We start from the raw sequence: 60,948 nt of genomic DNA, 5'->3' as shown, positions 1-60,948 counted from the left end.
TAGTAAATTGGTAGGATAAATTAAAAGAATGCTTTAATAAACGTCTTATCATTTCTCTAATCTCTTGTTTTTGATCGGGAGGGTTGTCCTAAGTGGTTGGTTCCTATCTGTTACAGATGAACCTGAGGTCCGACCGCGGGAGCACTAGTGCCGGGGCGGGCCACGGTCTTGGCTAAGGCCAAGGTGAAAGTGGCCGAGGCAATGGAAACGGCAACGGGGAGAGCCATTTATATTAAACTATTGTCTACTATCAGTTTTAGAAAAATCAACTATCATCAGGAAACTACCAAACTCTATTTCCCTTGTTTATACTAAACTATTGTCTACTGTCATTTTAGAAGAATCAACTATCATTAGGAAATGAGAAGCAAAACGTGAGAAGCAACAATTTATAGTCTCAACCACTAGAATCAGATGTCTCAACCATTAGAACTAGATACAATACCACACTATTACACTTACACCTTTCGCAGCCACGTCGTAACCCCTATCGTAGTCCGATTTTAGCCTCGACAGTAAGTTGTTGGCAGTGATAGTCATAGCCATCGCCGTCACTATCTGAGATCGACTAGGATGTTCACTACACCGCCATTTTGGCTTATCATCCGTCCATGATAAGGTCCTTACTTCCATCGCATTAGACCATGGCTCGCCTATGTGGGTATGCACTAACACTGTCGCATGGCTTATGATCCGTCTGTGATCAGATCCTTATTCCATCGCATTGAGGACCGACCCGCCTGTGTAGGTGTACACTAACACCACCGTGTTGGCTTATGATCCATTCGTGATCAGGTCCTTATTTCCGTTGCCTTGGAGCATGACCCGTCTGTGTCGACGCGAACATCACCGTCACTTCAACGAATGAATCGCCTAGTCATAGGGCATCGTCACCATCGCGTTGTAGTATGATCCGCCCGTGATGATCCTTTAGTCGATGTTGGGTTACTAAATGATTCGGTGGTGATACACTATTGACCCCTGTCGCATCAAACTATAATACCTCTGGTGTTACGAGCTTGCTTAGCCCCTCGGTTATTGCCTAAGGGTTACTAAATTAGCAAAACAAGTTTTTGGGTTTTAAAATTTAAAGCACACATGAAATTATAAATGAATCTTGTGTGACTCGCTTTCGTGAATAAAACAAACAAATAAGTGTCGCTAGTCAACTTGCCTCGGTGCTTAACAAAATTTAAAGAATCTTGTGGACAAAAGTTGTTTAGGGCTTGTTTTAGAAAAGTATGAAGAAAGTGCTTAAAAATGCATGATAGCAAATAAATAACGAGTGGCTGGTTTATTTGATTAAGCATGAAAAACAATTTTTATAAACAAAAATAACATATAACTTGTAATTGGTACTTAGATAAAATTTGAAGTGCAAGTTTAGTAGATGAATATGCAACTCTTATTTTGGTGAATAAAAGTTGTTCAATAGTGTATCTGATAGTTCAAAAATTGAATCCGACATTTAAACTAGACCTTTCGTGAATCGGCAAGAAGTTAAAAGTATAGTTAGGATGCTATTTTTGACTATTTATATTGAGCAAAATAATTAAGAGGCGTTCGAATGTTTTGCTCCTATGGGTTAGTATGGAGTATGGGCTATGTCATGCTATGTTTGTTAGTCGAAATCGACAGGGTTTAGACCTTTTAGAAATTAAGGCAAAAAGCCCTAGTGGGTGTTAGTTCAAAACTAAAAGCTATAATTTTGTAAGTCATAAACGATAATAGACAGTGCCATGTTGGCATTTAAATTTTGACAAACATACCTCAACACTAATGTTATGCTTTTGCATAGTTGGTTGCATCGGAGTAAGTACTTGAGCATGGGACAAGTCGTAGTTGTGTTAGGGGTTACGACGATCACTCTAAACTTTCTTGAACTTCCCTAGAACGCATGGAGGACATGTCTTTGGCTCTCTGCGCGTGAACTGGCATTTTTGTGATGAGCTCACCTTGGCACTCGTTTATCTTTGTCTCTAGCTGCTCTTTGAGCATAACAATTTTCTTGTTAGGAACAGGGTAGTGTTGGCTTTGACTAGCATAAGTGGTTGAACCTTAGACGTAGACGATTACTATTTTTTGTTTAGCTTTAAAAAGCATGCACGCCATTATTTTCGGTTGTTCAGCTCTGTGGCCACGGTCGCCGCGTCCATGATGTTTTGCCATCGCGCTCAGGCATGCCGCACGCGTGTGCCACACGCACCTTTGCCTGTTGCCCTACAGTCGCCACACTGTCACCATGCACGTGGGCGCTACTAGCATCGAGAACGCCGTGGCTAGGCTATGACCATGGGTCAGCCCGCATGCTTGGCCGAGGGCGCTTAGCTTTGGTCTTACGATGGCCGACCCATCTGAGCACGACAACTGCTGTGGGGTGGGGTGCGCGCACTGTTGGGTAGGCTATGTGAAGCCAAGCTGATGCCGTGATAGAAGCCGTCGGGTCGACGTGGCTTCTGCCTCACCACCCAATCCAACTACCACCGAGCCGCGGTCGGACTCCGTGGTCCTGTTGCGTTAATGTCTTTGTTGCGGCGCCGTTGTCTGCCTCGCATCGTTTGCTGCCTCGGTCATGCGCAATAGTTTGATGCGCGAATGCTGTTCCACTGCTACGGCCGCTCCCGTCGCGATGCTGGCTCCATTCAGACTATATGCGATAAAACGTTGGATGCTTGGCACCGTGGGCACCCGCCGATGCCCTTCTTAGCCGCTGCTCAGCCTTTGCCGCGCTTAGACGCCCAGCTCAACCCAAGCACCCTTCGAGTTCAATAATAGGGCTACCTCTGTCTTCTAATTTCGCACAGCTCTAGCAATTACAATCCAATTCCTTGCACCTATGGCTTGCCAGGGAAGTTACCTAGCCGTACCACTAACATCGAGCAACAGGCATGCATCATAGAGGGTGAAGTTTGGAGTTTTCCCGTCGCCGGTCATTTTCTGGCTAGAGCTCTAGTCAGTTGAGGGGTGAGCTCCAATCCTTGGGTTTAGCTCAAATCCTTGCACCTATTGACTTCTCTAGATGTCCTAATGCTAATGCTTCCCTAGGTTTGGTCAGCGAGCTCTCCATCGATGACGTGACATGGTGGTGCCAAGCCAGAGCGCGTAGAGCCTATCGGCTAGCACATGGCTGGCTCTGCTCGGTCTTCCTCCGCCTCAACTAACACCCTGCATTTATCCGTGGTAACTCCCTGATGCTTCCCCACCTTTTGTTTGGTATATCTGTAGCCCTAGTTCACCGGAGCGTCCACGCTAGTACCTTGGACCAGACGACTAAAAGGACCTAGGATGCCGCCTAGAGGGGGGTGAATAGGCATTTCTAAAAATTAACACCTTTAAATGCGGAAACGATTAGTAAAGAGAGTTTCTAAAATGGAAACTCCAAATTAAGTATAGTACCACCCCTCACAAGTTTGCCATAGAGTAAACAAGGTATAAGGAATATATATAGAAGTTACAACCCTATAATACAAAGTTAGAATAGAGAATGAATATATTCAGCATAGGTAGAAAACACCGGACGTGTCCGGTATACATGTGTTCTGCAGAACAGCCTATCACAGTGATCAATACCGGACATGTCCGGTAGCTATACCAGACGTGTCCGGTATATACGGTTTTAGTGGAACAGCCCTAAACTTGCTTCTTTCGATTTCTAACTTCAAATCAAATTGTAGGTACCTACTAGATATGACAATATACACAGAGAGCCTGCACAAGAGCTGAAGCAACACAAATATCGAATGAAATACGAATTGAGACATGATATTTGTTTTACCGAAGTTTAGACTCGTTAGAGTCCAACTCTCCATTGAGGGGGCTGCAGGTGACCCAGCGAAGGTTAGCCCTAGAGGATACCACGAAGGTCACTCTAGCTGGAGTCTTTTCCAACTCCTTTTCCTCCTTCCACTAGTTGATTCTGAGGCGGCGGAATCGACCGTTACAAACTTTTTGTGGCACATCATAATCTCTTGGGTGCTCTCCGGTGACACCTAACCTTCTAGGGCCGAAGAGTCCAAGAGTAACAAATGCGAATCACGAGATTGACAATATGCACAAGTGCTCAAGTGGTTGGATTGCTCTCTTTTTGAATTTCACTCAACCCACAATTTGATTTGGCAAATTTGATCAATCACTCACTAAGAGAGGGTTGGGAGAGTTGGCAAGGCTCAAAAACATGTGTGTCTCTCAGCAAAATCAGCAGGCTCCAAAGGTGGAGTCTTGAAGGTATTTATAGCTCCCTTGGAAAAACTAGCCGTTGACATACCGTACCGGACACGTCCGGTATGCATACCGGACACGTCTGGTATGACTTACACTGCGCTAACGGTAACTAAGTTACAGTGATGTTATGAGACGTTGGAACTCTCGATGAATGCCGGAACTCTCGACCGTTGAAACTTCTGACTCACATTGGAACTCCTGACCCTTAGCATATTTGAAAACCATGTAACTGAGTTAAAGTATGTGAGGTGTCGGAACTCCTGACTTATGCCAGAACTTCTGACTGTCGGAACTCCCAACTCACATCGGAACTCCCAACCCTCAAGGCATGAGAAAACTAGCCGTTGGCCTCTGGTCATCCATACCGGACATGTCCGGTATGACCACCACAGTGAACTCTCCAAGTTAGTTAAAGCGCGAGATGTCGGAACTCTCGACTGTTATCGGAACTTTCGACCGTTGGAACTCTCGACTAACGTTGGAACTCCTGATGAACCAACCCGAGAACAACAATTTTATCATTGCTGGGCAAATACCGGACACGTCCGGTATTGCCAGACTCCGGTATTGCCAGACCAACAAGAAATCAGTTAGCTCTTTTGTCTCTCAAATACTCAAAACTCACGTGGGCTGGCTTGAGCACTTATGAAACATTATCTGTCAACATGATGCATCCCTCTTAATAGTACGACATACCTATTAAACTCAAGATTAAAGGAAAAATGAATTTATACCGCTTGAGTTGACCTCTTTTTAATTAATGCCGTCTCTTTCAATCTTCATCAAGTAGGGTGTCAACATGTTGATATTGATCTTGTCGCTTGAGCATAGCCATCTTGAGCACATGACTTGATTCCATTCATCAAATATGAATAACTCCAAATGCATCAAGTCATTTCAAACACTTTGTCCAATATAGATTTGATCCTCCACATCAATATGACCATCGTAGCTTAATTAGTACCTCAACTAAATGCAAGTACTTCCTTCTTCACCCTAGCTAGGTTCTTCGGCCATCAAGCCGTCGCTTGCCCTTCACCCTTACTTAGTACCTCAAAGCCTTTTCTTGCTATCTTCACCATCTCAAGCCATCAAGTCACATCTTGTGTTGAATCATCTATCCATTTGTATTGTTGTCTTTTTCATTTTAATTTAGCAAGCTTCAAATATGAGACCATTCCATATGCAATCCCTTATGTCTCATTAATTAATTCTTATGAGCTTAATTTCATATAGTACATGGAAATCCCACAATAAATAAGCATTTGCATGAATTCCATTTGCATTATTGTCTTATGCTTGAGCTAGATTGTTTATACAACAACACATCATTTTGGCTTTCATTAAGTACCTATGAGATAACCTATTACCTGTCCACACTTAGCAAACGGGTTAGACCTTTAATCATGTTGTCATTCAACCATCCAAAACCCAGTAAAGGGCTAGATGCACTTTCAACGACCATGGCCACCACCGTGGCTAACCGTGTCGTGGTGTGCCGCGCTCTGTGCCTCCGCCCCTTTGCATGCGCCCGTAGGTGGGATAGGCCGTCAGTTCTTGCACAGCCACTAATGAGCCTTCCCTGGCCGAGCTTGGTCACCGAGCAGCCGCCGCACGTCGGCGTGCTCTGCTCTGGTGCTTGCGAAGACTGGGGAATGGAGAAGCCAAATGTTTCTAGGGTGCTTGATACAAATTGGATGACTCATATAAATAGTGCTCTAGATCTTGGGATGGTTTTCACTTTACTATAGGGTCTCTTATGCAAAAAGTGCGTCCCCACCTGGGCTCTTTCGGGCTGGGCCAGCCTTGTGCCGCCCCTGGGCCTAGTGCCGCATGCCCCGCATGGGCCGGCCTACTTTGGCTGGGCCACGCCGGTTGGCCACGTGGGCTAGCCTCCCGTCGGCTTGGGCCGAATGGCTTGCGGAGCCTTTTCCTTTTTCTCATTCTTATTAATCCCTTTAAATCGGTTGTGATTTGTAAAATCCATAATAAATCAAATAAAAGTCATAAAATGACAAATCCAATTTTGTTGGACTCTACACAGATTGTACTACATAGTGAACACATAAAATCATATGCTTTAGTACAAGATAATTGTCTTAAAAATTAATCTAGTGTTTGTTGTAATTAATTAAATTAGCTCCTTTAGTCCAAATGCTATAAAATTTTTATGGTAGGTTCATCATATGGTTAGGTGTCCAATGTAAATTTTGCAGTTATAGAGAAATTAAATTGCTAAGATAGTAAATGAGACCTAGTTTGAATACATAGTAAATCAAATAAATGAAATAAAGAAACACCTTAAAATTGTATAACTAAAACACTTGTTGAGAAATAACACCTTTCTCGATGATGTTGATATGTAGATTAGTACGTTAGTCATTAGAGCTATCTTGTTAGTTCGTAGCATGTACTCTGTTTTAAAGAGTTATTGTTGCCTTGTTAATTATCTGTTGCATCATCTCTGTATCGCATTGCATACCATAATAGGGACGTCGATGGATCGTGGAGTCATCAGGAGTTGCTGGAGAAATGGTACTTTTGGAGATTGTGTCGATGTGATGGAATGCTAACTTTCGATTATATTTTACCTAGGCAAGCTCTGGTGCATAACCCCTATTTTTCTGCACTTTATATTATGTTGTGCAATAAGTTTTAAGGAGTTGAATGAAACCCACTTGCATATATATATATATATATATATACTATGAGTCTTACTAGTATGACAGGATCATGTAGATTGCTATGCTATAGGACTCCGGTAGAAGTCAAGTGATTGCCTGTCACTCGCGAGAGATAGGAAATATATTATTGTTGATATATTATTATCACTGGAATATATATATATATATAAATGATAATTGGAGACCGGGTGGAATGGTACTTTGGATCTAGATTTGGTTTGGCATTCGAGTGAGGCTCGGATTGCATTTGTTCCGCCTATGTCGGTTAAGGACCGGCCATTGCATTGAACTCTAGGCAAGTCATAGACTTATTATCCCGAGCATATACTTATGTATGGGCGCAGGGAAGGCTTGTTGCTCTCTTGTCGTGGGTTCTGGCTCTTTTCAGACTAACTGATTGGAGGCGGGGATGGTGGAGGTCTAAGCACCGCACTGAGTTTGGGACTCAGGAGCGGGGGCTTAGAGTCCAAGTTTGGATAGGGACCTAGACCCCATGATAGGAGAGTGATGAGTTGGTCCTGCTTGTGCCTAGGGTACAAGCGGGGTGTGTGTTTCGGGGTACCCAGCTGGGCATATTGATTCGTGAATCACGGCCGTATCGATACGACTTGTCTATAATCTAGCACTGTAGTAAGAACTAGAAGATGAAAGATGGTAAAATGATTCTGATTGCTTACCACCTGCTTGAAAGTAGCACAGGTGCTTACATAGAATGGTTAGTTAATGAACTAATGATGACTGCTAATCAAATTGAATATAAGGACGCACGCTTAGTAATGCTTCCTACAGATGCAATAAACCCATAAGCCAGATAGCCTTGCATATCCTTGGAGTCTTTTCTTTCCTCCTGTCGGGTAAGTCTTGCTGAGTATAATTGAGTACTCAAGGTTTTATTTCCCCCTGTTGTAGGTGACAGGCAGATGCTAGAGCTGACTCTTGGGTGTGGATTCCTCCTGGTGGGCTCAGAGAGGATTTCTTTATGCTGCGATCATAGTTTTATTTATAACTCTCACTAAATGTTTTATAAATAGAAGTTTTATAATCTGTTGTCATAGTTTATATATCAATGCTTCATCATGTCATGAATAGATATTTATTTCCGCTGTAACTCTGATCACATGTTTATATTTCGCTGTTAAATTAAAATTGTTCATAACTCTAATAACATGGGTATATTCTGCTGTTATAATCCATAAATATTATACTCTAATATTGTATTAAAAGTGATGTAAGAAATGGTGAATAATAATGTAAGCTTTATTCTCTCATTTGTGATCGTGATGAAAAATGTGGATTTTCGGGTTCTTTCTTGGGGTGTGCTCGATGAAACCGTGTAATTTGGTGTCCTCCCTTGAGTACTTAGTGTCTAATGGAAGACAAGTACTCCTGGGAGGCATTAGATTAGGCGGTTCTGCCACACAGATGAATAGCGATGGTGATGACAAAACAACCAACGGCCCATACATCCGACGATGGCAGATTTGCTTTCAGTTTTCACAATATATTTACTAATTTAGCTGGGCCTTAATAACTTACTGAACACACACCATACAGATATAATCATTACACATCATTCATCATGTCCACAATGAAGAGTACTTGTTATAATAATAATGCTCGACACTAACATAAAAACTGTGTCAACTGATGAATTAACACAAGCGGTACATAGATAGCATAATAAAGGTTCTACTCCCTATAGACTTATGTAAGGTAGATGTGTTCCGCTCCTTTAAATTGGCACTCCTTGATTAGCTTGGCAGCCAATGCACGTTGGAACCCCTCTTCCTCCTCCCATAGCCATTGCAAGAAAATCGTTCAAAAGCACCGAGACTCCAAAACATACACAATGCAAAGCAGTAGAATTAATAATTAATAATATTCAACATACCATTGGTTTAGTTACCAAGCCAAAATTGGACTATATATAGACTCAAAATAACTCCCTACCTGAACAAAGACATGTCCTACCAATAAAATACAACATATGTACCTTTACTGCTCTGCTAATGACTCCATGAACAAGGAAACATAAGAAAGATAGTGAGGTCTTTTGATACATAGACTCCAGGTAGGTCTAGGACAGCGGATGACCCATGTAGGGAGGACATGAACTTTTCTATGGTTCATGTCATATACAAGCAGTGTTTTATCCTCCCCAACAAGGAAAATAAAATTCCATTCAAGGTAAACTACAATCACTCTGTACTCCGCGTCACAAACCTCATAACCAAATTCAATATTGTTCTGTCTAAATATCTCTAGCGTGGTCACTATATGCTTCAATGTCCATCTATTACTACCATAGTCTTCAAGGATCTAGATTGAAAGCTGAGTCATGGTGTAAATATCAGCAGTACATAAACACAACTGACCCTAGGCTTCATGGATGGAGATTGCATCACCACATGGCTTCTATATTTTCGTCCATGTCTTTCCATCCATATCAATAGCAATGATCTGGGAGAACTCGAGCCAGTGCATAAAACCATTAAGAAACACACTTCTCACATATGTGGATACTATAATACCATCGCCCCATTCAGATTCTATAAAGATCCAAGCTGCACTCTTAGATGAGTAGATGCTCACACCTACGGACTCACCCTCCCTCATCTTCCCATATTCAAACACATGGAAGTGCAAGGAGACTGTCAGATCGAACCCTAAGCAAGCCTCGCCACAAGAACGGAGGTTATTCAGCAGTAGCAACCATTTGTTAGCCATCGGATTGCAGACAACATAGCGACACCCAAAACACCAGTAGAGGATGAGGCCGCGGCAACAATTTGAGACGACAACATCATGAATGGGGAAGGGTAAGAAGGACACGAAGGGGTGTTCACCGGTGACACTGGCGAAGTGGTGTTTGCCTTTCTAGATATGATAGAAGAATTCGACAACAATCTGGGGTAGCTCCTTTTGGTACTCGGTGTCCGAGATAAGGTAGTTCCAGGAGCGACAGACACACTTGTAGTTGTACAAGGAGTAGGCGGTGAGGCGGCGGAGGATGAGGACTGAGACATGGTCTGTTAGGCTACCCACTCCCTTCATCTTGTTGGGGACCTCCTCCATCTTAACAAGGATCTGTTGGAGCGATAGACATACACTAATCAGATAGAAGCTTGCTTCCTACTTACATGAGTGAAGAGGGGAATAAAAATCCAAGAAACATGGATAAGGGAAGTACGAAAGCATTACCCTTACATTTGGATCTTGCAGCAGTGAGCTCAAGTGGGCACAGTGGTGAGTACCACCTTGATCACTAGTGAATCTATGTGGGGTGGTGAGGCATACCGGCACCGCGACGCGGAGCACTAGATTATCAGTGGTGAGCAGCGGTGATGGGGAATAGTAACACTGAGGAGGAGGCAGACAGGGTGGGGAAGCGGCCTTTGTAAGCTAAAGTCAGGGCCGCAGCAATGCAAATTTGAGCAAAACTTCATAAATATGTGTGGGAGATTTGGATGGGTTTGGAAAATAACAATAGCAGTGCCATCTTGACCATCTAGAAGTGGCGGTGAAGTCTATCGGCAGTGATGGTTGCGTGTTACGAATATCACCTAACGACGAACGTGACATACGGTCGTGAAATCTAAGGTGCTCGGGGGCTACCATCACACTACCGGTCGTAGAAGGCTGCTTCCCCATCACAAAAAATAAAGATCGCCATAAAGATAAGGAAGATCCCAAAAAATACATAAGTTAAGTGTTGACGGTAGTTACCATCTATTATAAACCATCAATAAAACCTGAAATCATGCATGAAAATGATCACCAACATAGACTTAGGGGTTTAAACTGACAATTTCTATGAGTTTTGGTGAATTCATGTTTTCAGCAAGGTTTATCTAGGAAACCATCAAGGAGGATCAAAATGTCAAATAAAATCACGCTTATCCATAGTGAAATCAACTCTAGAAGGTTCCAGAGGACACTAGAAGCCATGCCACTGAAGAAGATTGTGAGGGGATGATAGGTGGGGCTGGCCAACCCCACCTGTAGGCTGGCTAGTCCCTTGGTCCCACATGTCAGCCCTAGCTTCTATGTTGGTTCCTCCACCGCCTCCTAGATTACATCTACGCTGTTTATGCAAGTCGATTTGATCTGAGGCTCAGAATTGACGCTCTAGCCTATATATACCAGCCCCAGCCCCCTCCCTAGGAGCACTGCCATAAGTCAAGATCAGACTAGAAATTAGGGTTTCCAGAGAGAAGAGAATAGAGCTCCAATTCTTCAAAGTTCTAGTATAGGCTAGCTAGCAAGGTTCAAGTATAGTTTGGGCTATTGCTCAGGATTCTGGATTCACCATCTGGAGGCCGGTATATCCATTGTATCCCTCTTATTTTATGACTTTGTGCTACTTCAATATTTTGTTGCTATTTATTATGTTCCTAGTTTGCTCTAGTTATATGCTTGATATAGTCATGATTGATTATGAATATATGCATATGTTTGCAAAGCGCTTTGCTCAATACTCGAGTGAGTTAAGTGGTTGACATTATGTAAGCGTGGTGCTTAAATATTGTTTACCTGTGGATGCATTCTACACTCTGTGTCATGTGGTAGATCGTAGATGTGATACTCCCATTGAGTCCTTTGTAGTCCACTCCCCGTTTGTAGAGCAAGTAGAACATGGTTGCGAAGGGAGTCAAGCTCTGTTCTTGGTCTTCCTTAGTAATGTTCCTTATGCATAGATCAGAGTTAATTATGCTATAGATGAGAGTGTATATACTTGGGTGTACAAAAGACTTAGTAAATAAGGAATAACCTAGGAATCTTTTGCTCTCAACTAATCTTCTGCCTAGCCATACTACATTTATGAGTATCTATTCCTATCTCTGGATTACTATTAATACCTTACACTTATCATTTATTTATCATTTGACTTACCCCTGCTATAGCATGAGAGTAAATGATCTTGTCATAAGTATGCATATTTGTCAATATCTCTTGCCACCCCATCGCTCCTCCTTATGGATAAAATATAAATAACAATACCTGGTATATTCCGGGTTGAAATGCTATAATGGTATATTATCTATGCACTTGTGGATACTAAACATATATATATACATATATATATATATTTACAAGTGTTCTTATAAAATGCCAACAAGCATTTTTGGCGCCGTTGATAGGGAGGGGCACAAGGCTAAGAGAATTGATCAAATAAATACTTATCGATGAGATCATAACTTTATACCTCTGCTTTAGCAGGCTTACCCTTGTTTGTCTTTGTTTATATCTTATACAGGGTATTACAGGATTGGTTGTGATTCACCTACAATCTCCATCAATCAGAATCAAACCAATCAAGAGGAAGCTCAACACTAGTTTTTGAAGTTATGGCTGAAAAGACTCTGCGTGAATTCTTTGCTCCAAGCACTGAGAACATTCACACTGGACCAACAATAAAAACCAATTACCTTGAGTTTGAGCTCAAGCCAAGCCTCATCAACATGGTACAAGCTACCCTGTTCAGTGGAAAGGCACATGAAGATGCTAGTGCTCATCTTCAGAATTTTTTTGGAGATTAGCAACACGATCTCCATCAAGGACGTTGCTCAAGACATCATACTACTCTGCCTCTTTCCATTCTCATTAGTGGGAAGGGCGAAGCAGTGGTTCTACACCAACAAAGAAGTTATGAACATGTGGGCAAGATGTTTGAAGGCCTTTCTAGCAAAGTTTTTCCATACAGGCAAGACCAATGCCTTAAGAGGAAAGATTTTTAACTTCCAACAGTAGAAAGGAGAAACCATTCTAGAAGCATGGGAATGTTTCCAAGAATACATTTTAGATTGTCCTCATTATGGGATGGAAGATTGGTTGCTCATGCAAAGCTTTTACCATGGATTAACTCAGAAAGCTCATGAATAACTTGATGCTACTGCTAGAGGATCATTTATGTCATTCACCCTTGGAAAAGCTGAAACTCTCATGGAGAAGATAGCCTCTAATCAAGGCTGGTCTCAATATAATATTCAAGCATGCAATAAGAGCGAAGAAGTACCAGAAGAGGTGTGTGCACTATCAACCGAGATGGACGTCTTGTTGAATTGGCTTGAACAGCGAGCCAATTACAAGAAAGATCGTCAGGCCATTCAAGATGCTTTTAATTCCTAGAATATATGTGGAGAATATTTAGGGGTTGATTTCCCTGAATATCAAGAAGACACAAATATTGTCATCAGCAATTCAACTCCACAATAATAGAGACAAGGATGGGGTCAACAACAACAGTGGTCAAATTACCAAGGTAAGTATCTAGGTAATTATTCTTCTAAACTTAAGCAACCATCTTTGAGAGACTTGATCTTAGAACAAGTTAGGATTAATGAGAATATTTCTAAGAAGCTTGCTTTTAATGATAAGGTCCTAGAAAACATAAACACTAAAATGGATAGTTTTTCTTCTGCTATAAAAGACCAACTTAGCTATAATAAGAAGATAGAATCATAATTAGCTCAGTTGGCCGCTGCTCTGCCTTTAGCCACTAACCTTGAGAAGGTCAACGCCATAACCACAAGAGGTGGCAAGTCTACTCGTGATCCGCCATATCCGACAAGGATAGGTAAGACACCGACAACAGTACAAGAGGAGAAGAAGGACGATGAAGTTGAAGAAGTCGAGTCACAAGCACAAGAAATGATGCAAGATTTTCATGACACTACCTTCCTACCGTTTCCACGCAGAAATCGAAAAGCCAAAATGAATGAGCAGTTTAGTAAGTTTGTAGAGGTAATTCAAAAGTTATATATCAATATTCCTCTGCTAGATGCCATACAAGTACCCACCTATGTGAAGTACCTTAGAGACATCCTGAACAACAAGAGACCACTGCCCACCACTGAGGTAATCAAGTTAACGGAGGAGTGTAGTGCGGCCATCCTGAATACATCACCTATCAAGAAGGACTCAGGATGTCCCACTATTGATTGTTCGATCGGAAACCGGAACTTTGAGAATGCTCTATGCGATCTTGGAGCAAGTGTCAGTGTCATGCCCAAAGGTTTTCAACAAGCTCAATGATTCAACGCTCATGCTAACATCGATGTGCCTACAACGAGCCGACCAATCGGTTCGCTATCCTGCAGGAATCACCGAGAATATTCTGGTAAAAATAAGAAACTTCTTTGTTCCAATGGATTTTGTAGCACTTGATATGCAGGAAGACATGAAGACACCCCTCATCCTTGGGAGACCCTTCCTAAGTACTACAAATGCACACATTGATGTTAGAGCTGGGGAAATCAAATTCTATATTAATGGGAAGGAAGAGCAATTCACTTTCAAGCCAAGACTAGAACAATGCTCTAATTTGGAGTGGCATGAGAAGCCAGTACAACCATCAGGGTCTCCATCCCCAAGACTAACTGATGCACCCAAGGAATAAATACTACTGGAGGAGTCTGGATCGACGGACTTAAAATCCCAAACCCTCGACGAGAGACATATGGGAGACCGCCTCACCAACATCCAGCAACACCAGCAGCAGGAGAACAAGAATTGGCACTACTTATTCTAGGGTCTCAACATTGACCCGCCATTCTGATCAACTATAGCAACACCCAACTTGGGGGAGGAGGATCCCCCATTATCTAAGGTAAGTTTTCTTTTCTAGTATTTTGTTTCCTTTTTCTTTTTATTTGTTTTTCAAGTTTGTCTTTATTATGTTAAAAAATGCATAACTAGGAAAAGAAAATAAAAATTTGTCTTTATCTTTTATATATTAGTAAGGTGTGATCTAAAACAAATGAAAATCAAATAAAAAGAGTGTGTATAAAGTTTGCTTTAAATTTATATTTTTAAGAGCTACTAAATAAAAAGAACTTGAAGATGATGATTCACAATGGAAATAATGAATAGTTGCTCTGTTATAATTCCTTTCAAGTACCTAGTTTTCAGCCTTGAATTCTTTTGAGTTTTGGATATGATTGTTTTGACATGAGAATTTGCTCTGAACTTAAAACTCATGGGTAGCAATGCTTGATATAAGTCTAGGTAATTGATAAATATGATATGAGAAGGTCTGAGCTGCTATTTATCTTGTTTCAAGTGATACTAAAATTCTAGAGATTTCCTTTAAAAAACATAAAAAGGCAACATGATGAGTTCCTGTATTACAAAGCTTGAATTCCTACCAGAGCCAAATATGATATTTAGGCTAGGAAAACTTCCACTCTTATATGCTACTTGTTTTGCATTGAGTTTGGTCAAGGTTTGTTGATCCTTATGAGAGGTTTGTCGCGCTCTTAAAATCAAGATCATGTACACACCATCCACATAAGCACTGCTCCTACATTGGGGGTAGGCGCAAAAACATGCATTCCATCTAGATCCACCAAAAATGTTTTACTCCTACACTGAGAGTAAACACCAAAAAAATTCTTGATAGGTTCCACCCACCAAATAAATGCTCCAAGTTCTTGTTGCTATCTTTCAAAAGTTTTGTTGCAGAAAAGAAGCATGGGCTATGCAAGAGTTATTCATAAAAAAAGAAAGAGAAGAAAAACAGAGTTGAAAAAAATGGACAAGTGTCCGAGATATTCAAAACAATGGGTACTTAGATGCCCGCCTAAAAAAGAGAAAGAGACGAATAAGATAGCCCATGTTCTCGCAAATATTTCCAAGTTTAAAAGAGAGATAAGTTTTCAAGGAGCATAGTAGAATTAGGTTATCCACAACTGTCGACGAAATCTAGTCGGCAGTCTACCGAGGGGTATGCCCATGATAATACATGAATCAGTGGAGGTACGCGAGACACAAACTAGATGGTGACACAGAACACAGAGACAACGATTTAGACAAGTTCAGGCCGTCAGCTTGACGTAATACCCTACGTCCTATGTCTTTGGTGGATTGTATATTGATATGAGGTGAAAACAAGGGGGTCCCTACCAGCCTTATATAGCTCGAAGCGTAGGGTTGTAGATCGATTGAATCTAGTCCTAATCGGTTACAAGATATCTATTTACAAGGAATACAACATCTTTAGCATATCCGATCAGATCATCCTTGATCGCCAAGGATCTTCATGTAGCCTTGCAAGGCACGTCGACCTGTGTCGTGCTCCTCATGGCATAATCTTATGGGCTGGGCCTCCCCTAGCGGCTCGGCCCATGTGCAGCCCTAGGGGTATCTAGGGTTATACCCCCACAACTAGTTCCCGAGCACCTTATATCCGCTAAGCAACACCATGTCGAGCTAGTCTGAGCTGTCCAATTTGTTGCTGAGCACTTGGAACAGGCTTCTGACCAATTTAACTAGGAGCCAAGCTATTGAAACAAGCGTCCGAGCTATTGAACACGTCATCCGAGCTGTTGAACACGTCGTCCGAGCTGTTGAAGTAGATGCCCGAACAGTTCAAATGGTTGTTGAAACCGGACTCACTCGAAGTTGACAGAAGGATGTGGGGAGCTCAAGTAAAATTTTTTGAAGTCTCCACCTTAGGTGAAGTGTGCCCACTTAGCTTTCGAGCAACGAAGTTGGACGTTTAGCATCCCTGACTTAGTCGGCACGGAGGAACTTAGTCCCTCAAGAGCGAAGAGAGATGCTTAGCATCCATGCCTTAGGCGTAAATGACTCTTAGAGCCAAACTAAGGGCTTGAACAATTGTAGATTATGACTTAGTCGTTTTTTAACAGAGCTGGGTCCTAGAAATAAGCACATTCATTGCAAGGTGAAGTGTGCCCAGTTAGTCCCCGAGTCTGATAGTAGGTGAAGTATTCACGTGGTGCTAGGGTCAAAATTTGTAGACTCCATATGTCAAACCAGTCCCCAGCTTAGATAGAAACTAGTCCCCAACTTAGCTGAGAAAAATTAGTACAGTCATCGATAGATGACGTGTACCCACATAGTCCCCGAGACTGCTGGAAGATTGTGAAGAAATCTTGTAGCATGATCTTAAAGATAAAATCACACTTTGAAATTCCCAAACAAATCAGTGAAATAGTGCTTAGTACTTAAATCTATTTTGGCGGCCCGTGTGCAACGCGGTTTTAGTTGTGAATACTCTAGGCCCATTTATCGGCCCAGCAAGGTGCGTGGAGATTTCGGAAGTGGGAATGGTGCTATGGGCACAGTTTCCCAAAAACCCTTGAAGGCGAAGAGTCAGGGGTCGAATTGTTATAAGGCGTCGCGGCCGCGGCACACACTCCCCATCATTTCTTAATCGCATCGTCTTCTTCCTCGCTCATCTTGCCTCCACATCGCGAAACTGCTCCACCATTAGGGCTATTCCAAACGCGGAAGCCACCCCTTTCTTCCCCAAATCTGCTTGATGGCGTCAAAGAGGAACCGTGGGAGCTCAAGGGTGGCAGCGCGCTGTTGGTATTTATTAACTCGCCACTTGTTTTAATAGCCACCTAATAATTACCTACATCTCCTAACATTACTTTACTAGGTTGTCATCCCTAGTGATGGTGCCAGAGACGCTTGTTGGTGCTGCCTAGCATCACTACTAGAATGATACTAAGTAGTTCTTTATCATCTTATGTGACTAGAAAGAATATATAGATATGAATGAAAAAGGATATGTAAGCGCACAGATAATATACCATTGTAGCACTTCACCCGAGAGTATTCTAGGTATCGTTATTTATATTTTTACCACAGGGAAGGTCTAGCATGGACAAGTATTAATAACTTATACTATTGATGGAGAAGTAAACCATAGCTAATATTCTACTCATAATAGGGGTAAGTCATAGGATAAGATATATATGATAAGTATTGATCAATGATAATGATAAATCACTCAGAGTACTCCTTTCTATGGTATTAGCATGGTCGGGTAGAATATTAGAGGAATAATTCCTAAGTCATCATTAATTATAAGTCAAAGCATACATTAATTAGTGCAACTACACCTAGTAATCATGGCTAAGATCATCTTCATATCTACACATAAGGGATATTACTAGGGAAGAGTAAGAACAGAGCTTATCTTCCTTCGTAATCAGATCCTACATGCTACCTACATCGGGGAGTGGACTACAAAGGACTCAACGGGAGTGTCACGTCCGCGATCTACCACATGACCCAGAATATAGGGTGTATTCATAGGTAAACAATGTATAAACACCACGCTTACACAATGTCGACCACCCACCCATGGTACCTTAGAGTGAGAGCTATACGAACTTATGCATGAACATGATGATAATCCAACTATACTAAGCATATAATCAAAGTAGACGATGAACATTATAACGAAGAACATGAATAAGATGAATACTAATGTTGTCATAACAATTGTAGTAAGCATATAAAAATAATAGAGACACAAAAGAGAGAGGAGTACAAAGATTATACCAAACCATGCTCTTGACACGGTCGAATAGTGATGCTAGTGTCCGTTTTGCGGCGGATAAGCGCGATTAAATCTGACATGTAGGTCCACCTTGACAGTTTTCTGGATAAACTCTACAGAAATCATAGATTCATCAAAACTCGTGGAATTTGTTAGTTTAAACCCCTAGACCTTTGTTGGTGATCTCAATTGTGCCCTTATACATGTTTTATTGACGGTTTATAATGGTTGTTAACTACCATCAACAAACTCCTCCAAGCTTAACCTTTGCTAGTCCCTTAGCAAAGCTAAACTCGATAAATGGATCAGGAGTTGCGTCAATGCTTTCACTCCTCAAAAGTACAAGAATTCTTCTCCGGATTAAAATAAACCGATCTGACTTTTAAACTTACCCATATTACCTTCAACTATGGGGCTCCTTAGCCTTCACTTGGGTCTTGAGTAATTGAAAGACAAAACAATCAAGTCAAGCACTATATCTCAAGTTCTTTGTTCAACCATTATTCTAGAGTTTTTATAGGTTTTCAAAATAAAACTCAGAGTTTCCATTGTATGACACTCTCAAGTCTCTCAATATATATGGTATTTATGGACCCTCACCAAGACAATAATGTGTTGACGCAGCAGCAGCAGCAGTAGCAGAAATTAGTGCTGACAGAGGGGATGCGCGATGAGTTCGGGGTCTAGCACGTCTGTTTGTCGACGCACTCATCCCAGGACGAGCTAGAGCAGGCGCTAGGGATCCTCAATCCTAAATCGGTAATCTCCACCATGTTGTCGTGCATGGCGGTGGATCTCAGCTATGTCAAGAAGAACTACTCCCTATCCCGGTTTGGCCCTGATGATCCCCTCTAGATGTTGCTTGGGATACTTGATGGAATGTCTACTGTCACCGGCTCATCGCAGGTAGTGTTGCTGACAACACAAGCTATCGAGAAGAGTGACCAATTGTTCAGTTCTTGCGTTCATGAGTGTGCCTCTGATGATGATAGCCAGGTAGTAGAGGAGGTTGCAGAAGCAGCAGTGGTTGATTTTGAGATCAGAGTTGAGCCACCTGTCACGCTTTTTGGAAGTGCAAGGTTTGGATTACCACAACATGAACCTAAACTATGGAACTACGAGTATGAGAGTGTTGAGATCATTTTGTGATGTTGAGCTTGAAGTCATGATTCTGCCACTGAACCTAGGTTTTGTAGCAATAACAAGCCTATTGAAGTAGTTGAGTTAACTGAAGCTACAACAAAGGAGCAGAATTTAGTTTCTGAATCTGGGTTTTGTAGCAATAGCAAGCCTATTGAAGTAGTTGGGTTAACTGAAACTGTAAAAAAGGAGCAGAGTTCAGTCTATGAATCTGAGTTGTTGAAGGACAGCAAATCTGATGATCGAGTAGAAGTAGTTGATTTAACTAAACATGGAAGGAAATATCTGAATTTGAGGGTAGAGAGTGAACAGAGTAAAGATGGCAAAGGGAATGGAGAGTCTGAATCGGGGGCTCAAGAACAGAATATGAATGTTCATGCTTGTTTGATGGAAGTTTGCAGGCATAAGGTGACTGGCAAAGGTAAAGACAGAATGGAAGTGACTAAATCAATCTCAGCTGTGCATGTTACAGTTCTAGCTACCGAGGAGGACACCATTATTACATCATCAGGAATTGAGAAGAACTCAGATCGGTACTCTGAACTCCGCCTATGGTGGGGCGCCTTTGGTGTCCCAGCATAGCAGGTCCCAAGCCCTAGTAAAGGAGGAGGGTTGTGTTAGGTGTGGCAAGCCAATGTAAAAACTTAGCCACTTTAATGGAGATGAAACCCAAAAGAATCCCGTTGGGGCGTAACCCTCTTAGCGACGCGTCATGTCGAAACCCGGGTATGGTGTTAAATGAGCAAGGGCCAGATCGTCACCCCTATGACGCACCATGTCGTGATATGGACACAGTGTCAAGTGAGCAAAGATCAGGTCGTCTTATCCTTAGTGGCATGCCACATCGGCGCCTGGGTGTGGTGTAAAATGAGCAAGAGTCTTCACACCTACCTCGATGGGTGAGAAGGGCAAGGAAGCTAGTCGAGCCAACTAGGATCTATTTAGGTAGCTGGAATGTAGGGTCCCTTATAGATAAGTTAAGAGAGTTCGTGGACACAACGGTTAAGATGCGTGTAAATATCTTATGCATCCAAGAGACTAAATAGAAGGGGTAGAAGGTGAAGGAGGTGGACAATACTAGCTTCAAGCTTTGGTACATAGGGACAACTTCAAATAAAAATAGAGTATGAGTTTTGATTGATAAGAGACTCAAGGATGGTGTGGTGAAGGTGAGAAGACAAGGGGATAGAATTATCTTAGTTAAACTTGTCATTAGTGATATGGTCTTAAACGTAATTAGTGCGCATGCCCCCAAGTAGGCCATGATGAGAGCGCTAAGCGGCTTTTCTAGGAAGACTTAGATCTATTGGTTTCTCTAGTAACGAGAAGCTCTTTATAGGAGGTGATCTTAATGGCCATGTAGGTACATCAAGTGCAGGTTTCGAGGAGGTTCATGGGGATTTCGGATATGATAGTAGAAACCAGGAGGGAGAGGAAGTCTTAGACTTCGCCATAGCTTTTTATCTGATGATAGCTAACGCTTTCTTATGTAAGAGACAGTTCCATTTAGTGACCTTTAGTAGCAGTCAGTACTCTAGTCAAATCGATTTTGTCCTTACAAGAAGGAGGGATAAACGAACATGCGTGGACTATAAGGTGATACCTAGAGAATGTGTGGTCGCTCAACACAAGCTGGTGGTGGCTGATTTTCGCTTTTTGGTGCAAGCTCATGGGAACAAACAAGTTAGGGTTGCTAGAATAAAGTGGTGGAAATTAGAAGGAGAGACATCAAAGGTCTTTAAGGAAAAGATCATTGAAGAGGGCCCTTGGAATGATGAAGACGACACAAACAACATGTGGGAGAAGATGGCAACATGCGTACAGAAGGTTGCTTAAGTGGTGCTTGGAGTGACCAAATGGAGCGGATGCGACTCAAAAGACACTTGGTGGTGGAATGAAGATGTGCAAAAGGCTATTAAGGAAAAAAAATGTTATAAGCGCTTGTATCATAACATGTGTGCAAACAACATAGAGAAGTATAAGGTGACAAAGAAGACTACAAAACGAGCGATGAGTGAGGCAAAGGGACGGGCCTATGAGGACCTTTACCGATGTTTGAGTACAAAGGAAGAAGAGAAGGACATTTATAGGATGGCTAGGGCTTGCGATAGGAAGACAAGGGACTTCAACCAAGTCAAGTACATAAAGGATAAGAGGGAGCAGCTCTTGGTGAAGGAGGATAAGATCAGACATAGATGGCAAGAGTATTTTGATAAAATTGTTCAATGGTGGAAACGAGAATACCACCGTTCAGCTGGACGACTTGTTTGATGATACTAACAGGCTTTTTATGCGGATGATTCAAGAATTAGAGGTCAGAGAAGCCTTAAAAAGGATGAAAGGGGGCAAAGCGATGGGCCCTGATGGTATTCCAATCAAGGTGTGGAGATGTCTCGGGGATAAAGCTATAGTATGACTAACCAAGATATTCAACAATATCTTTTGATCGAACAAGATGCCTGAGGAGTGGAGAAGAAGCATATTGGTACCAATCTACAAGAACAAGGGAAATATCCAAAGTTTTACTAATTATCATGGAATTAAGTTGATGAGCTACACTATGAAGTTATGGGAGAGAGTCATCGAGTAGCGCCTGCGAGGAACGACACAGATATCAATAAACCAATTTAGTTTCATGCCCGAAAGGTCAACCACAGAAGTAATCTTCTTAACAAGACATGTTATGGAGTGGTTTAGAGAGCAGAAGAAGGACCTCCACTTGGTTTTCATTGATTTAGAGAAGGCTTCTGACAAGATACCAAGAAATATTATGCGGTGGTCTTTGGACAAACAAAAAGTCCCATCAAAGCACGTGACCCTCATCAAGGACATGTACAATAATATTGTGACTAGTGTTCGAACAAATGATGGTAACATAGATTACTTTTCGATTAAAATTGGACTTCATCAAGGGTCAGCCTTAAGCCCGTATCTCTTTGCCTTGGTAATGGATGAGGTTATCAGGAACATACAAGGGGATATCCCTTGGTGTATGTTGTTCGCTGATGATGTAGTGTTAGTGGACGAAAGCCAAACGGGAGTAAATAGAAAACTAGAGTTACGGCGGCAGACCCTTGAGTCTAAAGATTTTAGATTGAGCAGAACTAAAACCGAATACATGAGATGCGACTTTGGCAGAGTTGTACAGGAGGAGGGAGATGTGAGTTTGGAAGGTCAAGTAGTGCCTAAGAAGAATACCTTTCGGTATCTGGGATCGATGCTACAGATGGATGTGGATATTGATACGGACGTTAGCCATAGAATCAAAGCAGGGTGGATCAAATGGCGACAAGCTTCTGGCATTCTCTGTGACAAGAGGGTACCACAAAAGCTAAAATGCAAGTTCTATAGAACGGCGATTAGATCGGCTATGTTGTGTGGAGCAGAATGTTGGTCTACAAAAATTCGACATGTTCAATAATTGAGTGTTATAGAAATGCGTATGTTGCGATGGATTTATGGTCACACAAGAATGGACCGAGTTCGGAACGATGATATACGTGATCGCCTAGAGGTAGCACCAATTGAAGAAAAACTTGTCCAACATCGGTTGAGATGGTTTGGTCATGTCCAAATGAAACCTCCAGAGGCACTAGTGCATTGTGGAGTCTAAGCCAAGCTAATAATACGAGGAGAGGTAGAGGAAGACCGAAATTGACATAGAGAAGGCAATAAAAAGAAATTTAAAAGCTTGAGATATACCTAAAAATCTATGTTTAAATAGAAGTATTTGAAAATCAGCTGAAGTATCTTAACCGTGACTTCTCTCGGTGGATTTCAATTCTAGCGTACCCAACTTATTTGGCGCTGAAAGGATGTGTTGTCGTCGTCGTGGTCGTCTGATCGGTACTCTGAAAGGGCGAGCGATTCTTCAACCGTTGTCGGATCATCAATGGCCTTAATGCGAACCTGAGGAGGCTGTACAGGTCAATGAACGTGCCGGTTCCGCGGCCCCTGCCATCTCTTGTTGCGCTCATAGCGGCTTCCAAGCGACCCAGAGTTTCTCAGACTGTGCAGCTGTAGGCTTCTAGCAGTTTTCAGTCTTCTGTTGCTGTAAAATGAAACCCAGTTCTCTGTTGCACCTGTATTGCTAGTTTGTGCATTGTGGCTCAAAAATGAATTCAGATTGATTTGTTCTGTGAAGAGTCAAATTGGGGATCTGAATCATTCTGAATGTGTTATTTTCCTTCAATTTTTCTCTGTTGTACCTGTGCTGCTGCTTGCCATTTCTCTGTTAACAAAAACCAAGGGAAAAACTTAACATTTTTTTTCAGGAATGAAAAACCTTTTTTTTATAAGAAACTGCTTCTATTAAATCAAGAACATCTTATATGCAGTAAGAGACCATTGTCCCAGTGCACACAGACTGCAGGGGTTGTATTACAGGGCATGATTGCCTATGATTGAGCAAGGTTTGAGCAAACAAAAAGAGGAAAAATTACTAGAATGGGTCCTAGCTTGAGTTGCTAGAGAATGGGAAGTGATATTTTGACTTCAGTGATTTTTGTAAACCTGATGTTCCACTTCTCTGTTGTTGCTCTTGAACTCTGTTAAGAGAGATTTCAGAGTCCAGTCTTGTAGTCCTGATGGAGAGTGACCTGACAGCATGTTAACGAGATAGCTGTTGTAGTGTTCAGCAGAGCCTTTAACAAGTCTAATTATGCAAGGCAAAGGTCATGTCCTTTTTTTAAAAAAGAGCAGTAGAGTAGGCTTATTTGAATGGATTTTGAATATCAACTTTGTGGCACCTAAAAAGAACTCAAGTCTGACAGAAACATTCAGAGATGAGAGCAGAGATGAGAGATTGCCTGGATGGATTCCTTCCAGTTCCAGGATGCAAATCAGGGGGCAATTTGCAAAATCTTGGACTGGGATATTTGCAAACTGTCTGCTCCGTTAGGTCAAGAAATGTGCGGCCCAGATTGATGGATATTTGCAGATTAGTCCACACGAGAGGAGGAAAGACTGGAAGAGAAGGCGTGCACGCTTGCGGCGGCCAAAACCCCAATCCAGTTCCATTCCAATCGCCGAGAAGGGTAGGAAAAAAAAAGGAAATCGATGGCGGCAGCCGGCGGCGAGAACAGCGGCGCGGGCGAGGGCGAGTTCTACCTGCGGTACTACGTGGGGCACAAGGGCAAGTTCGGGCACGAGTTCCTCGAGTTCGAGTTCCGCCCCGACGGCAAGCTCCGCTACGCCAACAACTCCAACTACAAGAACGACACCATGATCCGCAAGGAGGTCTTCGTCTCCCCCTCCGTCCTCCGCGAGGCCAGGAGGATCATCCAGGAGTCCGATGTATGTGGGCGCTCCCTTTTTTTCTTTCTTGTTCATTCATCAGCGATTGGATTCTCGGTCTCTCGCGAAGACCTATCTAGGGTTTGAGACTGAAGAGCGGATTTATTTTTTGATTGATTGGTTGGTTGTTCCCAACCCCCGCCGCAGATCATGAAGGAGGACGACAGCAACTGGCCGGAGCCTGACCGCATCGGCCGCCAGGAGCTCGAGATCGTTATGGGCAACGAGCACATTTCATTCACCACTTCCAAGATCGGCTCCCTCGTCGATGTCCAGTCCAGCAAGGACCCGGAGGGCCTCCGGATCTTCTACTACCTGGTCCAGGTTCGCCCTCAACCCCCGATTCCGCCCACAAATACCGACATTGTTTGTTCACTGTGGCCTTCCAGGATTTTATGGCTCTAACCTCTACCTGGCAATATATTGATAACAAGTACATGAGCCGTAAGGTAGATCATTTCTGTGGCTGATAACTCGACGCTACCACTAAATACCTTGCTTGTGTGCTTGTGACTTGTGAGGACACCTGAATTCTCAAATTCAGGACAACAAGCAACTAAGAATACGATTGTGACTTGTGTGCTTGTGACTTGTGATTTGTAAGGACACCTGAATTTTTACATTCAGGACAACAAGCAACTAAGAATATGCTTGTTTGTTCTGTGCAGTTTATACTACTGGTAACTTTCAGAAGTAGTATGACCTTGATGTTAGATTGTAGCTTAGCCAAACATTGGTTCGTATTCACCACAGACTTGGGATGAGCCATCTTTTTTTTTTATGCTGATCAGATCTTATGCTGAAATTATGTGCAGCAGAGAAATAATGGTTAAATTGAATTGATTAGCTGCTGAGGCTAGTTGCAGATAGTAGGCTGTAGGCATCATTTGTTCATGCTTTTTAAGCAATGGTGACCTGTGGACACCAGAGGAATATTTAAATCAAGTTTAAATTTTTAGATGAGCAAGTTTCTTAGGAGGAGAAAGATGTTACTTATCTGCCCTAGGATAATTGATTTATACTAAAACTGAAGAAAACTGCACAACGCAAATGCTCGACAAGAAAAGAGTCGCCCCTCTGAGGTGAACTGTTTCTTGGCAACATTTAGTTCCATACGGCCCATCGTTCTGTACTCATCGAATCTGATAAAAAGATTTTTGTTATGTGAAGACACATTAGCCTTTCCTTTTTAAGCCCCTTTGTTGGAGTTTTAGCAGAAAAATGTGTCATTTTTTCTTTTGGAAAGGATCTTTGGTTTTCTTTGTGTCTTTTTACATGTCATACTAAGTAGTTTGAAAACTGTTGTATCTATATTATCATGTGTTTTTTTCCCACAAAGAGGGTGGGGAGCATTTTGGGAACACTACTATACCTATCATATATATGCTCTTCATCAACAGAATCTGAATAATATCCCACAGTTTCACTTCCTGGGGTACTATAAAGTTCTTGGATGCAGGGGAAAAGTATGGAAACTGGTTTTATGTTTTTCTGGCACTACCTTTCTTCTAGAAACTTAGCCACTTGTGCACTTTACAGCCTAACAATCCACTTAGATGTCAAAGCGTGATTTCTTTTGTTGTAAATATCTAGAGTTGATGGATAATTGCTGTTTCTTTGAAGCTTAGTCAAATGCCATGGTTTTTTTTTACACAGTAGATCTGACTGGGCTCATAAGTGGTGGTGGTGGTGGTGTGTTGCATTTTGGGAACACTTTACTATACCTGACATATATATGCTCTTCATCATCAATCAACATAACCATATCCCACAGTTTGACTTCCCGGTGTCATGTAATGTTCAAACCGGATGCAGGGCAATGGTTTTACGTTTTTGTACTGCTACCTTTCTTCAACAAACTTATCACTTTAAAACCTACCAGTCCACTGAGATGCGAAAGCATGGTTTCTTTTGTTGTAAATATGTAGAGTTGATGGATGATTGCTGCTTGTTTGAAACATGGTCAGATGCCATGGTTTTTACACAGTAGATCTGATTGAGCTCTTGATAGGTCAAGCATAATACATGTGAATATTTGCCTGAGGAAATAATTTGAGGTTAGATAAACAGCTATTGGTTCAGTTGGTTGTTTCTGAAACTAGAAATGTTTTTTTTTTTGGGAGATCAGGAGGGTTTGCCCCTTACTGCTAATAAACATAGACAAAAAAAGATAGCAGAATACAAAGCAGAGTTTAAGAAATGTAAAAGAACAACAACAAAGCCTTTTAGTCCCAAGCATGTTGGGGTAGGCTAGAGTTGAAACCCAACATGAGCCCCTAGTCACGGTTCTAAGAAATGTAAAAGAAACAAAGAAAATAAGAAAATACCATGTTATAGAAAATAGCTAGTAGAGATAAAATGTATCTGTTGTTATGCCTCCGCTGATGATTGTTGTTATTTTCTATGGTTGTGTGCATTATTAATTTGGGTACTGTTTTCAAATTAATCAATTGCATCCCCCTAGTGTAGATGTGATTATGTCAATATGTCCTTAAACCTATGTTGGGCTAACTTAGTACCAATTGCATCCCCCTAGTGTAGATGTGATTATGTCAATATGTTCTTAAACCTATGTTGGGCTAACTTAGTGAATCATGTTGATTTATGGCTACATTATAAGCTGGGATTGGATCATTGTCTGGGGCTTGTATTTTGAACATGGTCCAAGGGCCTGCGATGAGCTGGATAGCTGCTGTTTGGTTCGAATTCTTCTGATTGAGTTTAGGTAGCGAAGATAAAAAGTATGTGTGCTCATTAAATCTGATTAAAAAATTTGTTATGTGAAGGCACATTACCCTTCCCTTTTCTTTAAGCCCCTTCAAGTTTTACCAGCAAAATGTGTCCCATTGGGAACACTTTACTATACCTGACATGTATATGCTCTTCATCATCAATCAACATAACAATGTCCCACAATTTCACTTCCTGGGGGCATGTAAAGTTCAAACCGGATGCAGGGAAAAAGGATGGTAATGGTTTTACGTTTTTTCTAGTACTACCTTTCTTCAAGAAACTTAGCACTATGAAACCTACCAATCCAATGCCAAAGCATGGTTTTTGTTGTAAATATGTAGAGTTGATGGATGATTGCTGTTTGTTTGAAACATTGTCAGATTTTTACACAGTAGATCTGATTGAGCTCATGATAGGTCAAGCATAATACATGTCAATACTTATCTAAGGAAATAATTTGAGGTTAGATAGACAGCTATTGGTTCAGTTGGTTGTTTCTGAAACAAGAAGTGTTTTTTTGAGGGATCAGGAGGGGTTGCCCCTACTGCTAATAACATAGATAAAGAAAAAATAGAGTTTAAGAAATGTAAAAAGAAACAAAGAAAATAAAAAAGATAATGCTATTAGAAAATAGCCAGTATAGATAAAAGGTATCTCCGGTTATGCTCCGTTGATTATCATTTTATTTTCTATGGTTGTGTGCAGTCTTGATTTCGGTACTGTTTTTAAATTGACCAATTGCATCCCTTTAGTGTAGATGTGATTATGTGAATGTCCTTAAACCAATGTTGGGCTAGCTTAGTGAATCATGTTGATACATTATAAGCTGGGATTTGATCATGATCTGGGGCTTGTAGTTTTAACGTGGTCCAAGTTCCTGCAATGAGCTGGATAGCCGCTCCTGACTGTTTGGTTCAAATTCTTCTGAAAACTTGTACTTTATTAAGGGCGTACCCAGTGCATAGAGCTCCCGCTCTGTGCGGGGTCTGGGGAAGCGTGTCAGTGGCAAGCCTAAGGAAAAAAAAAACTTGTACTTTTGTCATGCACAGGACATGGCGCCGTAAATGAGATGTATTCCTAACTTCCCCACTTAATGTTGTTCTCCTGCAGGATCTGAAGTGTTTCGTGTTTTCACTCATCAACCTCCACTTCAAGATCAAGCCAATTCAGTCTTGAGCTCCATCCCAAGCCTTCATGTAACTGTTTTATGAGACTGCGAGTGTTTTAAGAGAGAACCTTGTACCATGTAAGATGCTGTTGAGCTTGTGAGGATGCGCTCGGCTTTGTGTGGAGCACTGGGTGGAGGTGGAACCTTTTGCATTTGGATTGTGCAAACTGCTGAGTAGTAGTGAGTGTGATATTTATGCCTTATTCAGTTTTTTGTTGGGTGGAGTGTTGTTTGGCACATTTTTCTTCTCTGTTGTCAGTGCTCTGCTGAAGGAGGCACATCATTGTAATGGATGGATGCCCAGATTGTGTGGTGTGCCTCGGACAGTCGGACTTGTGCTGATCCAGATCCTGCCAATTGCCATCACAGGTTACTGCTGCTGTGAATTTCTCTAGTGGGGTTGGCTGCTAAAACTGATGGACTTGCCAAAGGTAGTGCAAGGAGCCTTTGGTCTTGTTTAAAGCCGTAGAACTGTAGAAGAATCTGTGTGTGTGTTTGTGATTAAAGTTGTCCTGGCTGCCAGTTGGTCTTTAATCTGATGCGCGCTGTCTGCTTAATGGAACAGCAGTGGTGACCGACCATCCATGGGCGTGGATGATACCATCCTCTCTTTGCAGGAGCTGAGCTGAGCTAGGTACTCAGCTTCCTTTGCTATGCTACTTTTGGCTTTGGTGATTCCTCGTCCTGTATGAGGTACTAGATGATTTATTAAGGTATGGAATACTTAAATAAAACGAGAACAACTGCAACACAAATGTCACATGGTAGAGCTTTTTGTTGCTGTGAGGCTCTGCCATGCTTGTTCAAAACGATAGGAACATTGAAATGGGAGCTGAGCGAGGGACCAGAGCAACACAAAGTAGGGATGAGGAACAAGATGTTGAAATCTCTCGGTTCCAGGTGCCCTAAGGCCGTATGCGCCCATGCCATGGCATGCCTCCTTTCTTTGTTGCTTGGCTCTCGTCCATTTGTTATGATTTTATCCCCACAATGTAATCCTCTTGAGGCTTGAGCTGCGTCGGCATGCTATCGGGACATGGCCATGTTACCTCACTGCACTGTTGCTATCGCATTGGGGCAGCTTAGCTGCTGCTTTCCTTCAGATCTCGGCTCTAAATACCAAATGGTCCATAGAGTAGCACCTGTTAGTGTTACATGCATTGGATGATAAGCCGAGATAAAGCCAATACGTAGCTTGCGTCCAGGAAAGATGATGCTGAGATACACCTTTTCTCTCCGTCAGTGCCGACCCTAGGGTAGGACACTAGGTGCGATGGCCGAGGGCCCAAGCGGAGGAGGGGTCCAAGTCCAGGTATACAAACCCCCAGGTCCTATAGTCCATTAGGCATTAGCAAACTAACGAACGAGAAGAGAGACATAGAACTGGCCAGGCGGCCAAAAAAGACAATATCGACATTTCTTTCTTAATTTCCTTTTCCCCACGACCCTTAGATAGAGAGGAGACGAGAAGACAACACACTCTGATCATGAGTTCGCGACGTGCCCCTTACACATGCGGAGCTGGCGAGCCGCGCCGCCGCGAACAGCTAGACTACCGGAGACACGGACACAGCGCACGAGGACGGCGACCAGGCAGGGCGCCACGACGACAACATCTTGATTCTTGGCTTCTTACGAATTGCGATCACCGATCAGTTGTTTAGGCCCAAGGTATTTTTTTCTTTTTATTTTTAATCCAAATTAATTATTTGTGTAGTATTCCAGACTTCTAGTACTTTGTACCTATATAGTTATATTTTTCTTCTAATTTAGGTGTTAGAATTTTAGAATGTTACCTAAGAAACATTTGTCATGGGTGAGAAAATAAAACGAATATATTGTTTTTTTAATCTACATTGTTTCTCGATAATTATCATACATCTACAAATATATTGCTTAATCTACATTGTTCCTCGATAATTATCAGACATGTTAAATTAAAATTATGTTATTGAATTTGCTTTCGTTTTGCAAGTAAAATTAGTGCATATATATTATAAGATTTTATACATGGTTAAGAGAGACCGCTGCGACAAGATCGTTAGAGGACCCTTAAAATCCTAGCACCGGCACTGCTCTCCGTTCCATCTCCATGTGAACTCTTCTTTTGCCTTTGTCTGTTTTTTTCTTCCTCGTATGAACCCTACCAGCCAGCCTTATCAATTTGGCACAGTATATATAATTTTTTGGACCACCAAATAAAGCCTCTCTTTTTTTCCTTTCTACTCCCTCCATCCCAAATTGTAAGTCATTCCAAGAATCTTGGAGAGTCAAAACTTCTTAAGTTTGACCAAAATTATACAAAAAATTACAAAGATTTATGACATCAAATAGGTATACTATAAAAATATAATTAACAAAGAATCTATTGGTACTTAGTTGGTATCATAAATGTTATTATCTTATTATATAAACTTGGTCAAACTTGAGATGCTTTGACTCTCCAAGATTCTTGGAATGACTTACAATTTGGGAAGGAGGGAGTATATTTCTTAGCTTCCAAGGCTACATCATCTCATTTGGTTTTACTGTTATACCGTACATCTTGACAGAGGTTTTGAAGGGAGCGTACATCTTTACAGCGGTTTACTGAGGTTTTCTTCGTCCACTGTTTTTCGTGTGTTTTGTTGTACGTTATTTATTCTCTATTGATACATGTCTAACAATTTCTTGTCGGACGCTTTTTCGAAAAAAGAAGAAGGGAGAGGTAAAATACACCCACCCATATACAGCCTGTTCGGCTGGGCTTATACGATCGTGGATTATAAGCTGAAATAGTATTTTTCTCTCACACCAAACCAGTTAAACCAGCCAGTAGTAAATAATCCACGATCGTTTACGACGAAATGAACAGACTGATAGAGTCGTATTCTCTTTTTTTTTACAAGGACCATTCTTTGCCCAACATAACAACAATATTGTCAAGTGCACGGTACTTGCCCGTACAAACAATTTCAAAGTCAACAGACAGGATTCAATACGCTGGTTCAAGGACGCTTGTCTGTATACAAATAAATCAACTTTGTTCTGAAAGTTAAATTATACATCTTGAAGTGGATTTCAAATCTCACAGTTAATTTATACATCTTGAAGCAGATTTCAAATCTCACCTTTTTCATGTGGTTTTCCGTTCAAAAAAACCTTTTTCATGTGGTTGAACATTACGTCCGAGATATGTACTTTCTTCATCCCAAAATATTTGGCAAAAGCTTCTACACGACCCATCGCGCTCTAGCAGACAGCGCGACTCCGCGTCTCCCTCTCCCTCTCCAATGCGCCCGACCACGCCCACGCATCCACGCCCGTGCCCGTGCCTATGCTAGAAAGGAAGAAGAAGACGGCGGTGGCTAGGGTTCCGGTGACGGCGAGGTTAGGGTTTCCATCTCTGGCGACCTTAGAAGGGGGTTCGAGGGGAGGTGGCTGCGACACGGCAGTGGTGGCGGGTTGAAGGGCAGTGGGGGACAACCGGTTGGGCGGGGCCGGCGGCCGGGGCGTCACGGATCGAGGAGCTCACCGGCTCCTTGCCCTGGGATGAGGGTGGTCGGGGTCGAGGGGTGGGGACGGGGGCGAGTTGAGGGTGGCACGACGAGGCGGCTTGCCGCCAACCGCCGGTGGTAGGGGCGGGGGCAGGGCGAGGACGAGGACGGCAGAGCTCGCTGGTGCCCTAGGGTTGGGAGAGGGCGGGGCGGAGCGGCGGGGCGTGAGGTGGGTGGCGCGTCCGGCTGCTGCTGGCCAGGGCGGTTGGGGCGGAGGCGGGGGTGGGGCAGGCAGGGCACGCGAACGGAGGAAGATGAAGCTCGCGCAAGGAAGAAGAGGGTCACAGTCGGTCGCGCCTTAACGGCGTACAAAGTATTTACACTTCTATAACTTAAATTTTGTTCCAAAATAAAAGCTCACTCAGGGACATGAGGGAGTTATTATATAGGAGTGAGAGATCCAACATGTAGCAATACAGCTCTTGCCAGCCACAAGTCCATCAACATGAGACAAATAAAATAAGGATAAAAATCAACTTCCCTTTCTCAAAAAAGAAAAGGCAACGGCCTTATCCCTCGTCCAGGGTAGGGGGAGTCCACAAGCTCCCGTCCCACTCGTTCAGTCGTTCATTCTACCCTGCTTGGCTTCAGTCCTTTTTAAGTCGTGCACTGTAACTTCAATTATTATCGCTGGGTAACTTGTGATGCACTGTAACTTCAATTATTTCACAGCTGCTCTGATATGCTCACCATCAATCTAGACGTGCAAATATTTTGTGACGGAGAAAGTTCATGAATAATCTACAGTGCAAAAGCCTTGTGTCTAGGAAAGAAGATGCTGAGAGTCCATGTGACATCTCTTTCAATTCCATCTCCACGTGACATCTTGTGTTTACCTGCTTGCTCGTGTTTCTTTCAACTCGGTCTTAGGGCACCTGTAGTGTGAAAATCGATTTTACTCTGCACACACAGTAATGCGTCAGAACGTTCGAGCTCTACTATGTGAGCATCGATTTACAGGGGCTATCTCTGTCACCACGTGTTAGCTCCTGATTCCTCTGTGAATCTGCCGCTGCGGCCTCGGGTTGAATCGTCTGCAAGATGCAACTTTACTATGTCGCTATCACCAACACCGTATACCCAAATCATAGACCCATTCTATAGTTTGGGTTACGCACAGTAAAAGAATCCCGCACCTAAAACTCGCATTCTCCAACAGCCTAGCCAAAAGCCCGTCCCTCTCTCCCCCGCGCCGCACAAAACCCCCGCCGGTCCTCGGCGCTGCCTCTCCGCTGGTCTTCGTCACCTTCGGCCCCCTCCGCCACGGCTCCCCGACGACGCTGGCAGAGGTCCCCACCGCGGCGGACCTCTCCAGCGAGCACGGCGTACCTCCCCGGCGAGCGCGATGTGCCTCCCCGGTCCCATATCTCGCCGCCCAGTCGTCCGCCCTAGCCCCAGATCCCAGCGGCGGCGTCATCCCCGAAGCCAGCGCCTCTGCGGCGGGCCTCGCACGGCTCCCGTGAGGACACGACGGCCTTCTCCGGTCAGGACGCGACAGCCTTCTCTGGCGAGGATGCGGTGGATCTCGCCGCCGCGACTCCCAGCGCGGGCTCCTCCGCCATGGCTCCTAGCGCGGGCGGATCTCGACCGGAGTCGGGCGCGTCTCCCAGCACGGGCGGATTCTCCTCCGTCGCGTCTTCCCAGCAGCAACAACGCTATTCCTGGCGGCGCTTCTCCCCAACGGCAGCGGCTCCTCCTTCCTGTCCCCGGGTGTCGACAGAATATCGTCGGCAGTCCTCCGAGGGGTATCCCACGAAGGTAGATTGATCGGCAGAGGAGCGTGTAATCAAGAACAAGAAGGCAACAGAGACACACGAGTTATACAGGTTCAGGCCGTCAGTATGACGTAATACCTTACTTCTGTGGTCTGTTGGTTTGTATTAGCTATCATATGATTTGCCGTGATTTTGTAGGGGGTCCCTGCCCGCCTTATATAGTCCGGGGGGCAGGGTTACAAGTCGGTTAGATCTGAGAGATAACCGGAAAGTAATAACATATTACAAGAATCATGGGATCGTACGTATCCTAACAGATCTCGTAACATCTTCAGGATATCCTCCCTATGTCTTGCGGGAGGCGCCGAGCAGAATCGTGCCCCGCAAGGCTTCTTCTCGTGGGCTGGGCCGCCCCTGGAGGCGTAGCCCATGTGGTCTGCCATGGGTATCCGGGGTCGTACCCCCCACAGCTAGTCCCTGAGCGCCTTGTACCCGTTGTGCAACACCGTCTTGAGCTTTTCCGAGCAGGTGCGAACCAAAACCGAGCTTTCCAGATCATGGTCCGACCACCATAATGAATCGCCGAGCAGTTGTGAGCAGCTGCCGAGCAGCATGCAACATCGCCGAGCAGTGTGTTCCGAGCAAGGCTTGACATAAGGGTGTAAGGAGCTCAAGTCCAGCATTGAAAATTTCTGCACAGTAAAACTAAGTGTGCCCACTTAGAGTCCGACCACGAGGGAAAAGATAACCTTCTTTAGCTTTTAGAGGCACGGAGCCTTTTAGAAAAAACAAACAAATTCACCGCAAGGTGAAGTGTGCCCACTTAGTCCCCGAGCCTGACAGTAGGTGACGTAGTCACGTGGTGCTAGGGTCAGAAAGTAGTAAACTAGCCGAGCAGGTAGCCAGTCCCCGAGCGTAGCCTCGAGATGAGAACAAACACATTCACCGCAAGGTGAAGTGTGCCCACTTAGTCCCCGAGCCTGACAGTAGGTGACGTAGTCATGTGGCGCCAGGGTCAGAAACAAAGAAATAACGAAAACCAACTGAGCAGACAGCCAGTCCCCGTGTTTCAGGCGAAAATATCGGATAAATCAAACCGTGGAGAAAAAATCGGAGTAATGGTTGTACAGTAACGGTTACTGAGCCTCATTAAATTGCAGAGAAATCGGTGATTATTTGGCAGCGATAAATGAGTGACGTGGGCTGCTGTTGCATGAAAGCCCAAGTTGCGGCCCATTAAACCACGTTGGAGAAGTTGAAGTAGCGCTGATCGCGGGAACGATTTCCCAAAAACCCTCAAATGCAAAGAAAAGGTGGGGAAAGTGCTTTATAACAGCGCCGCCGCATACCTCGCCGCCTACCTCTGCCACTCTGCCCTATTTCCTTCCTTCGCAATCCCTGCGCTCCACATTCCATACCAACACGAGCACTCGCCTCCGATCTAGGACCAAACCAGAGAGAATGGCGCCAAAAAAGGGAGCCGCAAAGCCGAGGAAGGCGGCCATCGGAGCCAGCCACGACGAGGAGTGGGTGCCGTCGAAGACGGGGGCGGCGGATCTCAACAGAATGGTGGCGGCGGGCGTTCTCCCAGACCACCTCACTGCCGGATGGCGGGCGGCTAGTGGTGAGCCCTTTCCAACACCTCATACTGATGAGGGTGTAGTATTTGAAGATTATTTCTGGCGAGGATTAGGGTTTCCTATCCACCCCTTTCTGAGGGATCTTATGGAGTTTTGGGCGATTAGCCTCTGCAATCTGCACCCCAACACCATACTGCACGTGTTGATCTTTATCCATTTCTGCGAGGCGTTTCTTGGTGTTCTTCCACACTTCAACCTCTTCAGGCACCTGTTCTGTCTGAAGAAGAAAGGGGGCAGCGGTTCTAAGGTGGTCGGCAGCGTGTACCTACAGCTCAGGGATGGGATGGCCAGCGAATACATCAACGTACCGCTAAACACCTCCCTGAAAGGTTGGAACGCCAGGTGGTTCTACATCAAACAAAGTCACCCTATAATTCGATGTGACGTCCACCACATCCCGGTGAACCATAGTAGCTGGTCAGAGAGACCCAACAGTACTGACATGGAGCAAGTAATGGAACTTCTGGACTTGATTAAGGGCGTGGAGCTTAGGGGTGAACTGGTTGCAGCTAGCTTTATAGTGCGCCGCATCCAGCCCTGCAAAGAGAGGGCCCACCCGGCGTTCGACTACAAAGGTGACAACAATGGTACCCGAGAAAGCACAGACCGTCTGTCAAAGAAAGAAGTAATAGACCAGGCCATGGACCTATTCACTTCCAACGTCTCATTCAGCTGGCCACAAGGAACGAAGGCCTTCAACTGCACCAATCCGCCTCCTCAGGTAACCATTTCATTTCGCATTGATCAGGCATCAATTGCCGAGCAAAGGACTGACTTACTTATTAAAGATCCATTCGCAGGATAGGGCAATATACTTTTCTAGCGTGCCGAGAGCCGATTGGCCGAAAGGAGTAGACATCCGGCGGCCGCTACAGCCCAAAGAGGAGGAGCCGAGCACCTCGTCGGATAGTCCATCCCCAGTATCGGAGAAGATCCGTGGGAAAAGACCAGTGGTAGATGAGTCGGTCAAAAAAGGAGAAAAACCGCAAGCTCCACTGCACACAAATCGGGCGGCATCTCGCTTGGTGATGACCAAATCACTCGACCATGAAGGACCATAGTGCTGGAGTGGTCTGACGATGATGAAAACCAGACAGCGCATCCGCCGAGCACGAAGGAGCCATCGAAGGGTGCTGAAGTCCTCGAGCAGCAAGCAAGGGAGAGTCATGTGCAGGCAACGATGGAAGTCCCGGCGGTGCAGATGACCGGAGTCCCTGAGCAACAAGGGGGAATAACCACAGAGCAGCACATAGAGGGGGCTCTGGGGCACCAAGCAGAGCAGCAGCCTGCTGTAGAAGAGCAGGAACCCTCCCATCTGGCAGACCAAGCAGCAGCACCTGGGGGATCAGGCAGGCATCGCCGGTTCAAGAAATTTAATCGGAAGACCAAATCGTAAGTATCTTTGCCTTGGAGTAATAATATTGTTCCTTGATTTCTTTCGGGTACTGATAGGCCAATATTACGCAGGGCAACACCGAGGCCTGGACCCTCAGTAGGAACAATGCTGACTGCTACCGTCCGGGAGTCCCCGAGTGCTCGACAAATAGAGGACGGGTCAGCCACCACTGCCAGCGGTCCTGGCGGCGGTGAATCATTGGCGCACACAACAGGCACGTCGGCGACAGCGACCGAGGCTACGACTGAAAATGTCGGTACTTTGGAAGCGGAAGCTGCAGCTGATGTTGATGCGCCGGAGGCTAAGGAGGCAACTCTGACAATGGCCGAGGAGCAGCTTGCACCGCCTGCAGCGACATCAGTAGTGGTCGGAGCGGCTGTCCGACCACAGAGTCCTCCAGTGGTGCCTCGAGCGACGGTGGAGGAGGACGAGGTTGAGGAGATCGAGCGTGCCGAACCTAAACCCCAGTCCGTCCAGATTCTCCGAAAACGCGGGGAAGAGGTAGTAGTTGTCGAGGAAGAAAACACCACCAGGGAGATAAAGAGGTTGAAATCCACCGTTGCTGGAGTTATGACTCAAATCGAGGTAGGACCGCACCTGAAATACTGATATATGTTGTTGGAGACCAAAGTTTATCTCTAGCATTGTTCATCCATAGGGGATAGCTCGAACAGCCGAGCAACGGCGCCAACTGATGAAGAGGATGGAGCCCCTTGCCGAGGAGAACAAGAAACTCCGGGAGGCGTTAAATCTTTTGGAAAAGAGTATTAAGAGGGCCCAGCGTGAGCGGGACCTTACGGAGTCTAACTCGCGGGACCTAGAACATCTGAAGGGGGTTCTGTCTGAGCAACTAACGGCTGCATCCGAGCAGCTGAAGAAGAAATCCAAGCAACTGGCGATTGTATCCGAGGAGCTAAAAAATATGTCCGAGCAATTGGGCAAGAAAACCGGAGAGCTCAAAAGTAAATCCGAGCAGCTCGATCAGAAGTGCGAGTAGTTCGAGAATGTATCCAAGTAGAAATCCGGTATGCTTTATCAGCGATTGTACTTTGCAATAGTTAGCCATTCGTTTTTTCGATAACTATTTTGCTTGCAGAGCAAGATGCAGAACTCAGCCAGCTACGCCAGATCGTCGAGCAAATCCGACAAGATAAAGCGAAAGAGTCGGAGCGAGCAAATAAACTGGCCGAAGAACTGAAAGGTAAATACCCCCTGGTCGGAAATAATGTTGTAGTACTTTTCTGGCATGACGAACCATTGTAATGCTTGTAGATTATCGCCATAAAGCCAAGGCATAGTTCGATGTGCTGGTGCAGGAAGCCAAGGTCTAAAAAGACAACTTCAACACTGTAACCGCCACAACAAAACCAGTACTCGACTGCGTCAATGTTGAACCGGCACCTCGTCCTGACGACAGGCAGCAAGGGTTAGACACCATCATCCAGAGATGCAAGGCAGTGTGGGAGAATTTCAAAAACTTCAACTGCGACGCCGTTGTGACCGCCGCTACTCATGCCCTTGCGGTGGTTTAGTCCCACTATCCGACTGTCGATATCCAGTCGATAGGGGGCGGGTTCGCCGACGGACTGAGCGATGCGGAAACCCAGCAGCTGGAGGATGATGTTGAAGATGTAGCAAAAATGCTTGTCGACGATATAGACCTGTTTGGCGAAACAGAAGGTGTAGGCGAAGCTTAACAAACTGCTCGGATATTATCGCCTGTACCACTTGCTTCATTTGGCGATGAAGAATCGTTGTATTAACAACCCGATGCAATTATGCATAATATAAGCAGTGTTCGAGCAGTTAGTTTTCACTAAACTCTATGCCTTAGCTAGCCCGTAATCCGTAACGCGGAGCGCGGAGCCCATGCACGTGTTGGAAAAACAAGCGTGACCAAGGAACCGTAGCCTATCGCCCATACGCAGAGCACGGAGCCCATAGCATGTGTAGGGGGATATTAGAGCCTTGGTGTTCTCCATAAAGATCAGAGCAAAACACATGCTGCTCAGCGGCCAATTTGAGTAACTTGGCGAGAAAAAGTAGTTAAAGTGGCATCCGAGCAGTTAGTTCATGCCTAAAATCTAGGCCTTGACTAGCCCATAGTCCATAACGTCGAGCGCAGAGACCCTGACACGTGTAGGATGAACATGCATGACCAAGGAACCGCAGCCGACCAACCATAACGCAGAGCGCGGAGCCCCAGGCACGTGTAGGAAGGGATCGAAGACTGGGTCTTCTCCATAGAAAACAGAAAAGAAAACGTGTGCTGCTCGACGATCGGCGAGCTATATTAGGAGATTTGGAGCGCAAAATCGTCGTCGTTTTTAGGAGAAAAATTTATGTGATCCGGAGAAAACATAATCGGCGATTTTTGGAGAAATCGTGTTCGGCGATTTGGAGAAATCATGTTCAGCGATTTTTGGAGAAATCGTGTTCGGCGATTTTTGGAGTAATCGTGTTCGGCGATTTTTGGAGTCATTGTGTTCGGCGATTTGGAGAAATCATGTTCGGCGATTTTTGGAGAAATCGTGTTCGGCGATTTTTGGAGAAATTCTGTTCGGCGATTTGGAGTTATTGTGCTCAGTAATTTCGGCGTGCTTGGCGAGCGTATTGGAGATTATCATGGAGTGGCGTATAGCCCATCAACCGTAAGTGAAAATTATAATGGAGGAAAAAATGGAGGAAAATTATGGAGACCAGAACTTTATTAATCAGAAAGTAAAGAATACATATCTGTGTTGTTTCAGGGATAGAAACGTATAAGGTGCTCGATGTGCCAGGAGTTAGGAACATCGATTCCATCTAAGTCACATAAGCGATAAGACCCTAGTCGAGTAACACCTTTGACAACGTAAGGGCCTTCCCAGGGGGAAGATAGCTTGTGAAGCCCTTCGGTTTTTTGTTTCCTACGTAAGACGAGGTCGCCGACCGAACGAACGACCTTTGACATTGTGGTTGTAATACCTCCGCAAACCTTCGAGATACTTGGCTGTGCGAACCCTAGTTATTAGGACCGGACCGAACCGGCGGTTCGACCGCTAAAAGACCGAACCAGAGCCTAGACCGGTCTGGTTCACTTAAAAGACCGTATGTGCAATCGAACCGCTAAAAACCGGTTGAACCGGCCGGTTTTTTACGGAACCGGTGAACCGGCCGGTTCCATACGAACCGGTGAGTTTTTTATTTTTTCCAAAATTACCCCTCTGTGCACTGAGGACGACCTTATCTGGTTAGGGGTATTATTGGAAATTTGCTCCAAATGCCTCTTTAGGGTTGTTTTGCCGCTGGGAGTGTTCGCGACATGGCAAATGGTGAGCCTGGGTTAAGATTAAATTAGTCATCTATGATAAAAATATATGAAGCTCGTGTTCGTGTTAGAGTATATTAGTTATTAGGCATCTCTTTTCTCCAAATTTGATTAATTTAGGATTGATTTCTAAGTTTTCCACGACATGGCTAAAGTAGTAACAGATGAGCTGCATTTCTTATCAGTTATCATGCACTTTTGTTTTGAATCTAAAAACTTATGCAATTAAATTTGTGTTGTTTATTTATCATCTGTCAATTATTAATTATAGCAAATATATATATATATATATATATATATATATATATATATATACCGGTTCAAAGTAACTGTGGCCGGTTCAATTTGTCCGGTCCAAAACAATTGAACCGGCGGTTCAACCGGTTTTAAACGGTTGGACCAGTGAACTAGTGAACCGATGGCCTCGCCGGTTCAATCTCCGGTCCGGTCCTAATAACTTGGGTGCGAACGCAAGTGATCAGACGCTCTTCCTCAGCCCGATCAACGTCTTCTGTCCGAATAGCTACGGTTTGCTCTTCATCATAACTTTCTACTCTAGGTGCTCGGAAGGCAATATCCGCTGGAAGTATGGCCTCTGAGCCGTAGACCAAAAAATATGGAGATACACCGGTACTACGACTAGCTTGAGTGCGCAGTCCCCAGACCACAGCTGGTAGTTCTTTGAGCCATCTACCCGGATGCTTTTCTTCTTTCTGATAGAGCCTTTTTTTGAGGGCGTCAAGGATCATACCATTAGCCCGCTCGACCTGGCCATTAGCTCTAGGATGAGCAACGAAAATGTATTTAACAAAAATGCACCGGTCTTCGCAGAAGTCCAAAAAATGATGGCTGGTAAAAGTGGTCCTGAGGTCGGTGATGATGCTGTTCGGGAGACCGAATCTGTGTATGATGTCTTCAAAGAGCTCGACTGCTTTCTTTGCAGTAGCTGAGACGAGTGGTTTGTACTCAATCCACTTGGAGAACTTATTAATGGCGACATACACATACCGGAAACCTCCTGGCACTGGCTTGAAAGGCCCAATCATATCCAGTCCCCAGCATGACGGTACATGTATTTGCTTGGCAAAGAACTGGCAACCCTCACATCGTCGAATGAGATCTTCTGCATCGGAGATGGCCGTGGGCCAGTAAAAACCTGCTCAGAAAGCTTTGCCGACCAGTGTTCTCGAAGCCGCGTGATTGGCACAGGAACCAGAGTGAATTTCAGAAAGTAGCTTCACACCGTCGTCTTGGATGATGCATTTCTGCAGTATCCCTTCCTTGGCACTTTTCCTCATCAGGTTACCGTCTACCAGCACGTAATGCTTACTTCGGTGAATTAGACATTCGGTTTCGATCTTGTCGGCAGGTACTTCGTTGCTGGTGAGGTATTTGATGAACTGCTCCCTCCAATCGGCGACCGGCGAAGGTACCGCAAGTACCAACTGCTCAGTAGGGGGTACTTCTTCAACTTCCTTCTCTTCTTTAATGGATGGTGCTAGGAGGTCTTGAACGAAAACCCCCGGCGGAACCACGGCGCGAGAAGATCCTATCTTTGAGAGCTGGTCGGCTGGTTGGTTTTGATCTCATACCACGTGGTGGTACTCGATACCATAGAATTTCCCTTCGAGCTTCCTGATTTCGGCGCAGTATGCGTCCATTTTCTCACTGGAAGAGGACCAATCTTTATTGAGCTGGTTGATAACCAGCGTAGAATCCCCATACACCATGAGGCGTTTGACGCCGAGCTCGACAGCTATACGGAGACCATGGAGACATGCTTCGTATTTCGCGGTTTTGTTGGAGGCCAGAAAATGTATGCGAAGAACATATCAGAGTTTATCCTTAGTTGGCATGATGAACAGAATGCCCACACTAGCACCGTTGATGTTAAGGGCACCATCGAAGTACATCAACCAGTGCTCGGGGCAAGTGGTGACAATGGGTTCTTGGATCTCGGTCCACTCAGTGACGAAATCAGCAAGCGCCTATGACTTAACGGTGGGTCTGCTTCTGAAGTCAATGGAGTAAGTGCCGAGCTCGGCAGCCCACTTGATGATACGACCATTGGCCTCTTTGTTTTGGAGAATGTCCCCTAGAGGGAACTCGGTGACCACGGCGATCTTGTAGTATTCGAAGTAATGTCGAAGCTTGCGTGAGGTAATCAAAATTGCGTATAACAGCTTTTGTACCTGAGGATAACGAGTTTTGGGCTCATTAAGTACCTCGCTGATAAAATAGACCGGACATTGCACCTTGTAGGCGTGTCCAGTTTCCTCGTGTTCAACGATAGTAGCCGTACTGACGACGCGAGAAGTGGCGGCGATGTAGATCAACAGAGTTTCATCTGGTCATGGTGCTGTCATGATTGGAGGTTTCGTTAAAAACAACTTGAGATGCTCAAAAGCTGTGTCTGCCTCCTCTGACCAAGAAAAAAGCTCGAAGGCCTTGAGGAGCTTGAAGAAAGGTAGCCCTTTTTCATTGAGGCGTGAGATAAAATGGCTTAACGCAGCCATGCAGCCTGTAAGCTTATGTATATCCTTGACGCATGTCGGCCATTTCATGTTGGTGATGGTGAAGACCTTGTTAGGGTTTGGTTCGATGCCTCGAGCGCTAACGATGTAGCCCAGCAGGATACCAGATGGAACTCCAAAGATGCACTTTGAAGGGTTCAGCTTCCATCGGTATTTGTTCAGGTTGGAGAAAGTTTCTTCAAGGTCGGCGATAAGATTGTCGGCGGTTTTAGTCTTGATGACCACGTCGTCGATGTAGGCTTCGACATTGCGGTCAATCTGTTGGTTGAGGCATGTCTGGATAGCCCTTTGGTAGGTCGCTCCAGCGTTCTTTAGTCCAAAGGACATAGTGGTGTAGCAGTATGCCCCGAAAGGCGTGATGAACGACGTCTTGACCTGGTCTTCTTTCTTAAGGGAGATCTGATGATAGCCGGAGTAACAGTCAAGAAATGAGAGCAACTCGCAGCTGGCGGTGGAGTCTACAACCTCGTCTATCCGAGGCAGGCCGAAGGGGTCTTTAGGGCAGTGTTTGTTAAGATCAGTATAATCAACACACATTCTCCATTCTTTATTCTTTTTCCTAACAAGAACAGGGTTAGCTAACCAATCTGGATGATACACTTCTTTTATAAATCCGGCAGCTGAGAGCCATTTTATTTCTACCCTAATGGCCTCCTTTTTGTCCGGCGCGAATCGGCGAAGTTTTTGCTTGATCGGTTTAGCAGTCGGCGAGACATTCAAGGAGTGCTCGATCTTCTCCCGCGGTACCCCCGGCATGTCTGCAGGTTTTCAAGCAAACACATCGGCGTTGGCACGTAGGAAGGAGACGAGCGCGCTTTCCTATTTGGGGTCAAGGTGAGCCCCGATTTGCACCGTCTTGGAAGGGTCGTCGAGGCCGAGGCCGATCTCCTTGACTTCCTTGGACTTGGCGGAGGCACGAGGAGGCTCTGGGATCTCCATGTCATCAGCAGACGCCATCTTGGCTTCGGCGACCACGCTAGCCATCTGGATGGAGAGGTCGGTGGCTTCGACGAGGGCGAGACTCTCTGTCTCACAAGCGTAGGCGACGGAGAGGTTGGCCCGCAGAGACAGGACTCCTGCGGGCGAAGGCATCTTCAACACCAAATACACATAGTGCGGAATGGCCATGAACTTGGCCAGAGCCGGACGCCCCAGTATGGCATGGTAGGCGGTGTCGAAGTCGGCGACATAGAAGTTGATATGCTCCACTCGGTAGTTGGTTGCCGTGCCGAACTGTACTGGTAGGGTAATCTCCCCAAGCGGTCTGGATGCCCTGCCAGGTACCATGCCCCAGAAGGAGGAGTCTGAGGGTGTGAGATCTGTTGTCCCGAGGCCGAGCTCCCTTAGGGCCCCGGCGAAGAGTAGATTCAAAGCGCTCCCACCATCGACAAGGACTTTTCTGAAGAGCACCTTCTGGACAGTCGCGTCGAGGATGAGGGGAAAACGCCCTATGTAGGGTATGTCCACCCACTGGTCGACCCTACTGAAAGTGATGGGGACTTTGGACCATGGGCGATAGCTGGGGTTGATGGTAGTTTCCTCTGAAGCGATGGCAAGCACTCGTCGGGCGGCGAGCTTCCGTTCCCTTCTGCTCTCGTCAGAGGCGAAGCCCTCAAAGATGGTGGTGACCACCTTGTCATGGTCCTAGAAGGCATTGTTATTACCCCCAGGTGGTCGGCGTCCTTTGTTTCCACCATTGTCGTTGTCGTACTTTTTGTCCTGGAACTCCTTAGCCAAACCAAGGCAGTCTTTCATCTTGTGTTTGGCGTTCTTGTGCAGGGGGCACGGGCCGTCAAGGATCTTCTTGTACTGCTCATCGTAGTTGCGCTTGGCGCGTGGCTCATTGACGTTGGCAACAAAGTGGTCTGGTCGGCGGCGGTGATTCTGACCAGGTTTGAATCTATCTGGCCGATCACGTCCGCTGTCCCGGTGGAAACTGCGGTCGTCGTAGCGGCGGTCGTTGTGCTGTCAGTCGTCGGTGCGGTCATCGTGGCGGCGAGGCGGGCGATTAGTGCCCGTGTCTTCATTAAAACGCACCTCCTCTTCCTCGGCGTCGGCGTACTGGTTGGCGGTTGTGATCATCTCACCGATGCCGGTAGGTGGCTTTCTGTTGAACTTAGAACGGAGTTTGCGGTGATGAAGTCCTCGGACGAAGGCGGTGATGACTTCGGCTTCCGTGATGTTGGGAATAGAATTCCTCATCTCGGAGAAGCGTCTGATGTAGCTGCAGAGTAGTTCAGACGGCTTTTGGGTGATGCGTTTGAGATCGTGCTTGGTGCCCGGCTGCCTGCATGTAGCCATGTAGTTGTCGGCGAAGCCTTTCTTCAGCTCTTCCCAAGATCCGATGGAGTCCGGGGCAAGCCTTATGAACCAGCTCATGGTGGCTAGCGTGAGCATGACGGGGAGATAATTCGCCATGATGTTGGTGTCTCCTCCGGCGGCGCGGACGGCGGTGGCGTAAGCCTGTAGCCACTGAGTTGGGTTCATCCTTCCTTCATAGGGCTCGACCTCGGTGATTTTGAAACCACGGGGCCACTAGAGTGTTCGGAGCGCCCTGGTGAACGCTGGGGGCCCTTCCGGGTTGTCGGCGCGGATATCAGCAGTATTGCCGGCGATGATCGGCTCCAGAGCTGAGTCCGGATTACCGTACTCTCGCTCGTACTCCTGGCGACGTCGTACTTCATCTTCATAGCGCCCGAAGCGGCGTTGATCGATACGCCGTCGTGCATCCCGGAGGTTACTGAGGTGCACTCGGACGTCCTATTCAACCTCTTGGTCGTGCTGGCGATGATGCTCGGCATGGTGGCCTCCCCCCCGGGGAGGTAGTGACTGGTCGGCAAACCAGCTTTGACTGGGGCGGCGATTGGATCTAGAAATGGCTGATCGGCGAATCGCGCTTGTGGAGCATGAAGGTCTATGATCCTCTCGGATCTTATTAACTTGACAGCGTGCCACTTTAAGCATAGCGGCGACCTTGGCGAGCTCGGGCGTCTGCGGGAGGTGTGCAAGCTTGTTGGCGGCCACCGCTAGATTGGTGCTTGGAGTCTTGAAGACATCGTGGCCGTCAACGTGGAGGAATTCTTCGTCGAGGTTGCGATGGAGGGGCCTTCCTTGCGAGTCAAACTGGTTATCACGAGCGGCCTTGGCCATCGCAAGGGCGCACCGTTATCACGGCGTTGCGCGCGGTTGACATTCCTGTTTTCACGGGCGGCGCGTTCCTCATCTGTTTCGCCGTTTCGAGGGGGGCTGTCGATGCTGACGTTGAAGATTGCGCCACCCCAGAAAGACAGGAGAGGGGGTTGCTCGGTGAAGGTCTCGGCGAGGGGCTCCATGGAGCCTTGAGACTCGAAGTCCGGATTTTCCTCCAGGATAGTTTGGAGGGACGTTTCGGGACCCCAGCTGGCGTGCAGCATGTTGACGGTCGGTGGGAGCTGGTCAGCGATCTGGTCGGCGAATTTGCCCCTTAGGGCGTCTTGATATGTAGCGGCGGCGTTGGCGAGACCGAAGGGCAGGGCGGCGAGCCCCGAAGCTTGCCGAGCACTGAGCACCGACAGATCGGGATCGGAAGGTGGTCGGTGCTGAACGAGGGTGTCCAGAGCTGACTCAGCAATGGAGAGGCAATCGGCGAGTTTCAAGCCGACCCGATCGATAGACTCGATCAGATCGTCATTATTGGCATGCCTCCTCCGGTAGCGAGGAAGCGAGCGGCGAGTAGCTGATGAAGATGACCCCGGAAGTGGTTCCGAGATTGGATCTGCAGTCGCAGGTGCGAGGGTGGTCGGCGCAGAACGGATCTGCACCGGCTCAAGAAGCTCTCCGACTCCGTCGGCGTTGATGACCCACATGATGGATCCGACCGTGAAGATCTAGCCGGGCTGCGGGAGGGACGAAGAGCCTGCGGAAAAAGCCATCTTGTTCGACAAGGAAACAACACGCACACCCCTACTTGGCGCTCCAACTGTCGACAAAATATCGTCGGCAGTCCTCCGAGGGGTATCCCACGAAGGTAGATTGATCGGCAGAGGAGCGTGTAATAAAAAACAAGAAGGCAACAGAGACACACGAGTTATACAGGTTCAGGCCATCAGTATGACGTAATACCTTACTCCTGTGGTCTGTTGGTTTGTATTAGCTATCGTATGATTTGCCGTGATTTTGTAGGGGGTCCCTGCCCGCCTTATATAGTCTGGGGGGCAGGGTTACAAGTCGGTTAGATCTGAGAGATAACCGGAAAGTAATAACAGATTACAAGAATCATGGGATCGTACGTATCCTAACAGATCTCGTAACATCTTCAGGATATCCTCCCCATGTCTTGCGGGAGGCGCCGAGCAGAATCGTGCCCCGCAAGGCTTCTTCTCGTGGGCTGGGCCGCCCCTGGAGGCGTAGCCCATGTGGTCTGCCGTGGGTATCAGGGGTCGTACCCTCCACACCGGGCGGCTGCTCATTCACCACAGCAGCGCACCCTTGTTCCCCTCCAGCAATGACCCATGGCCGAGTTCCTCTGTAGCGAGCCAGAGAAGATGACATGCATAGTCTGCCTCTCCGCGCGCCGGGTCTTTCTCGACGACGCAGATTTGCGTTTCGGCGAGCATCGTATGCAAAATGGGTGAGGTGTTTTGGTATTTTGTTGGAGCGTTGTTTTTGGTAGGCAAAACACTTGGAATGACCTATTTTGCATTTGGGTCATGGTTTGCATGCTCTGTTGGAGAGAGTCTAACGCACATGGTTCGATAGACACAACATGCTCGGTTCGATTTTTCCATCCCATGGTTCGATTTTCACATACACCGGAGGTGCTCTTATATATTAGTTTTCACTGGTACAGTTTTGGACCACGAAAGCCTCTTTCCAATGCAACATAATATTATCTGGGTTTAGATTATGTAGGTAGATAGGTAAGTTATGGAATTTATTTACTTGAACCCCCTTGATAGTTCCTAATAACTGAACAACAGAAGCATATTCTCTCTACAGTAAATTAGGTCCTCCTACACTGACCTAACTGTACTCTACGGTAGAAGACTCATCTCATAACAACATATATGGTCGTTTGCTGGAAGATGCTCCGCTTTTGTCTTGTACGTTATTTTGTACTAAAAGAATGTGACAATAATTATGCTACAGCTACACTGACACTCACTACAGCCTACTACAGGCACTAATAACTGGCATTTTCTTCAATCTTGTATTGGGAGAAAACTTTTTTATGCGTTGAGCTTAGATTTTTCAAAACAATATGAATACATTTGTATGAAAATATATAGCAAATTGCTCATAGCTTTCTTGTGGTGGAACTTATCTAGCTTGTGTTTTCGTAAATTTATTTAAAGATTTACCAATGTTATTCTTTTGGTGGTAGATGATGTGGCCATCGACAGCCAGATGTTGCATTCGTAGTGGTAAGAGTACATGCATATACGTATGTGAGCCTTGAATTATGTTTCGCAAAACATATTTGTATCCAAATAGTATCATATAATAGTATTATAAGTTGAGATTTGTAACGAATCTGTGCCAAAGCATATGTGTTTAGGAAAGAACATGCTGAGAGATAGACATTTCTCTTCCATTCCATCTCCATGTGGCCTCCCTTTTAATTTACCTGTGCCTTCCTACTTTTCTTTCTCCTCCCAAACCTGCCTACCAGCTTTACTATAAACTTTTATTGAGACAATTTTGGACCACCAAAAAGCCTATATTTCCATATGCAGATTTCGAATGCAATAGTGTCTCATCTGGTCGGGTTTACTTATTGGCAACGTATCAGGTGCAAACCAACCAACATGTGTAAATTTGGAAACTATCAATCAGGACCACTAAGCCCCCTCACCCCATCCATTGGATCATCATCTAGTGGTCCTGATTGGTAGTTTCCAAGTTTACACAGGTTGGTTGGTTTACACATGATATGTTGCCTTACTTATCAGATGCTTTCACCAACACAACTTAAGATTAAGTGGGTAAGTTTGGAATTTATGTCGTACTTGAACCCTCTTGGTAGCTTCCAGTATCTTAGGCAGTTGCCCCCAATATAACAACATATAGTCAAGTGCACGGTTCTTGCCCATACTCATCTATACATTCAAGCTAAGTCAACACATATTTCAATACTGGAGTATGTCATTTGTTGGACGACGCTCCACACATTTTTCTTGTACATATGGATATACACACAAAGATTGTGACAATGCAATAATAATCATGTTACACTGATACTACCTCCTTCAGGCATTGTATGAAGTTAATCATTCCAATCATAACATTGTTACACACATTGAGTTTTGTTGCATAATTGAAAGTAATATGAGTATACTTGTATAGAAAATAGTCTCATATAGAATAGTATATTTTCTGTGTTATAAACATATTATCTAACAGATAAGTGCATAACTAGAAGACAAAGTTGTGTTTGGGACACCACACGTGGATGTTTATAAAACATGTCTCAAAACATCAGTTAGTTGTGACTTGTGAATAGAGGGACAAAGCGCAAAACTCATGTTTATTTTCCTTCCAAAACACACTTTACCTATAGTATGAACACTCAACATTCTGCTGAACTGAAGCACTACACATATGTTCAGTACTGTAGCTAATAACTCATATATATATAGTGCAATGAAATCTTCTAATCACTCAGATGAACACTGGAGTACGTAGAGGTCATGAACCAAGTGGATCAATTACTAGCTTAGTAGTCTTTTCTACCAAAACAAAACCAATTCAAGAGACGACATACGTGTCATTACACGTAGGATCACGTTATTAGCTAGACAAGTTGTTGCACTTTGTTATACACATTTAATATATGTATATATTCGAGGGACATGAAAGAATTTCTCAAGCCAAGGAGGTGAGAATGCATGGTGACATTGGTGTGACCGGGACTTCATCGTCGACGACAGGTATACCAAGCTATCTGCTGTTACAGAGCAGCGCGATGATGTCGAGCGCGACGGAGCAGAGCTGCCTGAGCGTCTCCTCCCGGGCCGCGAGCTCAGCAGGGTACTGGCCGGGCCTCTGCCGCCGGAACAGCGTGCGGCACACCTGCGGGTACTCGGCGGCGGCGCTGACGTGCACGGAGGCGAAGTCGTAGTCCTCGAGCGCGATGGAGTCCCCGGCGGCGGCCAGCGCGTCGCGGGCGCTGGCGTACTTGGCAGCGCAGGCGTGGAGCAGCGCCTGCACCGTGCCGTCCGTGGAAGTAGCTGTGCCCGCCGGGGCGGTGCCGTTCGCCGCCAGCGCCGCGGCGGTGGCCGCGCCGCCCGAGGCGTTGGCGGCCGCGACCGAGACCGCGATGGCCGACAGGCCCCGCACGTCGGCCGTCTCGCTCGACGGGTCGGCGCCCAGCGCGGACACGCACAGGTCGTAGTACGCCGTGGAGTTGCAGGTCGCGCGCACCAGCGCCGGCGCCGCGGCCGGCGCAGGCGGGGGAGCAGAAGGTGGTGAGGACGGAGTAAGCGGCGGCGGGTGCTTGGCCGACGGCGACGGCCTGTGGCCGTGGCCGTGGCTTTTGTGCGCGGGCGTCGGGCCGGCACGGGAGGAGAGTGTGGCTAGAGGGAGGGCTGCCAGGAGGAGGAGCACCAGGAAGTTCTTGGTGGTGGTTGCTGCTGCCATTGCTGCTATTGCGAAGAGAGTAGAGAGAGACGAGCTAGCTTAGCTTGTGTTTAGTTTGTTGCCGTCACTTGTCTTTGGCTGTGATCGACGATGAGCTTGTGAAGGGAGGATGCAAGCGAGTGATGGCGTTTTATAGGAGGAGAGCAATGCATACTGCCTACTAGTTGAGGAGTCCACCGCGTATGACCACCGTGCCGCGTATGCTCGTTTCTTCCAGACAACATTTGTTCAGTGCTTAGCTAGCTACCTTTGTTCAGTGCTTAGCTAGCTACCATAGGTTGTTACACACACTTACACTAGGTGGTTAGGCAAACATCAACCTAGATAGGTTCTCTCTCGTTGCTAGAATTTGGCAATGGGAAGGAAGTTTCTTCTAGTCAGTCAAGATGATCCCGCGTCTTACGGTATATATTTTTCAACTAAGTTACCTAGCTATTAAAGAAGTGAATTACCCACATTTCTATTTTAAGTTAATAAACTGGCTGCTAGCTACTGCATGCCACTCAAGAGGTCTCAAGTTCGAATCTAGGCAGAGAAGACAATCAAAATAAAATAATTCAAGCGAGCCCCTAAATTTCCATGTTTGAAACTTGTAAAGTTGTAAGTCTGCTCGTGAGTGTGGGCGGTGAAGTATAAATGCATATTTCTTCATTAGTTTAAGCTTTTGGATTAATCTGGTCCATTCGCATAAAGTTAGTCAAATTTAGAAGTGTTTGATCTTTTGAGAAACGAGATGTGCAATTATTTGGGAATGGATCGAGTGCGTGTGTCTTCAAGATTTGTGCAGATTTGGAATTTTATAAGACGATGGACTTTTATTTTTTGTAATTTTATAAGATGATGAATGATGAGAGATGAAAGGGGGTGAAGTGATAAAATAATAAGAATCTAATTAAGTTACAGCCATAAATAAATACCACATGTTGTTTACTTGGAGATTGGAATGCGCACTAACAACGGCACTGAAAAGACTAGCTAACTTTTGGAAATAAAGCAGCAAGGTCAAGTTGCTCTCGACAAGTAGACATCATTGGTCCTTTTTTATTTTTTGATTTACTCTCCCTTCGTTTGGATGTTTTAGTTGTTTTCTCAATCAAACTAACCTGTGCTGATTAAATTTATAGAAAAAAAATTGTCAACATTATTTATACCACCAAATAAATAAACTATGAAAGATACACCCCATAAGGAATCAAATGATAATTATTTGTTAATATAAACATTAGTATCCATTTGCGTAAATTTGGTCAAATTTTAGACGATTTGACTTAGGATAAAACTTAAGCATCAAGTTTAACATGCAAGGGTATTTCTCATTAGTTTAATTCTTTCAGTAGTCCCTGACCATGAATATGGGCCGTGTTTCTCGTGTGGATGCCTCCCCTTCTTATAAATCAAATTCTTGGTGCTTAGTCCACAACATAGGCTATTTGCGTGTGCACTGACCACTACTGAGCAATAGCTAGTATATATTGAACTGAAGTCGCTGCTGCTGCCTTTCAGTCGGTTCGCTGGTTGGTTTCTGATCTGATAAGTCTGGGTGATGCTGGTTTGTTGTGAGGAGAAAACATTGTTGCCTGGCTGATAAGCCGCTGAAACTAACCAGCTAACATGGTGTTTGTTTGCTCCTGCCTTTTCTGCTTGACCGGATCGATCGGGGCGTACGCGCTGACGCCTGACGACTGTGTATGCTCCTCTGCCAGCCTAGCTGGTTTCCTGCCTGCTTCACTCCGCTCACTACATGTATAGTAGTTTCAAAGTCGTTTCAACAAGTGTGCTTCCTTGACTGTTGCATGCATGCTTTTGCTTGCTTTCCATCAGCGGCAGTGTGCAAACACAACAACGCCAATGTGTACTAGGACGACGACGGCGATGACGAGAAACATATATCGATCTCTCGGTCGTAAAAATCCAGTAAAATCAGGTAGGATTCCTCTCAAATCAGATCCTATCTGTAACATGTCAACGCACGAGCAAGTCTATTTATGCCTTTTTAAGTTAACCCCCTATATAATTGGGAAAAATGTGATGTATTTTTTTCTAACATATATGCTTTGATGTCACCTATCACAGTATCACACCCCATAAAATCTGAATTTAAAACCCAACATATGTACATGGAGAAACGTAAAAGAAAAATCTTATTAAGAGATAGATTGGACTAAAAGTTGCTTTGGGTGCAAATTGAATACAAAATTAGTTTAGGGGTTATGAGGACAATGTTTTAGGAAGGAGGGAGCAAATTGGACTTTCTCTAAATTTTAAAAAAATAGACCCGCCATTCATCTCTCCATCACCCGTATCGTCCGCTGAGCCTCTTGAGTCCTAGGGACTTAGCCAAATGTTTAGACCGGATCAATCTCTTCGGCGAGTTCCTGATGAAGCATCACTATAGCTTTCGATGATTCTAGTAGAGCGGATCCATCTACGCTTGTGTTGATGTGAGACGATCGCCAGAGTAAACAGTTTTGCATTGACAACTTTTTAAGAATAAAATCATCATCCACCTTAGGTGCAAACTTGGAGATTTTTACGTCTATTGATATGTATGAAACACGTGCTCTCAAAAAACACGCTAAAGTCTAACATCTAAGCTTGTTATTGGTTAGGAGCTCATATGAAGTATTCTTCAAGCTAGATCTTGTGGAGATATACACGGTTGGTTGCATGCATGACAATTGACATGACACGTTGTGTTAACAACGCCTCCACCCAAAATCCATCCAAAATCTTGTACTTATCAAGCATGAATTTCGCCATATCAACAAGTGTTTGATTCTTCCTCTCAACAACACATTAGTCATCGACAACCCTTGTCTTCATGCGAGGAGTTCCATATACCAATGCAAAGCCATATGATAGCTAGTCCTATCATGGTTTGGGAACTTTTTAGAAATAGGCTACAACTCATCACTAGTCCTTATACATGATATATCGTGGCATTGCATGTGTTCTCTTTTTTTTAGCTTTGTGGCCTCATAGGCGACAAGTTATACGATCCTTCTGTACTCAAAGAAATTGGCACATTCTCAAGGCATCCTGTTGAAAACAACCATAATGCATAACATACATATTAACAAGTAGAGTAACATATATATGTCATGTATATGCAAAAAAAATATAAAAACACGTCTAGTGTCATATTACATGTAGACTCATCACGAGACTGCTACGCGTTACGTCGCATACATATTACATACATATATTGGTGTTGGACGTGAATAAATAATGAATCAATTAAGTACTCTCTCCATACTAAAAAAATAAAGTCGTTTTGGATAGCGACCACTACCGGAGACCGGCTCTTTGCCGAGTGCCAAGTGGATTGCTGAGTGTTTTTTTTCGGGCATTCGGCAAAGAGCTTCTTTGCCGAGTGCAGCAAAAAAAAAACACTCGGCAAAGAAGCTCTTTGCCGAGTGTTTTTTTTGACACTCGGCAAAGAGGTTTCTTTGCCGAGTGTTTTTTTTACACTCGGCAAAGAAGCTCTTTGCCGAGTGTTTTTTTTACACTAGGCAAAGAAAATTTCAAAGCACATTTTGAAGCAGTAAATTAATTCAAATGAAAAAGTTTTCAACTACAAAGTTGTATAACCCATCAAGATTTACAATGTTTGTTTTGGTCTTTTCTTCGTATGACAAAGTGAAAGTAAATTTGTTCACAAATCTAACATATCTCTCTGGTAGTTTATGAAACTACAAGAGAGATATATAAGATTTGTGAACAATGTTAGAACGACCATGTCGGATGAACAGATAACCAAAACAACCAAAATAAACTTTGTAGATCTCGAAAAGTTATGAAACTTTGTGATTGACAACTTTTTGATTTGAAATCATCTTGCCATGCAAAACTATGTTTGAATTTCAAAAATTTTAAATTCGAACTTTTCAAACGACCTCGGATGGAAAAACAACCAAAATAAACTCTGTAGATCTCGAAAAGTTACGAAACATTGTAGTTGGCAACCTTTTGATTTGAAATCATCTTGTCATGCAAAACTGCGTTTGAATTTCAAAATTTTGAAATTCAAATTTTGTAAACGACCTCGGATGGAAAAACTTCCTAAACTAAAAGTGTAGATCTCGAAAAGTTATAAAACTTTGTAGTTTACAACTTTTTTATTTGAATTCGTTTATGGCCTCAAACAAGCAATTTACACTCGGTTTAGTATAATATGTGGGGAACCAAAATGGAATCTAGACATAGGTGGCAGTGTGGTGCAGTGGTTAGAGGAGGGGACGCGCAAGGGAGAGGTAGCCGGTTCGAATCCCACCGGCCACGTAGCCTCGAATTTTACGCGAAAAAATGGCGGAGATGGGCGGGCGCTGGCCGGTGGGGTTTTTTTCGGTTTCAACTTTGCCGAGTGTCAGCAAAGGCTTTGTCGAGTGCCCGACAAAAGACACTCGACAAGGATGCCTTTGCCGGCCCATTTTTTGCCGAGTGGCCTTCGCCGAGTGCCGCACTCGGCAAAGCCTTTGCCGAGTGTAAATTGGGCTTTGCCGAGTGCCCCTGACACTCGGCAAAGCCACTGAGTCCGGTAGTGGACACGGTCTCCAAAGTATTACTTTGGCTCCTTGTTTTTATAAAAATATTTATAAAAAAATGATATACGTATATTTTTATGAAAGTATTTTTTAAGACAAATCTATTTATATGACTTTCACATTTTCAAACTCAACAACTTAAAAAGTTATTCATGATTTATAATTACCATATTTGATCTAAGTCTTGTCCTAAACGACTTTATTTTTTAGTACAGAGGGAGTAAGTAATAAGGTAAGGTTGGTATCACTTGCATGCATGGTAGATGCATGCACCGGCAACGGCAACACACCATGATCAGTTGGTGTTGTTGGAGAGGAGCGTGATGATGTCCAACGCCACGGTGCAAAGTTGTCGGAGAGTCTCCTCCCTGGCCGCCAGCTCCGGCGGGTAGTCCCCAGGCCTCTGCCGCTGGAACAACACCCTGCACACCTGCGGGTACTCGGCAGCGGCGCTGACGTGCACGGACGCGTAGTCGTAGTTCTCCTGCGCGATGGAGTCCCTGGCGGCCGACAGCGCGTCCCGGGCCTCGCCGTACTTCGTCGCGCACGTGCGGAGCAGCGCCTGCGTGGTGCCGTCGACGGCGATCGTGGTGTTGCCGCCGGTCGCCAGAGCGACGGCCGTGGCCGCGCCGCCCGAGGCGTTCACGGCGGCGGCGGAGACCGCGATGGACGAGAGGCCTCGCACGTCGGCCGTGGCGCTGGACGGGTCGGCGCCCAGCGTGGACACGCATAGGTCGTAGTAGGCCGTCGAGTTGCACGTGGCGCGGACGAGTCCGGCGGCGGCCGCGGGTGCGGTAGGCGCCGGGGGCGGAGGCGGAGGAGAAGCGGGAGGCGGCGAGCGCTTGTGGCCCTGGCTATGGTGCGGAGACGACGGTCTGGTGCGGGCACCGATGATGCTCGGTGGGAGGAGCGCCAGTAGGGTTAGCACGAGTGCTAACTTCCTGGTGTTGGTGGTGGCTGCCATTGTTGTAGCAATTGCACGAGCAGCTTCTATTTTTGCTCTTGGTTTTGGCTAGCTGCTGCTCAGCTGTTGTCGTGATGATGAGGTTGAGTTGAGCTGCTTGCTTGTGTTGGAGTGAAGGGAGGATGACGAGGTTTTATAGGAGAAGGGCATGCATGGTAGGCTGCCAATGTTGACTCCAGCAAGCTAAGTGGCGGAGTCCACGGTCAGCCACCACCATGCCGCTGCCGCATGCCGTGTATGCTCTCCTCAGTTTCCTCAGTGTGCTTAACTACCCATATATAGGCTGTTACACTAGTTTGTTCGGCAGGAACAATCTAGAGAGACTATAGCTCCCTGGCTGCTTCTTCCTTAGTAGACTAGCCATCAAAACAGAAATGAACCTCCTTCTAGTCAAGAACTCAAGATAGTTCCGTGTAGACTTGTTTAAGCGTGTTGCATCAGATAGGGTTTGGGGTGGGTTGAAAATAATACTCGATATCTTTTTTTTTTTGGACTGACTTTTGCTTGACCTATTGAGGGTCCGTTTGGCAGGGCTCTTTCTCTATAGCTCTTTTCGAGGACCCAGAGCACTTGAATCTAATGATATTTATCTAATCTAGACAAAATTTTGTATAGATTTATTTTTTATGAACAAAGTTTTGTATAGATTTGGTTAAACTCAAAATGTTTTAAGGAAAAAACTCAAAATGGTTTACTCGGTACTATGTTTGAATTGCATTCTTTTTAGGATGAAATGAGTATTAAGCACTGCATATAGATGTCCTTATAGTTGTAGATTGAAAGCACACTAACGACAGTGGAAAGACTAATTGTTCTTAATACAATGATACGCATGGCTCATGCGTATTCGAGAGAAAAAAAGACAGGGAAAAGACTAACTCTTGTGATTTGTGAAGCAGCACAAGTCAAGTTGCTCTCCACAAGTAGACATCACCGACCACTTACTCAACAATCCAAGGGCACTTCTCATATAATCTAATTCTAGTCTATTGTAGTTCTTCCTGATTGTGAATTTGAGCCCGAGTGTCTCTCGTGCATGAGGATGCCTCCTACTAGGTTGGTAGCACGTTAGTTATAAATTATATATATTGCCGCCACTTGTACGTAAATACTTGGTGCTTAGTCCACTGAGAAGTAATCACAGTATTGAACTGAAGATGTTGCTGTGTCTTGGTCTTCTGTTTTCTTTCCTGCTTGACCAAATCAATCAAGATGTTTCGTAGCGCGTACGATGATGAAATAAACATACATATAGATGGACCCAGTCGTCGTCAAATTAAGTCGGGTAGAATCCGGTATGCATGGTTCCTCTCAAATCTTGTAACACGTCGATGCCCAAATCTAAAGCGATAATGATATGGCTCGGGCGTCCATCCCATGACTTTCCCTCTGGATGTGGCTCATCCTCATCCACTCGCCCGCGTGACTTCCCGTTCGGATCTCGTGGCTCATCCTCATCCACTCGACCCGCGTCGCTCACGCCGCTCTGTGTTGCGCGCCCCCGCTCGCAGTCGCAGGACGGATTCTACCCTCACTGCTCGCCCCCCCAGCTCGAGCCACTCGCCGGCGCTGCCCCCACCCGAGAGCCACACACACCAACCCTTACTCGCGCCTCCCGTCGCGGATGCGCTCCATATCTACCCGCCGTGGCCACTGCCGAGGTTCGTGCCACCGACGAGCTCCGCGCACACCGTGGCATCGAGCTCCGCGCCGGTGTCGAGCTCCACAACGACGAGCTCCATTCGTCCAAGCAGCAAGGTGACATTGCGCTTGCGCTAAAAGCGCATGTTGCAAGCGTATGTTTCAAGTGTCTCATATGTCTCAGAGTTATGTTAAAAGGGTTTCGTATGGATGTTGTAAAAGTAGATCGGGATGTTGCATATGTTGCAATGGTTGTACACGTATGTTGCAAATGTATGTTCCCAATGTTTCATCTGTTTTTTCAGACATATGTTACAAGTGTGTTTATCTGGATGTTGCATTTGTTTTACACATATGTTGCAAGCATTTTATCTGGATGTTGCATATGTGTTGCAATTGTTTTCAAGTGTTTTTTTGATGTTTTTGCAACTGCTTCAAATGCATGTTTTAAATGTTTCATCTATCTTCAGAATATGTTGCAAGCGTTGCATCTGGATGTTTCGAAAGTAGATCGGGTGTTGCATCTCCCTCCTCACTTTCTGTTGCCTCGCCTTGGTGTCTCCTCCTCACCTTCTGCTGTCTTGCATCCTTATCAGACTGCGGAGGGGGCGCAACGATGGTCGGCGAAGGGGGTGCGCTGGGGGCTGGCGGACGGGACGCGTCGGCGGATTCCGGCGTGGACGCGAGCGCACGTTGTCCCCTTCCGTTACGCGGGCAGGTAGCACTTCGGACCCATTTAATTTTCTATTTTATGCGGGATGCTGAGATGGTCCTGTTGGTAGGCCACGACGCTAGCCCACGGTTCGATTGGCTGGGGACTGGGAGATGCGTCCGACGCGCTACGGGCGCTAGTGCCCCCAAATCTTAAAATATTTATGTTTTTTAATCCTTTAGAAGAATTCTAAATAACTTGGGAAACTTTAGGTCTAGATAATGATTAAATTTGTCCAAGTGGATTGTTCAGCGCCAACAAAAGGCTAGTGGTATGTACGTGTTTGCTTCGAGAATCCGAAATATTGATCGATTTCCATACCTACTTAATTTGCAAATGGCTTTTCAACTTAACTAATGGTGATGGGCTACAACAGAATTTGCTTAAACAAATACTAATATGCTTACTTATTAGGAGATCAAACGACCATGGCTTAGTAGGTGAAAAGTAGGTTGTGTCTGTAATGATATTTGTTTCAATAATCTTCCTCTCAGGGGGTGTTTGGTAGAGCTCCGCATAGCTCCGGATCCTCAAAAATAACTCCGCTCCAGATTTTTTTTTCAGCCAAACGGTTTTATATCTAGCAGCTATACCACAGATCTGCTCCAAAAAAAAGGTGGATCTACCCCAGATCCATGGATTTGGTGGAACACCTCAAGGGGTGCTCCACGAAATCAAATTTGGTGGAGTTGGAGGAATGGTGCTTCACGAAATCAAATTGGTGGAGTTGGAGTAATACCCACCACTGTCGCTCCTTGCACAACATACCGCTTCGTTCTTTTTCTTTTCCTCGTCGTTTCTTCTTCCCATCATGTCGTACCTCCAACATTCGCTCCCCGGCGAGGGCCTCCAGGCCGGCCGTTCCAGCGCCGCCCCTCGCCAGGCTGGCCGCGCCCGCTCCCTGGCGAGCCCCACCCCTCCCCCAGCTAGGGTCGCCGCACCCAGCTGTGACCCGTGCCCAGCCACCGTGGCGCGCCCCGTCCTCGACGAAGCGCCTGGCCGTGGCGGCGTGGCTGTCTGGCACCCCGACGTAGGCCGAGCCCGGCTGCCGGTGAGGCCGCCCGCCCACCGGCGATGCCGTGCCCGCCCACGCATGCGAGGCCGCACTTGCTATGAGGAAGAAAGCATTTTTTTCTTTTTTTATTCTAACGCATGGGCCCAAATTGCTAGTGAGATAGAGAGGAGAGTGGAGCTGTACCAAACGTTTTTTGAGATTTTAGATCAACGGTGGAGCTGGTCTATGGTGGAGTGTAACACCCTCGGTGTTATGTTGTACTGCTTTGTTAAAACATCGCATGAGCATCACATTTATGTGCATATGTGTAAAAACATGAGTTATAAACACTACTAGAGAACAGACTTTAGAACGATGTCCCAATTTGGCATTAGCCTCGGCATTTTTTGCCCCCGGGACTAAAGGACCCTTTAGTCCCGGTTGGTAATACCAACCGGGACTAAAGGTCCCTGCCCAACGGTCCTCCGCAGCGCAGGGATTTTTAGTCCCGGCTGGTATTACCAACCGGGACTGGATGATGCCCCGGGAATAAAGATTAATCTTTAGTCCCGGTTTGGACCCCTAACCGGGACTAATTATCCCGGCCTATAATTCAGCTCATTTCTTCCTCCCCGAGCCCGAGCCATTGCATTCAAACTCACTGCCTCTGTTCTTCAGCTTGCTGTTGTTCTTGCTCTCTCCCCCTCCATTGGTGTTGCTCTTCGATTTTGGAGGTAAGAAACTTAATCCTCTTATATTTTGTTAGTAGCTTATCTCATTTTGCGATGTAGATGCATGTGTAACTTTATATGTTGGACTTTATTATGATTTTATATGTCATTTTTAGCTCAAAATCACATGATGATTTGCATATATGTTTGGATAAACAAAAGTTAAATTAGTTCATCAAAATCACGCCTCGCTCGTCCTCGCTGGAGCACGCGCCATCCTCGTCCCCGGTGGCTTACGTGATCTTAGAATTAATTTTTCCATAAAATGAAAAACTTAGAAAATTGTTAGAAAATTGTAGAAAATCCGTACTAGTTGAACTTGCGGACCGTGTTCATCTCGGCGAGCATGTTCTCTGCCGAGCGGTAACAGACGTCAAGGAGGAGCTTTGATTCTACGAGGGAGAGTGGCAACGGTCGTGGAAGACCGTGTTCTCTTTCTCGTAGAATCGGAGCTCTTCCTTGGCCAAGTACGGTGCCGTCCGGTGGAGAAATGCTCGCGAGATGATCACGTAAGCAAGGTCAACTAGTACGGATGGTTATTTATTGAAACATGTGAAATCCGTACTAGTTTAGGTTAAATATATCATTTTAGAAAATATGAAATTTACACTAGTTTGTAAAAATAAGTATAGAAAGTAGATAACAACTGGTACCGGATCCTCGGCCTCTCGTTCGGTTGCGAAACGACTGAGGCCAGAACTTCCTCTCATTATCTGCGGCAAGTGTAAGCAGAAGATTGTGATGGAGTACCGAGTCAAGAGACAGGGACCCAACAAGGGTCGTGTTTTCTACAAGTGCCCGGATCACGATGTGAGTTTCTTACGCATTTTTTATTTATGGCTAATTGACCTGCTTTTCTTGAATATTTTTGACTAAATATTTTTTGGCTTTAATTTCAGTGGGAGGGCAATGGATGCGATGGTTGGTACTGGGAGGAAGATTATGCTACATACATGCAGAATTTGGGTGCGCTTGAGGTAGCGGCTGCTGCTGATGAGTCAGTGAGCCAGCAGGAGAAGCTTATTGATATTCAACAGAAGAATGATTTGTCTGTTT

At 45.1% G+C, this 60,948-nt stretch overlaps 3 protein-coding genes, 1 non-coding gene and 1 pseudogene across 4 annotated transcripts; 2 read left to right on the top strand and 3 right to left on the bottom strand.

Annotated features, from left to right (window-relative positions):
- Positions 1-12,620: 12,620 nt before the first annotated feature.
- Positions 12,621-12,727, bottom strand: LOC136478580 (small nucleolar RNA R71). Its single transcript, XR_010764304.1, has one exon. It is a non-coding gene; the product is annotated as a small nucleolar RNA R71 (small nucleolar RNA).
- Positions 12,728-18,810: 6,083 nt separating this feature from the next.
- On the top strand, positions 18,811-23,385 carry LOC136469386 (uncharacterized; annotated as a pseudogene).
- Positions 23,386-24,335: 950 nt separating this feature from the next.
- LOC136472588 (protein mago nashi homolog 2) lies at positions 24,336-28,765 on the top strand. Its single transcript, XM_066470287.1, has 3 exons — positions 24,336-24,657; positions 24,805-24,981; positions 28,501-28,765. Exons 1-3 carry the CDS (start codon positions 24,421-24,423, stop codon positions 28,564-28,566), a joined length of 480 nt encoding a protein of 159 aa, XP_066326384.1. The 5' UTR covers positions 24,336-24,420; the 3' UTR covers positions 28,567-28,765.
- Positions 28,766-49,304: 20,539 nt separating this feature from the next.
- On the bottom strand, positions 49,305-50,389 carry LOC136472587 (pectinesterase inhibitor 28-like). The gene has a single exon (XM_066470286.1). It carries the CDS (start codon positions 50,304-50,306, stop codon positions 49,608-49,610), a length of 699 nt encoding a protein of 232 aa, XP_066326383.1. The 5' UTR covers positions 50,307-50,389; the 3' UTR covers positions 49,305-49,607.
- Positions 50,390-55,050: 4,661 nt separating this feature from the next.
- LOC136472586 (pectinesterase inhibitor 28-like) lies at positions 55,051-55,814 on the bottom strand. The gene has a single exon (XM_066470285.1). It carries the CDS (start codon positions 55,812-55,814, stop codon positions 55,146-55,148), a length of 669 nt encoding a protein of 222 aa, XP_066326382.1. The 3' UTR covers positions 55,051-55,145.
- Between the last annotated feature and the right edge of the window lie 5,134 nt (positions 55,815-60,948).

Source organism: Miscanthus floridulus, chromosome 8 (assembly GCF_019320115.1).
Source record: "Miscanthus floridulus cultivar M001 chromosome 8, ASM1932011v1, whole genome shotgun sequence".
NCBI classification, from domain to species: domain Eukaryota; kingdom Viridiplantae; phylum Streptophyta; class Magnoliopsida; order Poales; family Poaceae; genus Miscanthus; species Miscanthus floridulus.
Note: the sequence above shows the minus strand (reverse complement) of the source record. Positions and strands in the feature narration are given on the sequence as shown.

Excerpts from the sequence above, each read along its gene's own strand:
- LOC136472588 (XM_066470287.1), top strand. The coding sequence starts at position 24,421 with ATGGCGGCAGCCGGCGGCGAGAACAGCGGCGCGGGCGAGGGCGAGTTC. Across the intron at positions 24,658-24,804 it reads GGATCATCCAGGAGTCCGAT|ATCATGAAGGAGGACGACAG; the intron begins GTATGTGGGCGC and ends CCCCCGCCGCAG. Across the intron at positions 24,982-28,500 it reads TCTTCTACTACCTGGTCCAG|GATCTGAAGTGTTTCGTGTT; the intron begins GTTCGCCCTCAA and ends GTTCTCCTGCAG.
- LOC136472587 (XM_066470286.1), bottom strand. The coding sequence starts at position 50,306 with ATGGCAGCAGCAACCACCACCAAGAACTTCCTGGTGCTCCTCCTCCTG.
- LOC136472586 (XM_066470285.1), bottom strand. The coding sequence starts at position 55,814 with ATGGCAGCCACCACCAACACCAGGAAGTTAGCACTCGTGCTAACCCTA.